The following is a 67,308-nucleotide window of genomic DNA, read 5'->3' as shown; positions in this document are numbered from 1 at the left end:
GCAGCTTTTGACCAGGTCAGGCTATATCAGCTGGCAGTGTGTCCCAGAAGGAAATGAGTGCTTCTGTGTGTGCCTGTGGAGCACTCCCTGAGCTGCCTCTCAGCAGGCTGCTGGAATCCTGCACTGTTTTATCCGGTCTGCTTCTGGCTGATATGCAGTGCTTGGGCCCGGTGTTTGCAGTCAGATGAGCAGGAATCCTCTTCTCTGCACAGCCCTTGCTCAGACCCTCGTGGACAGTGCAATGCAGCTGGGTCAGTGAGCGTGGATGGGCAGTGTGTGACACAACCTCAGTACCACTGCACAGTATGTGCGCTCAGAGGGCAGCAGAAAACATCCTGCATGGAACAGCACTATGCCAAGCCCACTCCTGGACTGACACCAGCAACCCTCAGGAGCTTCCAGGGCAAAGCAGTGCTGCAGCGGGATACAGCTGTCTGTCTGCCTGTCTATCTGTCTGTCTGTGGGGCAGGAAGGGATTTCTCAGCTGCCATAACTGTGTGAAATCCCAGGGAAGAACAACAGCTCTAGCTGCAGGATTTCCTGTCCTGCGTCCAGCTCCTCGCTGACCTCTTTTAAGCCCTGATTTGCATGCATCAGTCGTGGCTGATGTGATTTAGCGTGACGTCCCACGCTGTCCAGGCTAACAGTGTATCTGGTTCCCAGGCCTGGGAGCGTTTGTGTGGCATTTATCATTTGCCTGGCGGTTTCCTGTGCAGCAGGTGGACAGAAGCTGTGCAAGTCATTTAGTCTGAGGCAAATGGGGAGACTCAGTCTGAAGTAAACAGGATGCACTTCAGTGGGGATGGAGGCAAGCAGAGGGAGAGGGAGAGGAGGTTGGAATAACTGGCTGAAGAGGTGAACAGAGAAAGGTCTCACTTACCTGAGCAGAGAGCACAGGCAGCAGAGGAATGAGCAGGAAACATGATCTGATCCTGTTGCACTGCTTTGCAGTGCAAAGGCCTCTGCTCCAGTTTTGGGTACTGGGGTTGAGGGACATGAGGAGCAGGAGAGCATCAAGGACAGTACAGCCAGTACTGTCAGTGAGGCTGGAAGCAGGGAGATGAGAGAGGTGAGCACTGCCAGAGAGATCCTGAGCTGGCAGGTAAGGAAGACAGTGCTCTGAGGTAACAGGACAGCAGGAAAATATTTAGGGACAAGGTTTCAATGGGTGTAAGAGAGACATGCTGACAGACATCTCCAGGAATGGGTTGGCAGAACCATCCTGGGGGGTTTCAAAAGAAATGGCTGTGCAGGTGTTGGGAGCAGAGTGGGACAATCCACTGCGTGGGGCCTCTTGTGCTGGGCACCCCAAGGACAGGACAAGCATCTGTTAGAAGCAATTTAATAGTAGCTGCTCCCACCATGGACAAGAGTGCACTAGTGAACTTACCCCTCCTAGCTCTGCCCCAGGTGACTCTGTGATTTAAATGAAAAATACACAAGGAGAATACATTGTTGAGATGACAAAATTTTTCACAATTCAAAATTGTTTATGGTTGAAATATCTAGTGCAATTTCTGAAGCATCCCTGAGTTCAGTCATGGAGAGCAGGAAAGAGAAAGAGAGGCATGTGGCTTGACAATAAATTGCAGACTGAGTTTTTTCACAAGCAGAAGAGTATCAGTCATAATACATCTTTCATGCCATTGGCATTTGATGTTATTACATATGAGGCTTCTTTGAGCAAGGACATTTATTTTTACTTGTAATAATAATAAAATCCAGTATTTATCCAAAATGAAGTATATTGACATGCTCCCATGTAAGTAGCAACCAAGATATATTTCCTATAAATACTACAAATTTTCTAAATGCTACAATTTCCTACAAATACTTTCATGAACTATATTAAAATAATTAAAGAAGGTGCTGTGTTAAAAGAAAAACAGCAACTGGACTTTCTTAAGGCAATTAAAAGCTGATCAAGGTGGGTGTGTATGTGTTAACAATGGTGGCCAGAGAAAAAGGCATGGAAAAAAACTCCAGCTTTTTAAAATATACTATTCATACAACTGCAAATGTTCTCTCATGAGGTGCTGTGCTCTATGATATAACAGCAGCACCCAAGAGTTGCAGAAGCTGCATATTCCCATTCATGTTTGATTGCTTTTATTAAACTCTAATCCCTAACAGCTTACTGAGCTGGCATGCCAAAATGCTAAAGTAAAGCTGAAGTAATAAAAAAAAAAAAAGAGAAAGAGATGCTGAGTGATAAGGAAATGTTGCGGGGTGGCTGACTGTGCTGCCTGGCAGGAATCAAGGGCTGCAGCTTAAGAATGCTGGGGTCACTGCACTCTGCAGGGCGTATCCTTGATTTTATCCCTCTGGATAGGTTTGATGTACGTGCCTGTGGGGGCTGTGTGTGCCCAAGCCGAGTGAAGAGGTTTGCCAAGCCAAGTGAAGAGGTGGTGCAGATGTGGCCCCTCCTGGCAGGTGCAAGGGAAGCCTGCTCAGCTTTTGGATTGCCTAGGTTACGCTGGGGTTTGGTGTCTGGGTGTCACTGGAATTGCAGCAATATTTGAAGTCAAGCTAGAACATTAGGTATTGCCTGTCTAGTGGGTCTTATGGACAATCTTAATTAAAATCCCCTTCTCATTTCCTTCCTCCCCACTGCTTGGGTCTGAGAGATCCCACAGCTAAAACACTGGGCACTAATGCCCCCACCAGCCTTTGCATCCCATGCCATTTTAACACCTGACATGTAGACAGGCTTTGGGTGTTGGGGCTTCCCAAAAAGTTAAAAGCTACTTGAAATAATTTATCCCATCCTGATGACCCAAATGGCACTGCAGAAAATCTGAATACAGCAGGGCTGGATCCAGGGTTTGAGTGGGTGATGCACTGCCTGTCCCCACAGTGAGGTGAAGGAAAGGGCATCCCATTCCCTCTGTCCTTATCCCAGCGATGGTTTGCACCACCAGGACTCCCTGGGCTTGAGGAAAAAGCTTTTAGGGGTTTTATTCCACTCTGACTCCTTCAGGAGGTCTCAGTGTGCCAGGACAGGGTAATTGCCTTGCACAATTACCCTGAGCCCACAATGGTTTTTCTCAGTGCTTAGTACAAGTCACTTAAGTGATACAACTGAAAATCTTTTCCATGTACCTTGCGAAGAGTTTATTTTTTTTCTCACCAGGCTGTTCTATTCTAACTGGATGTTGGCACATCCAGTGACTAAGGCTGATGACACCCAAAAGAAAGCTCACACACCCATCTCACACACCCAGAGCTCACAGTTATGTAGCTAAATTGTCCTCAAGGCTGACAAAACACAGTGTGACCTTTTGAGACCCTGCTGCTGATGTTTCCTAGTCACAGCATCTGTGCAGGGCAGAGTTAATGGCATGGGCTCATTTCAGACCCATAATGTATTAATATGACTTTAAAACTTACCCTTCTCTTTAAAGCTATTTATTTGGTGATTCATGAACTGTGGGTCATGACAACATCCCTCTTTTGAACTTGTGTCAGACAATGGAAAAGACAGAAGACCAAGAGTTTTAAATGGTTTTGGTGGGTTTCTGCAGCTGTTTCAGGGATAAATTTGGAAGGAGGTAACAAATCATTGTAATGCCCAGTTCAGAGCAGCTGTAGGGACTGCCATTGGACAAATCTGCACTCAGCTTGGCCTTGTTCACTGAAGTTTTCATGCTAAATGTGGTCTTTTTATGGCTAAATATAGGTGCCTAAATTAGTGGTCTGTAAGAGACATTGCTCGAGGCTCTGGAGTTAGCAAGAAGAGGGAACATTCTTCAGGGAACAGCTCCTGCTGTGCACACAACTTCTGCTTGGTCAGAGGACACTGCAGTGGGGGTGAGCAAGGAGTGGAGTCCCAGCCAGCCCCTGGCAGAGCAGACCCAGAGCAGTGAAGATGCACAGGCTGTGCTCCCCAATGGCCATGGATTTGACCAGGCTGTTAGCTCCCTGCTGCTGCTGCAGAGCCTGTCCATTCCATCAGGCATTCCCTCCCCTCTCCCATGGATGTTTGTGAACTGCCCAGCTCTGTGGTGTGCTGTGGGCAGCTACCCACTATTTAGGGACAAGTGACCCCTGCACACATGCCCTGCCTAATTCCTTCTGGTGTATTTCCAGTGACAATCCCATCCGCTTCCAGGTCTGATCCAATTTTGTTTGCACTTCCTGCTTGCTGGATGTCCTGACCTTTGCTCCCATGCCTTTCCTGGCAGATGCGTGCTGCCAAGCCACAGGCTGGTCCCAGCACTGTGACCCAAATTAAATGGTCACTTCCAACAAGCAAAGGCAGGCAGCTGGGGCCCTGAGACCCATGTGCCCTGCTGTGCTTTGGCCAGGGAAGATTCCAGGGAAAGTCTCTGAGTCAGGATGTGAGTTTGAGCAAGGTGGAGGTGCTTGCCCTGAACTGCACAGGTTGCACCTGAAGCTGGAGGTAAGAGCATCCTTGAGGCCAGTGATGCTGTGTGGCTGCTGTCACCTGAATGACCCAGCCATCCCCTGGGCTTTTCTGCTGGTTTCATTCCCTGCAAAAAAAAAAAAAAAAAAAAAAAAAAGTTTACTGTGTCATTTATTTCCAAACAGTAGCGGAATAAGCCTAAATCCTTATCTCCAGTCTGTCAGCTAATCCTTCCATGGGCCAGGAGCAATGCTGTCAGATCAGGCTGTGAGTGTACCTCAAGGCTTTCTGTGGTTGAAGAGCATCTTGCTGTTGCGTGTAAATGGACTTCTTGAGAGCCCAGAAGTGGTCCTGGCACAGGCATCATCCCCAGCTCAGCATACCTCTGTCTTCATTTGACAGCACTGGGTTGCAATAGGACCATGATGAGGTAGATCTGGGAGGCTTCCGGGCTGCAGCTCTTATCATATTTCTATTGATCCTATTAATGTTTGGTTAGTGGCCCAGGGAGATGAGGAAAATTTTTCTGTGTTCGTGAAGGAGTTTGGCTTGCCTTGGTCTTCCTGACAGAAATGCTCCAGGGAAGCTTCATCTTTGCCTTTATTTGTTGAGTTCACCAGGACAGTCACTTGTGTGTTTTGGTAACAGAAGAGCCCTTACCCTGAAACTGTCACCTTAAACTGAGCAGAAGGAACAAGAAAAGATCTTCTCTCAAAGAAATACACCTCTGAACAGCTGGCAGGCTGTATGCCCCTTTCCACTGAGGATAATAAGAATTAGCAGTTTTAGGTGTCTTCTTGAGACTTCTAACCCCCTTCAAAACCACTCTGTAAAAGCTTAAACCCTTGTGCACAGGAGGCCAGTTCTTAGGTCACTAGGCTGCTTTATGATACCTGTGACATATATGCTGTATATGATAGACATATGTGCTATATATGTCTAGCTCCTGTTCCAGCATGACTGTATCCAGAAGTCTCATCGTGTAAGGAATGACATCAGTGTCATGACAGCAGCAGGGCAGAGACAGGCCTGTGCCCCTTGGCCAAGGCTCAGCAGGGTAAAGGGTCACCTCTGCTCCCAAGGAAGTTGTGGGGACTTTCCTGACTATGCTCATGTCAGTGTGGTTGACTTCCTTGCTGCTTTAAAACATAAACATGTTTGGACTTGTTTAATCAAAACTTTGGGAGCAGATGTTTCGTGATTATTCCACCAATGAGAAAAAGACATGGAAGCTGAGAAGTGCCAGCATCACAGCTTTTATGGGAGAGTTTTATTAACTCAGTGGCATACTGTTCAACTAGGGAATGAAGGCATTAGCCCAGACACCAGTTTAAATGAGTCCCTTAACCTGAATGCAGAGTTCAGCATGTGTCAGTGTGGGGATGGGTAGGGCTGAGGCTCCCAAGGGTCAAGGGATCTTCAAGCAGCCAGGCCTCATCCTCATCTTTGATCTAGTTCTCACTCCACCCTTCCCCTTGAGGCTTCACCTCAGTCATCTGTCACCTCCTGCTTCACTTCCAGTGCTGGCACTCACCCTGGGGCTGAGAGGACCATCAAGGGTCCTGCACACTGCCTGTAAGCCTAAGCTCTGTGCCTCAGTTTCCTTGCTTGACAAGCCAGGAAGATCCCAGACACAGGTAAAGGGACCATAAGGGCCGTGAGAAACCTGGCAACAAAAACAGCAGCACAGACACAAACAGGGGTTCTTCCCCATCTCTCCTCCCTGAGGTCACGTTCCGTAAGCAGGGCAGAGTCCATCCCCACACAGCACCTTTCCTGGCGCTGCCCTGAGCTTTCCTGCCATGTCCCTCATCACCATTTCAACAGGAATATTTTGCTCTCCAATTGGAAGCAGTTAACAGTAAAGTCAATGCAAATGCTGCTCTGAGCAGCTCCAATACCCATTCCATGCTGCTCAGGGACAGACCTCCCATGTAATCTCAGCTCTGCATCTAACAGCTTCATGGGGAAGATGGATCTGCCCTGACTCACTCCCAGCTCCTGATGAGCCCTATGGATGTGGTGTAAGCAGGGATGTAGGTGGACAGGCTCAGCTACACACATGGTGGCGGAGCCCCACGAGTGCCCTCTCCCCACCTGGCTGGAGGCAGAGCCTTTTGGAAGTGACACTTCCCCACCTTGTGTGCGCCCTGGGACACCTCAATAGCTCTGCCCCAAGAAGGATTGCTCCTCAGAGGTCTGATGCAGCCAAAGTCCCTGGATTTGCAGGAAGCTGCCACGTGCATCCAAGCAGATCCCACAGTGCTGTACTGGTGCCATCGGCGGCCTAGCTGGCTCACAAGCACAAGTGCCCTGGGAGAAGCAGATGACAGAATAAAGGGAAACTTTCCATTCCAGTGCCCCCAAAAGGACATTATAATTTCCATTCCCTGTGTCATCTTGCTTGCTCAGTTATGTGGCGTTAAATTAGGGCTCTGGTTCAGTTACGGCTCATTACAGGCTTGCATGGGGCTTTGTTACAGCGTGCTCAGAAGCACCAAAGGAACTGAGCCAGTGTGAAAGTCAAAGTTTTAGGTACAGTTTGGTGACCAGGAGCTGAGCCTTGCTTGAGGCTGCTGAATTCAGCAAGGCTTGGACACAGTTGCCGTAAGCCTACAGGACGTCAGGCAGGGTCTCTTCCTGACCCTGCCAGTAGAGAGGTCAAAGGGCTTGGGATGGAGATGGATTGGTGGCAGGTGGCTTCAGCATCTTCTCATCCCATTTGAGCAGAGCAGGTGCCTCTTTTGCCTATCCCGAGGACCTTTGTGCGATGCTGTATGTGACACAGAGTGCCAAAGGGAGGAGTTTGAATACTGTCACACTTTTCTGCAGAAATAGCTAAGTCCTGAAATACCTTGAGCAGCCGTGTTTATGCCAAGGCTCTCACTCAGAGAGATGATCTGCTGTGGTGCGGGCCATTATTACAAGCATCACTCGCAGTGCCCAGACCAGAGCCCCAAAGGGTGCTGCTCACCTGCTGGCATTAACACAAACCAGCACTGTCCCACCGTGCAGACCATGTACTCCGTAAATAAAAGAACCTGGGCTCATCCCAGTGCTCAGAACAGCAGTGGGGTCTCTTCTTGGGGGCAGAGGGGTTTCCAAAAATCCCTGTCCCCATCTTCCCGCCAGGACTGCTTTCATCTCGGCAGTGTCCTCTGGCAGCTTAGGAAACCTCTGTTCCATCGAGGTCGTGCTGGGCTGGGAGGGGGGAGGACACAAGAAGGGATTCCCCGGGGACTTTCCCCGTTGTCATCACCCAGCAGTGCCCACGTTTGCTAGAGAAACGCAGTGCGATCCACGCGGGATAGCAGCTTTCCCGGTGTTGAGCGCTGGCATTTCTTAGCGCTGAAGGGAAGGTGTGTGTTTGTAATTGCGGCGCCCGCGGCCATTAGCGGGTCAGGTTCGGCGGGAGCAGAATTGATCTGCTCTAAGTGGGGAGAGAGGAAAGCTGGCAGCCTCCTTCCTCCAAAGCTGAGTGCTGCTCCTCTGGCCTTGTGAGAGCACGGAGAGCAGAGACCGTGCTTTGGGGATGCCAAGAAGAGCCAGTACAGCGGCTTCCTGCAGGCTGCCTCCAAGCGCGGTCAGGGATGTTCCCCTCCCTTTGCTCTGCTGCAGTGCTGGAGGCCGGCTGCCACCTCTCCTGAGCCCACCTGCCAGGCTGTGCCAACCCTCCTGCTCACCTGTGTTAGGCAGCTGCTTCCTGGGGTGCCCAGGGCCATGCTGCACACAGAGGAGCTCCCCAGCCCCAAAGCAGGGGTATCCCACCAAATCCAGAGGCAAGGCGAGATCCAGCAGGCTGGCAAAGGGGAAGGTTGTGCATGATGGAAGTGGTGACTGTAGGGGTGCTGTTTTGGAGAAATCCCATGACGTAGATGCTCATCTGCAGGAGGGCTTGGTGGGCTCAGTGCAGCTTGGAAAATTCCTCTGCTGCAGCTGTGTCTTATGTGATGTGAACCTGGAGGGCCCAAGCCCAGCTAATCACTTACCCAAAGTGCCAGAACCTGGTTGAGAGCAATTCTGCAGCCCACAGCACAGTAGAAATATGTTCTGCCCAAAGCACTGAGTGGAACTTGTGCCTTCAGCAGGGACATCATCCTCTGCCAGGCCTGGAAAGCTCCTGCTGCACTCAAACAAGTGAGGGCTGAACTGGGCAGGCTCTTTCCCATGCTATGTGATTTTTCTCAAGATGCTGGTAGTTTGCTTTAGCACACAGGCAGGAAGCCCCTGGGATGCCTGGACAGGTGCTAGGGGAATGTGGGAAGTGCTTGTCCTCCTTGCCTGTGCTGAGGTGTGCATCAGGATTGGCACAGAATTGTGTCCACTCACAGGAGAGCCTCAGTGAGGAGTTAAAAGCACACCTGGGAGTCCAGACTCACTTCTCCCCACCAGATAAGGGGCTCTCAATGCCCAGCTGCTCTCCTGGGAAAAGCCGTTTGGGTGCAAAAGGGATGATCCCTGCTCCTTTGGCTGCCTCTGCCCAGGAGCCCCTGCATGGGATGGGCATGGTGGGGCTGTTTTGGGAGGTCTGGACATCTGCACTCCTGTCACTGCCCTAGCAGTCTTGAATACCTGGCACGTCTTGGGGGCATGGCTTAGAGGGTGGTCCAGTCCCGTGGGGCTAAGAAAGTCCAGGAAGAGAGAGGCAGACAAGGCTTTGAGTCACTGTGGATCAATAGATCCACTATCATTCACATCCAAATACTTCATTAGTGTCCTTTCCCAGCTCACAGGAGCTTTCACACATCCTATGGCACCTTGGGCTTGAAATATGAGGATAAGCAGGTGCATCCCCTTGTGGATCAGCCTCCAGTGAGGGGTGAGAGCTCAGACATAGCCCTCCAGCAGCCCTCCCTGTGTTGGACCCCTCCTCATCCCTGCTTTCCTCCCTGCTCACAGTTTAATCCTGCTTGGTCTCTTTGCAGGAGAAGAAAGGCCAGGAGACAAAGAAAGGTCCCGAGGAGGAAATAGCGAAACTGGAGAAGCTGCTTAGCCTGGTGAGACAGCCAGGGAGCAAAGAAGAGCAGTGAGAGGGGGGAATGATGACTCTGTGGCAGCCTCTGACCAAACAAGCTCGGCTTTGATCGGTGGCTGCTTGGCATGCAAGCCACGGGCCCCTGCTGCCCACTTTTTGCACAGCAGGAACACTTTTCCTCTATGCCCAGACAAATAAACCGAGGTGCTGGGAGAGCTGTGGTATGCAGTCATGTCTGGGCTGGGCAAATCTCACCATGCTTGGCCCTACAGAGCCACCGTGCCCTTGGCTTTCCCAAGCCTTAACTGGGCTCACACCAGATGAGAGCCCTGTGGAGGGCAGGAGGGGGCCTAGAAGACTTCAGGGCTGCAGCTTCATGGCAGCCAGTCCCACTGTGTGAGTGGTGGCCACAGAGACTGAGCTCTGAGCTGTAGACCCACCCCCCTCCAGACATTTGTGCAAGTCAAATGGAATGGCACACCTGGATTTTAGGGTGGCAGCCTAAGCCAGAGAGTGCCTGGAAACTGGGCCTGGTGCCCCAGGACTGTGGGAGAGACATTCCATGCCTCCAGAGAGCACATGGCAGCAGCTGCCAGTCACCAGCTGTGGGAGACTCACAGCTCCCCTCTCCCCAGGGGCCTCAGCGCGGGGCTGGGGTGCCTCTGCCCAGCTGGTGCCTGTGGAACTGCTGGGCAGCAGGGTTTGCAGAGCCTGCCACTACTCTGCGTGCAGCAGAGGATCAGCTGCTGCGTGGCTGTGGTGGCAGCAGGAGCAGCAGTGGCCTCACAGCATGCTGATGAGCGGTGGCTGTCACCACCAGATCTCTGTGCACAGCTCCCAAGCCTGGGGACCAAAGCCACCAGACAGGTGTGGTGGCAGGTGTCCTCCATATGCTCAGCTGGCCTGTCTCCCACAAGCATCCTTGGAAAGTGTGGACACAGCTTGGAAACTCTCCGTGCCTCTGGCACAAAGGCTGGGGAATGCTCTCTGCTGACTCCCACGTGCCCCAGGCAGGAAATACCCAGTCAGGTTTCACCCAGCATTAAAAAGCCACAGACGGATGTGGACATGAGCCCTTCCTTATCACCATCCCTGAGCAAACCACCCACAGTCCCCAGGACACATCAGTCCCCCAGCCCTGGGACAGCCACTCCTCAGCCCTCCAGGATGGCAGGATGTTCCACCTCCCCTGAGTTTTCCAGGCACTGGGTAGAGCTCAGAGACACAACGTGGGTCCTACAATCCATTTATTAGTCTAGTAAAAACAAGGCTGCAAAGGGATGTGTTTGCTACACCTGACACGGGGAGGAGCTGCAGGCTCTGCCAGGCCTGGCCAAGCCTCTGCAGGACCCCGGACTGCCATCCCTCCCACCCCACCCTTCTGTCCCCTTATTGCAGTGGCTATGCCAGCGGTGACTGTGGCTATTGCTCGGCTCTAGGAAAGGCAAGGCAGAGCCCTCCAAAACCCACAGCACCCACTTGGCAGGGCGGGGGATGCAGCTGTCAGGCTTGCAGACAAGCCAGATGACAGCATCCCTCTCCACAGAGCCACTGTGATCCCCAGGGAACAGGCAGGGTCAAAGAACCTTCAAAGCTATTTGTCCAGGCACCCTCATCTCCCCAGGAAAAAGCCACACCAGGCTGCTCTCAGCGGGATCGGGGATGCCTGCAAGGGCATGTCTGCTGCTCACAGGCAGGGTGAGTACCACGGCTGACCTCGGCTGGGAGCAGGCAGGGGGAGGGCAGGGACACGCACCCAGCGAGGAGGAGGAGGGTCGTTTGCCTAGCAGCGTTGGTGCTAATGCTGGAGGGGACTGACAGACAGGCCGGGGATGATCAGCAGACCCTGCAGGCCCTCTTGTGCCTCATTAAACCCGCTGCCTGGGCAGACATCTGCCAAATGCCCACCTGAGGCTGAGGGCTACATGGCACCCAGGGCCACCCCCACGCATCTGGACTGGTAACACCCTGCTCTGCCAGCAGGGCTGGGGCTGCTCATGTTTCCCTGGGTGCACCCTGCCATGGAGCAGCCAGCCCACACTTGTGCCAGCCCTGCTGCCTCCCCTCTCCAGGCCCCCAGCTGGCTTTGCTCAGGTCTGTGATGTTGTTACCACTGTCCCAGGCCACAAGCACCAAAGAGCCTGCAAGCTCTTCCCAAATGAGGGGTGCACTTGAAGGCAGAGCTCCTGCTGTGCTCACTGGCTGCTGGGACAGGCATGACTGTCCCTGCAGCATATCCCCATCAGTTGTCTCTCTATCCCCATCATCACTGTGGGCACTCGTGGGAACTTCACAGACCAAAACCACAAAGGCAAAGGACTGTGCCCCCTCTCACAGCCCCTGCAAGCAGCTGGGTGTCCCCTCAGCTTTCATCATGCCTGGTCCAGCACTCGAGTCCCAGCACGGCATCCAGTCTGGCACAGCTCCTTCGGCACAGCGGGATACCCCAGTCCCCAGGCAGATCAGGGCTGCAGCAGGTACTTCTCTTCATTCCTTGATTCATCCACATCAGAAGCCGGGGTCTTCTTGGGACATGAGGGGGTCCTGCAGGCTTTGCAGAGGATGAGGAAGAGGATGAAGATGAGCAACGCAATGACACAGTTAAAAGAAATTGCCACGATAGCTCCGGTGGAGAGAGCAGCTGCCATGGCCACTGTCCCGCAGGAATTGGGAGGGCCCACAGCCCGCTCTCACTCTCGGGATGCCAGGGCAGTGATGGAGGGTGCAGCCTCCACCTGCTGGCATTGGCCGGGGACAAGGGGGACGGCCGTGGTGCTGGCGGTGGGATGGGGATGGGGCCAGGCCGGCAGCAGGACAGCGTCACCCCGTCACTTTGGCCGCTCACAGCTGTGTCCCGGGTCACACCACATCACAGGGAAGCTTTCTCTCGGCTTCCCCTCCTCCGGCAGGGCAGTGAGGACACAGGGATCACTGTTCTCCCTCCAGCACCTGGAAGAGAGAAAGTCACAGTCACCGTGGGCATGAAGGGACAGGCTCTGCGAGCCCCTCGGGGTGGGCTGTGGGGGTGCCAGGGGACATCTGTGCCAGGGCCCACGGGGCTCCGCTGGAGTTCGAGACCTGCAGCGGCTTCCAGGTCAGATGCTGTCTGAGGGACATTTCCAGCACCCCATTCCAGCCCTGGCTCTGCCCCTCATTCCCTGCACGGGCCACCAAGCTGGAGCTGTCCCCAGTGGGAGACCCGTCGCCTCATCCCGGCCCAAGCGCTTCTTCCCGTGCACTCCGGGTGACTCCGGATAGCTCTGGCCCCGCTCCGATGCCCTCTCCATTCTCCAGCTCCTTTTCCCTTTTCCTGCCGGCGGGACGCCACTGCGAGGTCCCGCATCCAGAACGGGGCCGGGGCCGTGTTGCAGCAGTTGGGAGGACAGGACAGTTGTGCTTTTTACCGGGGTCGGGCAGAGCCCCGGCTGCGCCTCTGACCCTCGGGGCCTCTGACCCCTGCCCGCCGCGGAGCGTGACAACCACGGAGCCCCCGGAACCGGACAGCAACAGGTCCCACCAACTCCGCCCTCCCGCCGCGGAGCCCCGGCGTTACCCACCTGCCTCTGCTTCTCCCCCGGGGTCGGACCCCGGTGCCGGCGGGAGGGCGGGCGGCGCTGACGGGGCCGGGGCCCCGCTGGGAGCGGCTTGGCGGCGCGGGGTCCCGGCGCGGAGCGGCCCCGGCGCGGCCCCGGGAGCGCTCGGAGCCGGCGCGGTCCCGCCGCGGCCGCTCGTGGGTGCCGCAGCCCCTCGCGCCGCCCGCGCCCTCCCGCCGGCACCCGGGGGGCGGGTCCTGCTGGCGCCCCGCCCCCGCTCCGCCATTGGTCAGGCCCTCCGCCCGCTGCCTATCATTGGCCGAACGCCTCCCTAGGGACACGCCCCCTCGCCCGGCTCCCACGTGAGCGGCGGGGGGAGAGCGCCGGGTAGCGCGCGCTCTGCCGGCCCGGCCCGGGACCCGGCCCCGGTGCTGCCAGCGGTACTGCCCCGGTACTGCCGGCGGTACTACCCCCGCACTGCCCTGCTCTGCCCCCGTACTGCCAGCGGTACTGCCCCGGTACTGCCAGCGGTACTACCCCCGCACTGCCCTGCTCTGCCCCCGTACTGCCAGCGGTACTGCCCCGGTGCTGTCAGCACAATTGCCTCTGGTACTGCCAACGCTATTGCCCCGGCAGCACCCCCGCTGGTGCCCCGGTCCTGCGAGCACAACTACCCCTGGTCGTGCCCCCGGTATTGTCCCCGGTGGTGCCACCGGTGCTGCTCCGACACTGCCCTTGGCGCTGCCCGGACTGGCCCCGGTGCTGCCCTCCCGCCGCAGCTGGTGCGGCCCTGCCTGCGTCCTGCCTGTCGCGCCCGGGGGCCACCGGCTGGCTCTCCGTGCTGCTGCCTGCCCTGCCCCTGCACACACACGTGAACACACACAACACACACACAAACACACGTGCACCTGGTCCCACACACATCGGGGCTTGAGGGTGCTGAGGTTGGGTTTGCCAGGGCTGGGCTGGGGTCCTTCCCGGGTCACAAGGGCTACAGGCAGGCAGGGATGGGCTCAGACCCCATGATAGCCCAGGCAGAGGAGGGAACAGGACATTTAGGGAAAATCAGTACCTGGCAATATTAGCAAGATCACCGGCACAGCTGGCGTCCCCCTGTCCTGTCAACGGGGAAACTGAGGTTCAGGGCAGCCTGAACCTATGCACAGCTGCCAGCTTCCACATGGGCATTGGAGCCAGAGAAGCCCTCAAGTGGGGCTTCACCCCAAAAAGTGGGTACTCCTACTGATGTGGCACCCAAAGGAGGTGGCTGGGAGACAAGAGGAGGGGCTGGAGGAGCTCTTGGGGTGCTTCCCAGAGACCCACAGGGATCAGCACCTGAAAATGCTCTGAAAAACCACATCCAAGCGCCACATATGCTTGGTGACACAGATGCACAGCAGTGACACCAGGGTCTGTGGCAGCCAGGCATCATCACATGGTGCGGCTCCGTAGGAGAAGAGGCAATGGAATGAAGGATGGGTGAAGGGCAGAGCTGTAAGGCAGCAGGGACATCTCTGGGCTGACCGGAACCCACGGGTTTGATGGTTGGGTAAAGCTGAGTCCTGAAGGGAGAGCCACCAAGTCAGCTGAAGATAACTTCCACTGAAAAAAAATAACAATCACTTTGCAGCTTTGATGAGGTGGCTTTAAACGTGCCACGGCCATGAGGGAGGGTTACACACGCTGCCTGAGGATCTGGCTCTAGGCTTTCTACTAAGAGGGTGTTTTGAGTAAACATAGACACATTGCCAGTTGAAATGTCAGAAGCCATCTGATCAGACACTCGAGCATCTTCCTTGGCATTTATGGCTAATCTGCTAATTAGTCGAGAAAAGCGGTCTCCTCCTTAGATGTAAGGGAGCAGCAGCTGGGAACAGCACAAAGATAAAACAGATTAACTCTGCCCCATCCCAGGACTCGCATCTGCCAGCACAGCAGACAAGTCCAAGCATTTCCCTGACTCTCTCCAGGGAGTGGGGCAGGAAGCAGTGAGACCTCCAGAAGCGGGGAGGAGGCGTGCAAGCCTGGCACAGTCCTGGCTCCACTGGCACTTGTTTGGATGCGAGGCAGGTGTCTGTGCACCAGGCAGGCTGCTGGAGTCTTGTCTGGTTGCACAGGTAACACACTGCACTGCTCCTGCTTCCCCTCACTTCGGTAAATGCTCTCCTTGCGACGCTTGTGCTGTTACCCTCTGACAGTGCAGAGTGCTGGGTCCAGCTGGAGCTCACAGCACAAGCAGCGACACGGGAAGAGCAAGAGGGCGCAGGACAGTGCTCCAGACATGTGTGAGCTCTCTGAGGCGAGAGCTCAGCCTGTCACATGAACAGCCCTTCTCTCTGGCCCAGAATTACTTACCAGACCTGCTCCAGGAGGGAAACTACTGCACAAGAAAAGATGATTCATCCTTTGCCTCACTCAGCAGAGTTCAGGACCAGTCTTTTTGAGGCTGCAGTTCCAGCCAGTTTATTAAAGGAAAAAAATTAGCAAAAAACTTCACAGAAAAGAAACAGAACCTTGATCTATTTTGGATGTGGAAGGTTAATGTTTGGATATTAACTTCCCCTTGGAACAGGGTCCATTTACTGTCACGAGGAACAAACAGAGCAGCAGGAGGCTGGAAGAGCAGAGCTTCACCCAGCAGCCGCAACCCCACCACCAATGCTTACAGAGTGACCTCCAGTGGGATGAGGAAGACATGACAAATTTCCAAGTTACATGAAGTTACATCTTTATTTTAAAGCCATCTTTGTGCATTATCAAGGAGCAGAAAGGGGAAAGAACAGGATCCTTTGGAGCTTCCCATTACCACCACCCCAGGACAGCTGCAGAGCCACAGGATTTCAGGCTGGTTACAATGCGAGTCGAATGCTGCCTGTTTGGAGAGAGAACCATGACCACCAGCTCTGCTGAGCCAAGGAGCTACATCCTGGCGGTCCTCTATTCAAGCCCCCTGATAGGCTCAGCAGGACTCTTCAGGCACAGAAATGGTTGGCCCAGCACTGTGCCCTGCTGTCTGTACGCTCATGAGCGTAGGTGATGCTGGCAGCTTCCCCAGGGATTCCACATCAGGCCCTGTCTCCCCTTTGTACTGGTCAGGGCAATCTGCACCTGGCACACAGACAGGTGTCTGTCCCACTGCCCAGGCTGCTGCCCACTCAGGGACCTGAAACCTCACTGGGCTAGCAGCACTTCGCTGGGGCTCACTGACAGCACACCAACAGTTCCTGCTCAAGAAGAGGCAATTCCCATCTTCCGTGATCCCCTAAGGAGTACAGCCCGGCAGACTCTGGCAAAGGAACTTGTCAAAACCCATTTTCAGACAGCTATGACCACACCCAGTTGTAACAGTCCGCTCCTCCTGCCCTCCCCTCACACCGCTGTGAGCCCCTGTGTTCAGCAGCAGCTGTGCAGCCACAGCCCCGGGCTGGTTTCTGCAGCTCCCCTGAACGGAGCTGCCGCCTCAGGGCCCGCCCAGGACTCCCCCGGTGGAGCGAGGGTGCTTCCCCGTGCTGGCAGCTCCCCGGCCTCCACCCTGCTTCCTCTTCATCTGGCCCTGCGATTCTGCTTTCAGTGTCTCAGTCCAGAAGGCATCGAAAGATCCTGGTGCCTGGTACCCCGGCTCCTGAGGATCCAGGGCATCTTTGCTCAGCAGGACACATATGGCAGGAATGTTTCTCTTCACTGTCAAGGCATCAAGGCCTGCCTCAGGCACAATGGGCTCCCAGATTTCTTCAATCTGTTTGAAGAGCACTTTGGTGATCTGGTGCAGCTCCTTCAGCCTTCGCTTCATGATTTCCACACAGGTGATGGTCTTGCTGACAGCCTTGCCTGAGCCAGTGAAAAGAATCTGCCTCACTGAGTCCTGCTCCATCTTGCTCATGGCATAGCCCATCAGATTCCTAATTTTGCTCCCATCCTTCACCTTCATTTCAATAATATCAGCAGGCAGGTCAGTGAAAGGAAGAGGACAAGGTTTCTCCACAATTTTGGTCTTCTTATAGTTCTCCATTTTGCAATGCTGAAAAGGAAAAGAGACTCATGAACACCTAGCCCACTGTAATTGCTGCACGAAGAAACTCTCACCACAAGCAGCTACAATCTTTCCTCTGAAGGGCACTCTGAACTGCCAAGGTCAGGAATCCTGGAAAGGCATAACCAAAAGATTAGCCCAGTCCTCATAAGGACATACCTACAGTACAAATGTTACCACAGGACAGCCTAAGCCTTGGCAGGCAGGCTGTGAAAAAAAACAGCTTTACTGTTGTGGACCTAAGCAGGGTAACTTGAAAAACACTCCTGTATCTCAAGACAAGACAGAACAAACAAGTGATATGGGGTGACTAAGAAGAGAATTCGGGGATGCTGGCCACAGCTGCACCAGAACATACACGTGATGAATTCAAACACAGTTTATGTGCAGCACCTCGTGCACAAATACAGCCTCATGGGGACCTGGCCAGCCCAGCTGAGGGTAAAACACTGCATGTCACAAGGGAGATGGCAAGCCAGGGATTGCAGGAATAAAAAAAAAGCTTTCCTCGAGTAAAAGACAGAAAGGCCAAGTTTCACAGCTGTCTTCTCTGCCAAGGAAGGTGCCATCCTGACCTAAGTCTGCTTGACCCTGTGCAGGGCACTCCACGTCCCCACCGCACAGCTCAAGGTGCAGAAGGTCGCAGTACTTTGTTTCCCGCAGGCTCCTGAGTCCCGCTGCGCCCAGACCCGGCACCCCGCACCCCATCCTCCTCAGGGACACGGCAGCGCGGAGACCCCGCTCGGAACCTTGGGAGCACACGAGGCCCTCACCCCCACCGGCCATCGGTGCCGGGGGGCCCGGGGGGAGCTGGGCCGCCGCGGTGGGACGCGGGAATGGCGGGGTGGGAGTGAGGGATGCCCCGATGGGGCGTGAGGAACCCCCGCTCACCTGCGGCCGCCTCAACCCGCCCTTCGACACAAGATGGCAGCCGACGCCGGGCGCGCGCACGCGCGGGGCGGATACGAAGCGGGACTCGATACCGGGACCACGCCCATCAGCCACGTGACCGAATGTCCGTATGGGAGGGGCGAGCGACGGCTCCGCCCACCGCCGGTCCCGGGGCAGTCCCCGCTCTCGCCGGCACATCCCGCTCTCCTGGTACCGGGCACGGACGCGGACCCGGTGTCCTTGTGCGCGCCCACGAAAGGCCGAGCGTCAGCTCCCACGCTTACCTGAGCTTCCCAGGTAGCTGCAGGGAACGGGGATTCTCCGCAGGCCTGCAGTCGCACTGATTTAAAAACCAATGAGGTTACTGATGAGGGAGAGTTCAGGTATCAGTGAGCTCTTCTGGAATTCCTGTGGGGTCTCTGACCCGTTCCTGCAGGATTCCCAGGTCACACTCAGCTGGGCAGCGTCTCACCAACCTGAAGGGTCTGAGACCCTTGCAAAAGCATGGCCTTGGAAACTCCCATGTTATAGCCAGACCAAGCAAGGCATGGCTTGTGCCTCTCTCTGGAAAGGGAAAGAGCCAGCACGGGCCTTGGCTTGCAGAAGCCTCAGGAAAGCAGAGGCAAGATAAAGGCAAAAGCTGCTACCTTCTCTCAGCACAGAGATGGGAGAACAGCAAGGCAGAAAAGACCCACGAGACCAGATCCCCTGGGCCAGGCAACTCACATGAACAGGAGTGTGGGGCACAGTCTACAAAAGAGTGTGGGACTGGAAGGAATTTACCTGCCCTTGGCCCAAGGCTGAAAGGAAGCACTGGCCATCTCCTGGAGGCTGCCAAGAGACCACTGCCTAAGGAAAAATCCCCAGTCTGTGCCAGGAGCAGTCCTCACATCCAGGGAGAGACAGACAACCCAGTCAGCATTTCAGGACTTTACTATGGCCCACAGTAAGCACAGAAATTGGGTTTTTAAATACATTAAAACCGAGATGCATTTCAGAGAAGTGCAAGATTTGCAAACAGTGGCAGATTAAGGAGCAGTGTGGCTTTGACTGGGGGCTGGCAAGGTTCTGTACAGAGCTGGGTGCCCCAGGGTCCTTCCTTGTCACTTCAGCATGCTCGTGCCAAGTGGGAAGGATCTGGGACCAGCAGGATGCAAGCTGTGCCACAGGAGCCCTGGGCACGTCGCGCTCCCAGCTCTGCCTTCACTCTGCCACAGGTTTAGCTTGCTTGGCCACTTCCAGACGTGTCAGGATTTCATTCCACTGCACAAACTGCTTGGAGAGAAGCAGGGTCTGGACACGACACTAAGGAAAGTAATGTGGAAACTGCGAGGAAGAAAGCTGGGTCTGAGCATTCTGACAGCACCATTACAATCCTTTGGAGAGGACCAGGGCACCAGGCTGTTGAAAGCCATGGATTCGATCCACCCAGTGGCTGAGCCACTGCACAGCACCATACACCCACTGGAGTCCAGGAGGCACTTGTGAACACCACATACCACTGCCATGCAAGGGCTTTCTACACAGCTTCCCTACCCACTGTGGCTTTGGGATGTGCCTCAGCACTGGGATCCTATGCAGCCAGGACAGGGACACAGGTGTCACCACATCAGAAGGGCTGCTAAACCCCAAGATGGAGATGCAACAGGATCAGCCAGGGGAAGGGGTCAGTTCAGGTGTTCCAAGCCCAAAGTTCAAAGGATACCATTTTGTTGTAATCCTCAAGGAGTGTCTTGACACTGTCAGTGAGATCGTGACGCTTCTCCTGCAAAGAGGGGAGCCATGGTGCATGAGCAATAAATAAGGTGAAGGACATTTCTCCCTTCCCAGTCTATGACAGTAGGGCAGGAAACTCATCCAAGGCCAGCACTGAGATCAGTGCTCCGGCCCTGGCTGTGGGTGCTCACTGCAGCTGGACAGGTTTCCACAATCAAGAGAAAGGTGACAAACACTGGTCCCATGAAGCAGCAATGCCCCCAGGCTTGCACTGCTGCCTGCCTCTCCTCAGTATCCAAGGCTTTGCTTGCCCCAGAACAGAAAATCACAGCAAAATGCTGAAAGACACCATTAGGAACTGCCCAGGCTACTCACTGCCAGCTACAAGAGTGCTTATACAGGGAGGGAAAGGGTGAAGGGACAGGGCGACAGTGTCAACAATGTTCCAGAGAGTAGGACACTGGAGGAGAGCAATGCCTCACCTCAGTGTCTCTGTAAAAGGGGGAATTCAAGATGGTTATACCCACTGTCACTTACTACGTGTCACTGAAAACTGTTTTAAGCAGGGTTATGGTGGGCAAATTTCCAGCTTGGACTCAATTTACAGAAATCCTTTTCCCCCTTAGAGTACTTAAACTTCTTTAAGACTGTAGTATGAAAATTCAGATTGCAAAAAACTGCCATAAATGAGCAATTCAAGCAACTACAAATACAGGGGTGTCAGTGCAGCCACTGGCAAAAGGTTCCCAGGCCCTTCTAGTCAATAGTGATAGGAATATTCCCAGTACCTGCTGCTGTATATGGATCTGTGAGAGCCTTTGCAGTTTGGCTGCATGGTCAGGAACCGCTGGAAGCACAAAGGAGATATCAGTTTGGGTTGTTTCACAGCACATGGGAACAGCTCCAAATGTAAAGCCCAATCCTCCTCCATGAGCACAGCATGGCAGAACTCTACCCACTGAGTGCAAGTGTCCCACACTATGGATAAAACTCACACAGGATTAAGAAAAACTACTTAACTACACTGCACATGGCACGAGCTCACGGATTGCCAAAGTGAGGGCAACTCAAGAACTACATCAGAGTAAACCACCTGCTAGGAACAGAGATGTTCTGGATGTAAAAGAGCTCACAGGAAGGAATGACCTGCCAGGCTCCACCCTCTCTGCCACAGTGCTCTCCCCAGCCTGCTTCACAAGCTACTCTATCACCCCCTTGACCCTGCAAGGGAGGCTAGAGCAGAACAAGTTTGTACTCAGTTAACTCTCACACCACTAAGCTGTCCTCCTGTCTCCAGTCTCAGGCTCAAGAGAAAAGAAAGCAAGCAGGACAGGCCACAGCTCAGCAGGTGGTATTTGCAGCTCCAGCTTGCAGAAGAACATGCATACCTTGGATACTGGTGCTGTCCAAGATGGGCTGGAGGCTTTTCACTTGCTCCAGAAGGGCTGCACGGGCAGGAATAGCCTGTTCCTCTGGTTGGGAGGGGACAAGAAGCAACATCAGTAAACACAAAATACTGCTCTGGAATTTCACAAATAGTGGCAATTTTCCCAACTGATCTCTCTTTACAGAAAGGAGCTTGTTCAAGATTTTATTCACACTTTTGTGCTGCTCATCTCTGGGTATTGATTCACACCAATTTTATGCTGGGGAATCTCCACCAAGTTCTAGTCAGAGAACAAGGAGTAACAGGTACAAATTGAAAGAGGGGAAATTTAGGCTGGATATTAGGAAGAAATTCTTTACTGTGAGGGCGGTGAGACACTGGCACAGGTTGCCCAGGAGGTTGTGGATGCTCCATCCCTGGCAGTGTTCAAGGCCAGGCTGGATGGGGGTCTGAGCAACCTGGGATAGTTGGGGAGGTGTCCCTGTCTATGGCAGGGTGGGTTGGGACTGCATGGTCCTTAAGTTCCCTTCCAGCCCCTTAACATTCCATGACTCTATGGAATTCCATTCACAGATTGTACCATTGCAGGCTGATCTAATTCCTCGGGTCAAGAGAGGACAAGGCTAGGGAATGTCAAAATACAGCCAAATGTCTTCTGGTTTTGTCCCAGCCTGGAGAATACTGGAAGTGGGGTGAGGAAACCATTCTAACTCCAGCTTTTCTTACCAGCCTTTGATTAATTTGGGGCTAAAGTGAATGATCAAAACAGGAGAGATCAGACCTGATAAAAGTACAGCGTGGCTGTGCATGAGGGAGCACTGAGGGTGACAGACATCCAGTACAAACCTCTCTCTGACACTTCCATGGCGCCACGTCTTTAGAACTGAAGAAAAGAAATCCATCCTGACCCCTCTTAGGTAAAGGACACTTTTTTTGCTACAAAAGACTCCTGTTTCCCCTACTTTCATGCCATACCTGCCAAGATGAACTGCAGCTTCATAGTGTCTGGAACAGCCATCCTGTCAATGTACTGGGGGTCAAGGTATTTTATTACATCTTCAACTGGAGGGATAAACAGGTTTGGAGACAAAACGTAGGGGCAATGTTATGGCATTCACAAGAGCAGCTTCCCCTCCCTCTATGTATCAGATTGCTTTGCAAACACTGCTTACATAGCCACCTATTTTTCTCCCAAATTAATTAATTTCTATGTGACTTTGGAGCTCTGTATGAAGAATGACAAATGACGTAAGCCAGGAAACACTGCTTCAGTGACAACTGGAAATCTTGTTTTTTGTCTGGATAACAATTATAAAAGGTGAGTGAAATCTGCTTTCTCCCACCCTCAGGACAAAAGCAGCCAACAGCCCCCTATCCTGGTCCTTAAAATCATCCACAAATACAAGGTTTATTCTTTTATACTGAGCAGCCACTGCAGAGTTGAACCACAACGACCCTCCCTCCCCCTCCTGTGACAACACAGAGCAAAACCTGGCCAACAGGCAGCTCTGCAGGACAAAGTACCCCCCAGTTTGGAGGCAGCTCCCCAGTTCTGCCCACTGAGTTTGAACTTTATTGCTCCCACCACACACACAGGGCAGAGCTACTTCAGCATGCCCAAGAAGTCCGAGTGTGCAGGAATTCATTTAAGAAGCTCAAGCTCCAAGAGCCTTCAGGGGCTGTACCTCAGGCAGGGCAGATCATGGCACTGAGACGGGCAGATGGAAATTGAGCAAATAACACCCTCCAGCCACCCGTTTCCCACCCCCGACTGCTGAGCTGGAGGATCGCGAGCACAAAAACCTCTCCCAGTTACTTATTTCTGTGCCAAACAAACTGAAATAAGGGCCCAAAGCAAACAGGTGTGGGGAAGGTACTTTTGTTTAGAGCAGCGAGACGGTTTGGAGCCCCCCCCTCCCGCCCTCTGCGATCCCCCCCGTTCCGCAAGAGCCGCTCACTTTTCTTAAACAGGATTTTTATCCGCTCCCTCTTGCCGGCGATGTTGTTCAGCGCCACCTGCACCTTCACCAGCTCGTCCGCCACCTGCAGAGGCACAGAGGGAGGGGGACGGGGCTGTCAGGCCCCGCCGGGCAGCGGCACCCCAGGCGCCGCCGGGCCAAACGGCCCCCGGCCGCCCTCCGCAGCTCCCCCCCCGGCACCTTTCGCGGCGCGCAGCCCCCGCCACCGAGGCCGACACGTTGCTCCAGCTCCTCCAGCCGCCACTGCAGCCGCCGCAGCTCCGCAGCGCCCGCCGCCATCTTCGTGCCGGGCGGAAGCGGCCGCGCCTCACTTCCGGCGCGCCCGGCGGTTGCCATGGCGGCGCGTTGCTAAGGACCGCGGCTGCCATGGAGACGGGAGGGGAGGCCGCGTCTGGCGGAGCGGGGCCCTTCTCAAAGGACGCGGCGCGGTCGATGGCGATTTGCACTGCAGAGGGAGGCGTGCAGCCCTCCCGCCGCCTGGGAGGGCAGTCAATGGCCGCTTCATTCCGGCGTGGTCCTCCAGGAAAGAGACGCTCGTATGTATTAAAAGGAATTGATGTAGCGATCCGTGTGGATGCAGGCCCTTTGAAATCCGGGAGGCTGCCGCCGGCTTTCCCCCAGGCCTCTGTCTGCCCGCGTTCACCTTTCTCTTATCGACTGCCACAGATGACACTCGAGAAGAAGAGAAGCACTAATGAATGGTGCCGCCAACCCCAGCCCGCCACTGCCTTCAGCTGGCACTCACAATTACACGGATTTCTGACAGGGATGAAATTAATTCAAAGTTGCAGCGTCTGCCACAGAAAAAGTCCAGAGGGTTTCCCAACTGCAGAGAAAGAAGTATCTAGGGAAGATTGTGGCCAGCAGGTCGAGGGAGGTGATCCTGCCCCTCTACTCAGCCCTGGTGAGGGCACATCTGGAGTGCTCTGTCCCCTTCTGGGCTCCTCAGCACAAGGAAAACGAGGTATTGGAGAGGGTCCAGCAGGGGCCACAGGGGTAATTTGGGGTCTGGAGCATCTCTCTTATGAGGAGAGACTGTGGGAGCTGGGCTTGTTTAGTCTGGAGAAAAGACTGAGGAGATCTCATAAATGCATATAAATATATCAAAGGCTGGTGTTAGAAGGGATGGTGCCAGACTCTTTCCAGTGGTGCTCTGTGACAGGACAATGGCCGTAAACTAAAACAGAAGGAAGGACTTCATTATCCTGAGGGTGACAGAGCCCTGGAATGGCTGCCTAGGGAGGTTGTAGAGTCTCCCTCTCTGGAGACATTCCAACCCCACCTGGATGTGTTCCTGTGTCACCTGCTCCAGGTAACCCTGCATTGGCAGGGGGGTGATCTCCAGGGCTCCCTTCTGCCCCGATGATTCTGTGATTCTGTGAATTTTCAAAGCATGTTCTGATGTCATTCTCTGTATCCCAGGGCTTAGCCCCATCATGTATAAATAACTTCAGCAGTGGCAGGATGAACATGGGCCTGGGTTTTGCACTCTCATAGCCCAAGCATCAGGGGACACCACATCAGGGTTCCAGGCCACTCTTTAGATAAAAACCATCAGCTAACAGCAGGTATTTTGCTAACATCACTGATAATATGGGCTGTGTGGCTTTGGGGAGCCCTCCCGTCGCCCTTTGCTGAAAGCTAAACACACTGTGCCCTCGAAAATCGTTGTCCTTACAGGTACATTCCTGCTGAGCATTGGACAGGATGCAGGAGGGGACTGTGGGGTGGCCCAGTGCCCCAGCAGCCCTTATGCCCCCCCAGATCACCTGCAGGAGCTGTGCAGAGCACTCAGGCAGCAGGAGAAGGCTGAGGCTTCGTGTGCGCTGCCTTTTCTTCTCAGGGATCGATAACTGGGATCTTCAGAGGGTGAAGAGCTGAGCTTTGTTCCACAAAGGCAACAAATAGAAACGGCTTCATTAGCAGGTGTGCCCGGGGGCTGCAGAAGGGATCGGGGGCTGCAGGGGGCCAGGGGCTGTGCACACAGCCATGGCCTGTGCTCAGAGGGAATCAGCCCTACTGTGGCCTGGGCCCAGCATGATGGGCAATGCCCCAAACACACAAATGCCTGTACTAGAGGGTCCCAGACCACCCAGTACCCTGAGCTGAGAAACTCAGACAGTCCTGGGTCTCAGGCAATAGGGGGGTCTTTGCCACTGTCCCAATCCATCCTTTAGAGTTCCATCCAGTTTGCAAGCCTTGGAATGGAGCTGCAGCTACAGCACTGATTGCCCACAGCCCAGCACATGGAGCCTGTTTCCTGCTCCTTGGGAATGAGAGCAGGCCTTTGACCACGTCCCCATCCCTGGAGCCTGCAGGGGCACACTGATTGAACCACTTGCCCTGGCCCAGTGCTGCAGCTGGATTCAATGTTCCATCTGCTGGGCTGGATTGCCCCCTCATCCTCCACCTTCTCTCTCCTGCTCAATTACAGTCCCTGCAGGACATGGGGAAGCAGGCATCAATCACGGCCGGTTACTCAGGTGACAGCAGCTGTGTCCCCGAGCTCCCCAGGGAGCACGGAAACACACGTCACCCTCTGAGCCTGGTAATGAGTGGGGACGCGGGCCCGCATGTGCCCTGCCGGCTCCCTGGGGCTGCGGTGCTCGATGAGCTGTGGCCAGCACTTCACAGCAGTGCAAAGGGACACGAGACCCCAATTAAGGCTGCATCAATCCCACTCCAGCTCTGCCTGGTACGCTCACAAACAACTCCCCCACACACGCACACACACACCCCTTGTTCATGAACCTTCCTCCATCCCCGGTGGCCAGAACACAGGGGTGGACCCGCCAGACCATCGGTCCTCTGCAGGGGTTCTGTGAAACCCCTGAGACACCTCTGTTTCCAGCGTGACACCCCCACCCTCCGTGTCACCCCTGTGTCCCGAGGCTGGGTCCAGACCGGGCAGCGTTGCTGCAGCACCCTGGACAGCGACACTGCTTCCCGGGTGGGCTCAGGGGTCCGGGCTGGGGGCGTCCCCTTGCCCTGGGAATGTCGGCGGGACTCTGGGTTGTGGCTGTTCCCGGAGGACTGGGGGCTGTCCTCGAAGGGCTGAGTTGGGGCTGTACCTGAGGAACTGCGGCTGTCCCCAGGAAGATTTGTGTCCCCAGGGGTCCGAGTCTGGCCTCAGGGCAGGGGTACTCAAGCAGGAGTTTCTGTCCCCTTCGGTGCCAGGGACCTGTCTTTGTGGCTGCCTCTGGCTGGAGTATCTGTCCCCACATGAGTTTCCTGTCCCTTTTCAAATGTACAGGCGGCTGCAACACATGTGGAAGCCCATGTGTGACCATGAGTGTGACAGTCTGAGTGTACATGCACTGAGTTTGTACAAGGGAGCACAACCCACCACCCACATATATGTACGCCTCCCAGCACGGTCACCTGTGTCCTCTGTGAGCACTGCTCAGATGCCAGGCTGTGCATCACTGCTGGCATCTCACCAGGTCTGACCTGACAGTCCCATGGACATGGTCTCAGCAGCTCCAGTGTCATGTTTCCCGCACAGGGCAGCCTAACAGGATCCCCACCCATGGGTGAGCTGCCACTGGGGGCTCATGGGGGCAAGCCCCACAACCTGGCTGGCACAGCTGGAGTTGGTGCCCTGTCTGATCCAGCCCATGTCTGCGAGCTCTGCTGGGCATAGGGCACCTCTTTGCAACTCAAAGCTCCCAGAAGCTGAGCTGGAGGCAAGCATGAGGTGGGCTGTGAAACCTTAGGCACCACAGGTGTTACCCCAGGCTATCACAGGCTGTCGGGGTGTCCTGCACCTCCAAACTGGGTCCTGGAGCTTGGGGGGTGGCACCATGCCCTGCACACAACCCTCAGCACCGATTTGGTTCAGGAGTTTGTTTCCTTTAATAGATAGACGGAGTCACAGCTGCGGTGGGAGCACGGGGAGCAGGCTGTCGCCGCCGAGCCCCCCGTGCTGAGGTAGAGGTGAGCGCCGCTCCACGCTCACCTGCTTTGGCACCCTGGGGTACACGCGGGAGGAGGAGGCGCCCGCCCAGCCCCAACGAGGTAGTTCGGAGTGCCCTTTTCTCCCCCTGTCACCCATCTGGGGACCCTGGCACCCAGGCAGTCTCTTTGGTGGTGGGGGCTCTGCTGGGCAACCCTGCTCTCCCCCCACCAACACGCCTGACCCCGACATAAACCCCCAATCCCAGCCACACCCCAATAAGCTTCACCCCCACAATTCCCACCAATATCCCCATTATTTGCCCCCCCAGGGTGATCCCCCTGAGCTGAGGACCTGGGGGGCTGAGATGCCACCACCCTGGGGGTGTCTCAGGGCAGGGACCGCAAGCCCAGGCAGCACAGGAGGACTGGGTAGGGGCGTCTGCAGTGGGTAGGGGGTGCAGTATATATATCGGGGCTGCAGTGTATAGGGGCTACAATTTATAGGGGCTGCAGCATATCTTGCCTGCAGTGTTTGCACTCAGGGTGTGTATGGAGAGGCAGTGTGGGCACCAAGGGTGTGTGCAGGGGATACAGTGTTTGCTTTGAGGCGTGTACAGGGGCAGCAGTGCGTGCATCGAGGTGGGTTAGGGGCTGCAGGATGTAGGGGATGCAGCATGCAGGTCCCGGGGGTCCCCCAGGCATCAGGGCAGCAGGAGATGTATGGGAGGGTCACCTGGGGGTGGTGCCTTGGGAAGGAATGCGTGTGTGTGTGCGTGTGTGTGTGTGGTTTTTTGTGTGTGTGTTTTTGTGTGTGTGTGTGTGTGTGTGTGTGTGTGTGCGCGTGTCAGAGGGCATGCGTGGGGATAAGGGACAAAAGGGCCTGCATAGGTGTTCACAGCCTTGCAGGGACACAGCTCAGTATTGCAGCAAGAGGCACCTTTGGGTCCCACCCCGGCGGCCCAGCTGGGTCCCAGGGTCCCACAGCTCAGCCCCCCAGACTCTGGGCACTGCCAGCTGCTTTCAGGATGGGGGCACATCTGCCTTACAGTGAGGTGCTAGTGGGAGTGTGGCTTTGAGAGGAGGCTGGGAGCAGGGGGTTTGGGGCAGGCATGGGGTTTGGACGGGTCTGGGTGCTCCCTCCAGCAGGTGCCAAGGTGGCTGAGGGCCGGCGGGCGAACAGGACACCTGGAGGACAAGAACAAGCAGGTTAGGGCAAGCCCAGGGTGGGAGGATCAACTCACCTGGCTCCTAGCACCCAGGCTGGGGAGTGTGGGACCAAGACTCATGGGGGCTTCAGCCCCCTGTCATCACTTGAGGTGTCTCCCCCAACCTAGTCATCCTTGCCTGTGTGGGGCAGCCTGTGGGGTGACCCAGGGCCCATTTGGCTGGCAGCCCCACATGAGGCTTAGCCCTGACCTTTCCCACTCATTAAATATTTAAGTTCTGAAGGCAAAGCCATTGATTTTAATTGTGGGGTGTCTCAGCAGGACAGGCAGGGATCTGGAGGGCATGGGATGGGGATCTGGGGGGCATGGGCTGCTTAGATAGGTTGGTGCACACTGGCACCCCAAAGGATTCTCTGCTCCACGAAAGCACCCCAACATCTTTCCCTTCACCATGTTCTGCAATCAGCCAAGCCCCACACCCAGCCAGAGACCCTCTGGGCACACAAGCACGGGGCTGACCACAAATCCAAGCCCTGCCTTTGGGACTCTGGGGTGTGGAATGACCTTAGGTACAGGGTCACTTCTCAGCCAGAGCCTGTCCAGCTGTCCATCTATTCACCCCCCATTTTAGCCCTTCGTTGCTAGCACCTGCTTTGGGCCAATTTCCATCCTCGTCAACCCCCTCCTCCTCCTGCCCCCTCTCCCCAAGCCCTGCCACTTCATTACGATGGATTTTATAGTAAAGACATCAGATTGAAGGAAGGACTTGCTGGCCAGGCAGTGGCTATAAGTTATTGGATTTCCCGGCCGCAATTACACGGGCCAAGCGGCCCTTCTATTTACCTGTGTAGACAACTCCATTTATTTCTATTGACATGTTGATACTGCTAATGCTGTTGGTGGACAGGTTCAATGCGGTCTCCTGTCTGTCATCTGGGGAAAGGAAATACCAATATGAGTGTTAAGCGAAACAGAAACAAGAACCTGTCCGAGACAGATAAGCTGGGACGCAGTCCCTCTGGGCGTCCACACTCCTCTCCAGTGGCTGCTGCTGCTGCCATGTCAGTGCCAGAGAAAGGGATGACCAAGGCTGAGGTGTTGCATCTCTTTACCTCGGTTGGAGATCTTGATGTTCATGGGGAACTGGGAGGCCATGGCCAGGAGGTTGTGCTGAAGAGCGTGTTGCACCAGCCGCTGCTGCTCTTCTGCTGTCAGGGCCACCTTCTTCTCTGGGGGCTCCCCTGTCTCCAGCTTCTCCCGCAGCTGCTCCAGCACCACTGCCTGTGAGGCAGCTGCTGCTTGGGCTGCTGTGAGATGGTGGCTGGCCAGTCCCACTGGGATAGCGATGCGCCCTGGCACTGATGCTGCCAGCATTCCATCCTCTGCAATGACCAGGAGAGCTCATTGGTCCCTCATCACCACCCCACCTCACCGTCCCCACTCCACCCCGACACCAATGGGGCAGGGCAGGCCACCACTCCCAACATCTGGGCTTGCTCCTTCTCCAAAGCCAGGGAAAGTACACTCAGTTCACTCCCTGAAAGGGACTGAAAGAATAACATTGTTCTTATTTTCCCTCAGCAAAAAGGTCAAGAGCAGACAGGGAAAAATCCCTGCAGCTGCAGCAGCGTCCATTTCTGGGAAGATGGGATACTCACCCACCTTTCTTAACACTGTGCACTTGGCTGAGCTGGCCACAGCTATGAGTGGAGATGCTAAGAGCTGGCAGAGGCATTTTGGGGGTGCCCAGCAAGGTTGGGGTGCTGGCTGGTGAGTAGTTGAAGAGTGCTGTGCCAAAAGTCTGCCTCCGCCCCTCCCGACGATTGCTGTCGATAGCAGCTTGGAGCTCTCCAGGAGAGCTGAGCGCCCGCTTCTCACATTCGTAGGGATACAGGTACTTCATGTATCTGCACAGGGAGAAAGCCAGGGGGAGATCCACAGTCATGCACCTCCCAGCCAGCCCTGTGCTAAGCAAAGAGCCCTTGGGAAGGAGCAGAGCCCTCCAACCACTTTTGTGGTACTCCATGTTAGATCCCATCCAGGGCTCTGGGACATCTGAGCCAGTGGGTGTCCCAGGGCAGGTGTTCCCCACCTGCCATGTTGCCAGGCACTCACTGTGTGCGGAGGGTGAAGGCAGCGCTGGTGATGGAGGTAGGTAGGTTGAGGCCCTTGGTGATCTCCCGCCAGATCTTCTTGTTGATGACTTCGACCAGGCCACCCTTGTCTGTCACCAGCTGGTACAGTGTGTACAGGTCCAGCACTTGCTTGGCCATGATGGGGATGCGGTTCACTGGTGTTCCTTCCGGAGGCACACAGGAGACACAAGAGGGTGTGAGGGGCTGCCCACAGGGGCCCTTTGTACCTGGGATCACAGCCCCTACCCTTCCCCCACTGCCACTGCAGGTACCCACAATGGGAAGTGCATCTCTCCATGCCCAGGTGAGCACCCATGGGCACCTGGGTGCAGGTAGGACCCCAAAGTGCCTGGGAGAGTGGCACTGTGCCAAAAAGCAGGGAGACTCCAGCATGCTGGCAGAGGGTCACCTCTGATGGAGCTATCAGAGGGGTGGGTATGCTCTCTGGGATATGGAGCCTCAGTGGGATGGGCAAAGTACATCCTCTAGACACCCTTAGAGTGTCTTAGATAAGGTTGTCTCCCTACAATTCTTAGAGCTATCTGTACAGCACCAATCTACAAAATCTCTCAGAGCATCCTAGAATGATATGGTCTGTAATGCTCTTTCAGAGCTCCATAAAGAGAGACTCCATCTATACTTTAAAAGGGGACCCATCCTATAACCTTTTTGAAGAGGGATGACCCCCCACAACCCTTCTGTGAGGACACAACCTATCATCTCTCTATGGAGAGGTTTTCTCCTACAGCTCCAGACTCTTTCAAAGAGTTCCTGAAAAACCTCTAAACCCTACAGGCCCCAGAAGTTTCCTCTGCTTAAAGGATTTTAGTGCCCTGCTTCAAGAAACCTGACCCCAAATCCTCTTCAACTGCTCTCAGCAGAGACTCTGACCGCTGGTGACCCACCATCACCCTCCCCTACGAAGCTATGGGGCAATGGAATGTGGGTTCACCAGGGTTCTGTGAGCCCAGGATAGATCAGCATGGTCTCCACAGCCACCAAGTTTGGTGAAAAACCCCTCCCCACTTTCTCAGCACCCCCAAATAACCTCACAGCCTTGCTGTGCTCCATGCCTCCTTGGGACGATGATCTGGGCATTAGCTGGAAGCTGGGCAGAGGAGGGACAAGCATCACATCCCATTCCACTCTGTCCCGTCCAGTGCCATTCCACCCCATATTTATTTCTCCTGTGAGGTGGCGGGGCACAGGCAGTATTGGAAAGCCATCCATTTGGCCAAGGGAGGCTGTCACGACTGCGCTTCGCCCCTCAAACGAAGCCGTCATTCACCACCATCCTCCAGCATCCCTAATTTATGGCCCTGATATTGGCTTGGCTTCTTCACATAAGCCTGAAAAATGAGCTCTTTTTATTCTTTTACTGAGTTCATTTAACTTTTTTTTTGTGTGTGTCTGTGTTGTTCACCAGGTCGGGAAGGGGGAGAGGAGTTTATCCTCCTGGGAGAAAGGCAGAGATATTGACTTGACATCTGCTGTCAGCAGCTCACCAGCTCTTCTCAGGGCCGCTGGCACAAGAGCCATCATCTCAGGGGGGCCAGTTTGAGGGCTCTTCCTCACCCCCAAACAGTGAGTTTTCAGGGTCTCAGCCCCCAGCCAATGGCCCATGGATCTCTCTTCTCTTCTCCCATCTTCAGCCTTGATGGCTTATGAAATTGCCTCACCATTAATCTCAGGGCTGTGTGGGGTGTGTGGCCGATGCCTGTCCCACTGACAAAGGCACCTGTCTGCATCCCCACAGAGTGATGGCCCCAGCCCCAGCCAGGGCGAAGGGCACAAAAGCCCAGGGAAGTGATGCAGCCATTGTGGGGCTGCAGTTAGCACCTTGATTAATAGCTCTGTGTTATCAGCAGGGCACTCAGCTTGGTGGCGAAATGGGGGGCAGGGGGGGCCTGCAGATGTCAGTAAGCTAATGCAGAAATAGCCCCCTTCTGTCCCTTTACTGCCTTTGAGGTGCCACAGAAGTTGTGGCGTGGCCATGAGCTGCCCCACTACCTGTACCCCGTATCTGATGGTGGGGGTGGTATGGCCTCCATGAGTCTCCAGGGCCAGCTGTGCCCTTGTGCCATGGGGTGACCTCAGAAGGTCTGCCCCCAAACCCATTTTTCAGCCCTACAAATTTTCTACTCTGCTGACAAATGTCAGTGCTGATACTGTCCTGACAGACTGCTGGTGGGATGCAGTCTCTTTCAGCAGGGCTCACTCTGTGAACATCAATCTTTCCTGGAGACCTTGGGGACACAACCTGGGTGTCATAGTCCCCTGCCCATGCACCTCTGGGTGCCCCAGCTGCACCTGCAATGGTTCTCAGGTGCTGCTTCTTACCCAGCTCTTGATGACCCCTGGGATGCTGTCCTTGCCCCTCAGCCCTTCTGTCCCCTTTCTCCTGGGTACCCCAGTCCAAAATCCCTGTCTCCTCCAGAAGGTTTACGCACACCAATCCCTGCCCCCCTGCATATGTGCATCCATACCCTGCCTGCCCTCCCCTGAGGGATGGCACCCACTCAGAGGGGAAGCAGGACAGAAGGGATGGAGGGCACAGGAGTGGGACATCCAGACACAGAGGGATATGGAGCAGCACTGTCAGGTAAGCATTAGGCTCCCTTCCTCCCTCCCTCCTCCCCACACCAGCAGGCACTTACTTAATTAGCCCCGGCCCCAATAGCGAGGGAGTTAATTAGCTCTGGAGAGAGAGATAATGAAGCTGCAGAACAGCCCATGAATCTTGTAGCTGATGGATGCTGGAGGGCTGAGGCAGTGCTGATGCTCCCACTCACTCCCCACAGCTCTGCATCAGGGCCAGGGGGCACCCGGGGGCACCCATGGGGCAGTACCCAGCCCATCCACAGCCTACAGTAGGCCCCAGCGTGAGCCCTGTGGCCGTGCCAGCTGCTCACCACACACCTGTGACCATAACAAGTTTGTGGTGTCCCAGCCCAACCCAAAAGTCAATCTCTGCAGCCCCACAGCCAGGTGGGGACCCTCACCACCCTTCCAGTGGGCAGGTGTGCAGAGGACTGCCCCTCTCTGCCCTCCCTCACCCCACGCATAGCCAGCCCCAAAGCTCCTGCACCCCCCTCAGCCTTTCCCCGTTAATTAGCTCGGCATTAACCTCTGCCTGGGGTTTACTGGCTATCGAGCGGCTTGTTCATTAATCCACACACCAGCAAAAGGCTCTAATTAATACGGTCAGCCACATGCCCGCACTCGGCAACTTTTAATTGTCGCAGGCCCGGCCGGGGAGGGCGAAGGTTAAAGCATTTATCGAGTCCCCGGGAGCCAGCTCGGCTCCCCATGCCGATAGCAAAGATTTCCGATGAGGATGGGTTGGCTGGTGAGCCCTTAACCCCTGGGTGCCTGGTGCTGCCCGGACTGCCGGCCCCACTCCTGCAAATCATAGGCATCACTGAGAGGTGCTGATGGTGGGCATCCTCACCAGGCGCTGCTAATAGGGAGCCCTAAAGGGCACTGCCAAGGGCATTCCCCCCGGGCATCCCTAAAATGTCCTGGAAAAGGCTAATGGGCATCATTAATGGGTGTTGCTAATGCTTGTCACCACGGAGTATGTTAATGGACATTCCCACCAGGTGTTTCCAGCAGGCATCCCTGCTGAGCATAGATAATAGGCATGGGATATCCGGGACAGCTGCCCCAGCTTGGGCTTGGGGGGGGAGTGGGGGGAGGCCCAGGGGGAGTACCACAACACCTGCCTGAGGGATTTGCAGAGACCTGGAGCAGCTCAGAGCCTGAGAACAACACACCATGAGCCCCCCACCAACAGCCGAGGCAGGGGTGGCAATGGCACCCACCCCAGCCACCCACCTTTACCTCTCTTCTGCATGAAGCCAAAGAGGTCATCCAGGAATTCCTTGCGTTTCGGGTCCTCATCCAGTTCATAGAGCTGGAGGCAGGAGAGAGAGAGGGGTCAGCGCTTCCAGCACATGCAGGTGAGAATGGGGAGGGGAGCAGTGCCTCGGGCCGAACACTGCCTGTGCCAGAATCTGGGACCACCCCTGGCCCCACCTGCCTGCTCTGCCAGCAACAAGAGGCTCTCTGAGTACCCCTAACAGAAGCCCCTGACACACCTTCTGCCTGGGTGTGGGCTCTCCCTGTGCCCCTGGCACAGGCTCCCCACAGACCAATGACTATTTTGCAGCAGAGATGCTGGGTCTATGCCTCAGTTTGTCCTGTCTCTTGCCCTCTTAGATGCAAGAATCATAGCCCAGAGGCATCAGCAAACCCCAAGCCCCAGAGAGGAGCCTAGGATCAGGATGCTCAGCTCTGCTCTGGCACTGCAGTGCGTGGGTGTTCCCCACATCCCAGCATGGGATCAGCATCCTCATCAGCCCTTATTCCTCACAGGGACACAGGCCCACCTGAACAGTGGGGGACAATCCCATCCTGAGGAAGGAAAAGTTGCCTCAACCATACCACTGGGTACCATCAAGGGAGCTGCAAGCGCCAGGGCTGCCATGTGCCCAGGATTGCACAGACACAAACATGTGTGACTGTGAGGATACTTATGTGTGCTGGATGGTCTGGACACATGGACACAGCCTGAGCTGAGGGACAGCACTGGGGAGGCGAGTGCAGCCCCTACACCAGGGACACCAAGTGCTGGCTCCCAGTGAAAGTCCAGGCTTGCCTGATTCCAGCACAGCGCCTGAGTGACCATGACAAATTGGAGCCTGCCAGATCGATAGCCCAGCAGTAAAAGTCAGAGCACATGAAGGAAAAATTAGCACCAATCGAAGACACTATAGACACCAATTCCTCCCAGCAAGCCCGGCAAGAATTTAAAGCCATTGAAAAGAAACAAAACTCAGCAGTCCAGAATGGATTTCCAAAACGTATACAAAGAAATGCAAGCTGGAAAACAAAGTCAGGCACAAAATAGAGTCGTTTAAAAAACAATTGTGCTGGGAAAGGCCGTTAAAAAACAATAGAAAGGGAGCACACCCCCGCTCCACACAGAACATCATTCACCAGACAGATAAAGGGAGCAGTGCTTAAGGGTCGTCAGGCTGCAGGCACACGGGGATGTGGGGATGGGGGTGGATGCCATGGGGACACATGAATTCAGAGATACAGGAATGCAGGGATATGGGGTTGCAGGGACTCAGGGGACACAGAGATGGGGTGATACAGGCATGCAGAGGGCACACACATACATGGGAATGTAGGGATGTGGGGTGTAGAGATTTTGGGGACATGGAGATGTGGAATGTAGGGATGGGGGAATGTGGGGACCTATGGAGATGTGAGGATGCTTCTACAGACCCCACAGTTCCGACCACTAACACAGTCCCCCTTGTCTAACTCAGGTGCCAGCTGCCTGTCCCTTGTCAGAGACAGATCGGTGCTAACTGCCTGTCCCTAATTTTGTCTAGGGTTACAACTGCCAGACTCTCACCCTGCCCACAGGTGCTGACTGACTGGCTCCATGGAGCTCCTTCTGCACTGCTTCCCTGCTCTCTGGATCCCACTTACCTAGCCTCTCCTTGCAGTTGGGTGCTCTTGGAGTGCCCTGACCCCTGGGTGCCAGTATTGGAGTGCCCTGACCCCTGGGTGCCACCGCAGTGTACCCTGCCTCGCTCTGTGCCCTCTCCCCATCGCCTGCTCTTTTCCAGGAGGTCCCTGAATCATTGATTACAGTAACTAGGTCAGGCTCTGAGCAGAGCTCCAGGAGGCTGCTTTGATTTCTGCCCCAGGAAGGCTGTGTCAGCGAGGCTTTGCCTGCATTTTTCTGCCTGTCCCTGCCTCTGGAAGGCCTTGACACCAAGCACTTTGACATCCCCTGATATCTGACTTGTCAAGGCAGGGGCAAACCCCAGATTGGCAACTACCACTCATGCCACTGCAAGGTGAAGCCATGGCCTTCCTGAGGATTGCCTAGTGGATGGGCTTCAGCACCCACACACCTCTGCCCTGGGTGCCACACGTGTTTTTCCTCCCATGGATGCAGGCAGGATCCCCCCTTGAGAGGGCTGCTACTGACTCCAGCCCCCAAAACAGGTGTGACCTCCAAGGGCCAGGTTCTATTTTTCCACTGTTTATTAACCTCTAACCTTTTATCTGTGGGGCACTGAAATGCAAAAACACATTACATCAAATGGGGAGCAAAGGTCAGCTTTTAAGTGGAGATGAGAGCAGAGCTGATTAACTGGGGACAAGCCAGCACGGCCCCTGGGTACGCCTGGGATGCATGGGGTGTTCCATGAGATTTGGGGATGCCCAGGCTGGAGAAGAGATCTCCTGGGTCACACATAGTCGCTGTCCAGAGACACATGCCTCACCGGGGTGTGAGTAACCCCACATGTGCTGCCACAATCCCACGTGGGAGTGCACAAGCCCACATGAGCACAGACAACCCTACACAGGCGTGCACAACTACACCCAGGCTTGCATAACCCCACAAGTGTGCACAGCCTTGTGTAGGTCCACACAACCCCACAGGAGTGTGCACAGCCCCTCGTGGACATTGCACAGCTCCACGTAAGCACAGGCACAACCCTGTATAGGGGACACAGATCCCCCTAGAGCCACACAGAAGGTGGAATGGGCATGTACAATCCTGTACAACCTTGCATTGGTGTGCACAACCCTGCAGGGACACATAGAACATCACAGGAGCATGCAAATCCTGTGATGCACATGCACACACAACCCACAGGGGCACAAATCCCTACACAGGCACACACAGGCACATCTGGAAGTGCACAGCCTCCCACAGGCATGCACAGCAGACTGGTGTGTGCCCAGACTTCCATGGGCACACACCAGACTTCAGGAGCATCCACAACCCCATACACACATCATGGGCACACACTCCAAATGGGCATGCACAGCTCCAGATGGAACATGCACATTGCTGTATGTACACCCACAACCCAAAACCGGAACACACAACACCAGACAGGCACTCACAACACCCTAGTCACATGCACAATTCTGGACAGGCACTCACAACCCCCTATACACATGCACAATTCTGGACAGGCACTCACAAGCCCGGAGGGGCATGTACAACCCCAGAATGGAACACAGAACTCTAGACAGGCATGCACAGCCCTGACAGCACACACAAATCCCAGCTGGGCATGCAAAGCCCCAAAGGGGCAAACAGAGCCCCATACATGCATGCACAACCCCAAACAGACATACACAACCCCATATATGCACTCACAAACCCTGTACGCGCATCCACAACCCCATATGGGCACACGGAGCCCTGAACAGGAACACAGAACTCCAGAAGGGGATATACAGTCCCACACATGCATGCATGGCCCCAGAGAGGCACCCCACATGGATGGGCACCCCTGATGCCGCAGGGCACATGCTGCCCCAGAGCATCCCCCTGCCTTGGAGCCTTGGAGCAGTGGTCTGAGCCTTGCCCAGGGGCAGTTGTGCAACACAACCAGCGGCTCCTGCTTGTGGTGACCTATGAGCAAGGACCCTTTTAATCGTGTTTGTATTGATATAATTAGTAACTCATTTAACGCCATCGATGTAACTATATTCCTCTATAAACGGAAGTATTAAACTGTCAAGCCCCTGGATCAATATCCCGCCGGTGTGCAGCGCAGCCCTGCCCTGCCAGCCTTGGGGACCCGTCCATGCTTGGCCACCCCACTGGCCTTGGAACCCCAGCAGCACCCCACCTCCACCTGGCCCTGCTGGCCTGGGTGCTTGTGCAGGACTAGCTCAGTGTGTCCTTATCCCACACCCCACACTGGGTGCAGCTCTGGGACCTGCTCCCTCCTGTCATCCCATTGCCATGGCGACGTGTATATCTTAAGGGATGGGGATAACAGGGCTTGTCAGGCAGGTTAAGGGGCAGTGGCTCGAACATGGTTTATTAACAGGACATGAATAAGCCTTGTGCTTCCTCCTCCTCCTCCTCCCCACGATTAAGTCACATTGTTAACCCCACCCATTCACCCAGGACATGACTTTCCTGGAGCCAGGAGGGCTTCTTGAGATGAAGCTTGGGTCCCTGAGACCCCTTAGCCTAGCTGACACACTAAACAGAGGAAGAATGTGATGAGGTGCTAAGGTGCTAAGCCACTCGCTAGGCACTTCAGCTTGCCCTGGTGAGTCCCCACACAGTCCCCCCCGGGCCCTGCTGCCAAGAGAAATCATCTCAGTGGGACCCCCACAGTCCCCACTCAGCTGCCACCTCCTGCTGGCAGCAAGGGCTCAGATCAGCAGCCAGGATTTAATCCACTTAATATGAGCTGTATCGATCCTAGACCCTGCTCAGCTCCCCCCCACCATGCAAACCCCCCAACCTTGAGCTGCTTAATATCCACCACATTGATTAGCCACACTGCTAATTTTTCCATCTGGCCACTGTTCACGCAGCACACCCAGGTAATGCTCACCTCCCTGCACCCCCCAGCCACACACCACGGGTGGCTGACTGCTGATGCACTGTTTTGGAGTCACTGCACCTCTCTGGAGCTCAACTGCTGCCTCTGAGATCTCTTCCGAAGAAGATGGTTGATGCAGAACCAAGCACCCAGACACTGGTGCGTCCTCCCCTGTGCCCTGCTGGCATGCCTCAGTTTACCCTGCAGATAATCACAGGATCTCACCATTCCCAGTTGAGGCACAGTCCTGAGCACACTGGGGTTCAGGGATCCCAACAGTATCCGCAGTTAGCGTCTTCCCTGACACGGGGCACACAGAACAAACTTAGGGTTTGCAGGTCCCTCCCCCCATCCCCATTGCCAGAGCTGGGGGGCAGTTCACTCCCCGCCAGGCACAAACCACCCCCTGACCTTGCAAGCCACCACTTGCCTCTTCCACCAGCTGTTAATAAGTTAATGGTTACGGGAGGGCTTTGCCGGGACGGCCGGCTGCATTCGTAGGCAGTGCTGGCTCATGGGGCACGCTGCTCCCTTGACCCCACAGCCCTGAGGGATGCGGGGTGCCCACTCATCCCAACACCACCAACCTCAGCCGTCACCCCACTAGCGTGGCCGGACACCTGTATCTGGGGACCTCTCCCAGCGCTGTGGCTCCCCCTCAAAGCCTGTCATCATGCTTAATATTTAACGGCGCTTTATAGAGCAGGCAGGTTTAATCAGCGCTGATAATGCGGCAGATCCGGCAGGTCATTAAAACCCCCCTTTCCACCACAGCCCTCCCGGGAGGGCTGCCTGCTGCAAACATTAACCTGGCCCCGTGCAAGGTTGGCTGGCAAGCGCTGGCCTTGGGACAGCAGCCCCCCACCTACAGCCTGGCCCCGGCGTGACGTGGGGCGCTCATAGGGTGTCCAGCCTTCTGCTTAACACACTCCCCTCCACAGGAAGGGAAACTGAGGCAGGGCGTGCTGGCATGGCTCCCCATGGAGCCAGAGGAAGCACGGTGCCCACAGCTGTGTGGAGCCACCATGGGCACCGTTCATGGCCCCATGTCCCGTCCGGGATCTGTGGCACGGGAGAGGCGGTCCCGGCTCCCGGCGAACGCGCGTCCCCCACGATCAGCCCCTTGTTACTCGTTCATGGCTGAGCAGGCAGGGAGTCAATGAGCGGATTTGTTCGGGTTAACCTCCCTGACCCATCGGCGCTTGCTACGCCACTGCCTCCCCTTCATCCTTGCTTTCCTCTTTATGTCTGCCTCTCCCTCCTTTCTTGTCCCCCCCCCCTCACCCCTACCCCGCCCCAGATCCCTCCATGAGTGACTGAAGTCGTGAGACACCCTTCTCCTTCAATCCCTTACTAGATGACTGGAGCCATGGCACCCTGTCCATGACCAGCACCAACCCAGATGTCCCCAAGGGACACGCACATGCACCCCCATGGTGCATGTATGGGTGAGCACACAGGGCATGCTCTAGCACCAGGTCTGTGCACACACACAGCTGCTGTGTGAGTATGGTGTGCACCCCCGGGGGGCTGTGTGCATGCCTGGGATGTGCATGGGCTGTTCAATCCCCCTCCCCACCATGCACCTCTGGCCCCATCCCCTTCCTGCAACTTCTTTGACAGGACAATGTAGAAGGAAAGGTTGCTGGCCGCCCCAAACCACACCCTGTGAAATCAACCCCAGCCCCCACCTCAGCTACTGGAAGAGCTGTGTGCCTGAGCAAAAAGAGCATCTGGGACTGGTTCTCACTCATGCCCTCCCATAGACATGGGATGTAAGCTCTGGAGCATGATGGAGCTCTGTAAGCATGATGGAGAACACAGCCTCACTAACAGAGGCAACTCCAGTGGGTGCCCTGTGCCTCAGGGGACAGGCTTCCAGAGCCCCCACATAGAGTCTGCTCAGCCTCTGCACATTCATGCACATGCAGCTTGCTCTGCAGATGCACACACGTGTGCATGCTCTCCTTGTGCACCCTCACCCTGGACAAACAGCCCCAGCAAGCACACTTCACACAACCTCTGTGTGTGCTCCCCCTCTGCACAGACCCTGTCCCTGCTTATGCATCCCTACACACTCTTCACATACACACACAATCCTTGTGCACATCCATCCATCCATCCATCCATCCATCCATCCATCCATCCATCCATCCATCCATCCATCCATCCATCCATCCATCCATCCATCCATACCAGACTACACCACCTGAGATCTGACCTCCCCGCTGCAGACCTGCCCAGCCAGCTGGCAGCACAGGAGATCTACCTCCATTATTAACCCAATTAGTGGATTATTGAAGGCCCGAGTTGATGAGGGGGTGCATCCTCCCCAAAGACTCAACTGGCATCAGATTTCAGGGAGGTAGCTGGGGAGGGAGCTGGAAGCAGCCTCAGTGTGAGCTCCTGATGGTGCTCCTCTCCCCCTCACACTGAGGGTATTCTTACACCATCAACTAGTTTTTACACCTCCTCTCTGGAGCCCCATTCCCAAACCCTTTGGACCCCTGTCTGGAAGATAGTGTTGTGGCAGCTTCTGAGACTCTGAGCATCCCACAGGTTCCAGTAGGGCCAGGAGGTGCCCTGGGGGCAGGAATGGGAGCAGATGATTGGCACCACCAGAACTGCTCAGCACTGTGGTCTGGGCAAGAGGCAGCCTTGGAGGGGGCTTAGCTCAAGGGTTCATGTAATTCCAAGACTGTGACACTGGTATGGGCATGCAGATGCCTAAACACACTGGGACACCCCATGTCTGCCTGTACATGCTCACGGGTGTTTTCAGACTTGTGTGGGCACATGCACACACACAATGCCATACACACACACACAGCCATATGGATCCATGCACACCTGAGTGCTCATATGGACCCATAAACACATTCCAGCACTTCCATGGGTTCACACAATGCATGCTCCTGTATATCCATACAGACACACAGGGCCTCCCAAGGATAACTATACACAGGGGCACTCAGGTGGGCCCACATACACACATGTACTCCCACACTTACATGTACAGTTATACAGATGCACACTCTCAGCTTGGTCTGTGGGCACATACACTGCCAGAACACCTCTGTTTGCCCTTCCAGCCACACCCCAGCAGTCCTGTCCTGTGCCCTCCACTGCTGCTGAGTTGCCAGAGCTGTTGGAGCCACAGGGATTGGCACATTGACCCTTGCTGCTGATGCTGCCTCCCCTCTGCATGTGGTCCCAGATTAGGGGCAAGGCTCTGCTCACAGGTTTGCTGGAGAAAGGCCTCCAGGCAGACATGGATGGGGCAATGTGTCCACTTCTCCCTCCCTGACTCTGCAGTGTAACCAAAGACCCTCTAATTTAGCTCTGGGACCCCTTGGTCCCACCCTTAGGTTGAAGATGCACTGACGGTACGGGGGCTGTGGCATGGAGACTACTATCCTCTCCTCAGAGTCTCCCTCTTCAGCCTAAACATTGGGAATGTTCAGGGAATGGAGTCCTCCTCCATTCCCTGAACATTCCTGACTCTATTTCCTCCACCCCCAGGGACAACACCACAGGAGAAAGCAATAGGGACAGAGGTACAAGGGTGCACACCACTCATTTAGGGATGACCCTCTGTGGCGCAAGGATGTCTTTGTCTACAGGGGCACACAGACCTCCATGCTCTGAGATGTGAGTGCCCACATTCACAGCTGGCAAGCCCTCCCTAAATGCATGTAAAGGACAGGTAGGTGGGTGCAAGAGGCAACTCCTGGCATCAGGGACAGGCAGGGCAGAAGGAACAGCCACTCCAGGGTTAGGCTGAGGATAATGGCAAAGAGCTGCTGGCAAAACCAGCCACCCCCAAATTAACCGCTGAGGCTATCAGACACCCTGGAGTTCCTAAAGGGCTGGCTGGGGCTCACCTCCTGAAGCTGCTCCTGAGAAGGGAGAAAGGAGCATCAGAGGATCCTGATTCCCCCAGTCATAGATTGGTGTGAACATGCCAGAGGGGCCCTGGCCGGGAGGGCATCCTGCCCACAAACACTCTGCTAACAGAGAGCTGGATGCAAAGCCCAGATGTTTGAGTCCTTCCCACCCCGGGGAATGGAGAAGAAAGCCCCGGGTTCTGGTGCTGTTCTTCTATCACTGGAGGAAACCAGCACACCCATCCCTGTCTACATGCATGGTTTCCCTAGGGGGAAAGCTGAATTCATGGAGCTGAGCTCGGCACCAGCAATGCCAGGGTCTCGTCTGTGCCCTCCAAGTCAAACATAATGCAGCACTACAGAATTAAAACCTGGAGGCATCCCAGCCCTTAGGGAAGCTGAGGTTCATGGCTAATGCATAATCACACCCCACTTGGTACCCCCCACCTCAGGGCTGGGTCTGCCTGACAGCCCTGGGTGTGGAGACCTCCCAGACCTTTGCCCAGGTCTCTACCCATGTGTCCTTATCAATGTACATAAACCGGCGCCGGGGGCTGATGCAAGAGGCAGGGGTGAGGGGGGTCTCTCAGCCTTGTTACAGCAGCCCTCCCAGACAGAGCAAAGGTCTCACTAGCACCTCTCCAAACCAGCACCTCAGGAAGCATATAAAACTACAGCATACATGTGGGATATTTCCCCAAAAAGCTCCTCTGTGCAAAGCAGCATTTGCCTGTTAACCCTGTGGGTTTCACCACAACCACCTCATCCTCTGCTCCCATTTTTAGCACCACTGCACTGGGTGGAAACCCTTCCCCGGCTGGCCCTGCACCAACCTCCCACCCCACCCCCATCAAGGCATCCTCCCCACTGCAGAGCGATGGGGAAGTCTTTCTCTGCCCACTTTCTGCCAAACAGCCTGGATTTGGTGGTCCCTGTTCACTTAGCTGTGCCCCCAGTCCAGGAGGATGAGAGCAGGGACAAGCCCTGAACCCCACCCTGGGTGATGGCACGATGGCTTGGGCAGTTTCAAGCAGGGAGTTCTGGTGAGAAATACAGCTCTGGCCACTACAAGGGTTTCTCTCTACCTCCACGACCCTCACAACCACACTGCCACTGCCCCAGAACTTTCCAGCCGACACATGCTGCCCCCTCACCTCCCCCACAGCATCACAGCCCAACCCCTGGGAAACCTCCAAAAGCTGAAGCACAGCCTCCCTCCCCACTGAGTCCCTGCAGAGAGCGGAGAACCTGTTCCCCAGGCTGGGTGAGCCACAGCCCTGCAGCCTGGGGAGGACCCAGCAGGAACATGTCCCTCCCAGGCAGGGGAACGTCCCCTCCTGCATGATCTCTGGGGAGGGACAGGAGTGACAGCCACCTGCAGACTCCAAAGCAAGCTGGCACTGCAGCCTGTTCCAAACTGCAGAAGGACGTCTCCTTGTTCCCTGGGTTGGCTGGGACACACCACAAGGTGGGAAACACAGAAATAGGTTTCCGGATGAGGAGTCCCTCACTTTTCCAATCAGTGTTGAAAAAACGCAAAGAAAGTAAACAAGGAACGAGCCAGCTCTCACCCAAGGAAGCTGTGGCAGGATTTATCCTGTACCCCAACCGCTCCCGTCATCCCTCTCCCACTATTCACAACATTCCTGCCCTGCACAAGGAGCGCGGGCAGCCCCAGACAAGGGCAGGGCGGGAGGCTGAAGGACGAGAAATGCCGGGGATGCTTTCCTAGACTCCCTGGGAGGGAGGAGCTGCTTCCCACCTCCCGGCTGACCCCGGGAACCGGACAGTCAGCCTTTTTCTGTGCAGCGGGGTGTAATGTAACACTTCCCGGACGAGCTGTTTGGCCTGTGCAGTTCACCCACCCCGGCCCTCCCGGGCTGCTTCAAGGCAGCGTCAGGCGCTGGCAGCATCCCTGGGCACAGCCGGGGGGCATGTGCTGCCCGTGCCCTGTCTGCACCTCTACCTGCTGCCTTGTAGGAAGGGGATGAGCCCCAGTCCTCCAAAATAACAAGGTGTTGAGCAATGTGAAACAGAAAAGGCACCAGCACGCCCCCACAGCAGCCAAAAGTTGGGTCCCTGCTGCTGTTCCCTTGCTCTCCTGCCAGAACTGGATGAGACCAAAGTGCCCTCGTCCTCTTGTCCCTGAGCAGTACTGTCCTAAAAAGCCATACAACAGCTCTATGGGGACATCTCTGTCTGTTCTATCCCCTCACCACATCTTCCTTGTCACCCACTGTGCCTCTCTCTCCCCCACAAGGAAGCTGAGTGCACAGGGAGCACAAACCTGCCCTGGCGCTGAGCACTCCATGCCCACACCCTTATGCAGAGGCATCCGCTGTGCGCAAAACAGAGCTTGCACAACACAGCTCAGATGATATCCACATGCATTAAACACTTTTCTTCCATTCTTTACACGAGCTCCTGAAGCCCTTTCCCCGTGTCCTCAGCTTCAGAAGGGTCTCCCTACACCCACCAGGAATGAGGGGACAGGGTGTATGTGCTACTTCCCCCAAAAGAATCAAAGAAGAAATTACAAAGAAATCAGTGAGTTGCATTGACCAACTGTAGTACACCCTGGCCCTTGCAGAGACACAAGAATTCGGCTCCATGGCTTGCCAGCTCCTTGGGGTGACCACACACCAGAGCCTTTGCCCTTTTTCATCTCTGTAAAACCCCCATGGACAAAGGTCAGCCTGTTTTACCCATTATGGAAGGCACCAGGATGGAGCACAGATCAGGGTGGGCACAGGGAGATGCCTGGACACTGGACACCCTGTCATGACGCAGGGCTTGTGGACAGGCACAGGGGACACCGAGGAGGTGGGGGGGTCATGAAGCAGGGTTGAAATGGGGTTTGGTACCAGGGAGATGGGGAGCACATAGGATGATGACGATACCTATAGGGTGGGACAGGGCTTAGGGACAGGGGAAGTGAGGAGCATTCGTGGGGTACCTATTTAGGGGAGGATGAGGTTTGGTGGCACTGGGTGAGTACTGGTGGGGTTTCATTCAGGGTGGGATTGCAATAATGTCTGGGGTTAATGGGGATATGCGGGATGTCTACTCATGGTGGGTCTGGGCTGGAGTGTGGTGTTGCAAATTTAAGGTTGGGATACAGACAGGGTTTGGGAGCAGTGGGGGGCATAAGGGCTGTCCATTCAGGGAAAGCTGAACCCGAGTTTGGGGGGACACCGGGGATGCCTGCCGGGAGCGGCCGGCGCCGGGGCAGCGATGCCTCCTTACCTGCTTGAACTGCTCCTCGTAGGTCCATTCGTGGTGTGGTGGCGGCGGTGGGTCGCGGGGCTCCCCTTCTTCCTCCTCTTCCTCTTCCTCCTCCTGGTCGTCCTCCTCCTCCCCCGCAGCAGCGAGTGGCGGGCGCGGGCCGGAGGCCGGGCGGCGGCGGGGAGCGGCGGGCGGCGGCCCGGGGCCGGGGCCGGGCTCCACCGGGAGCCGTCGGGGAGCGCCGTCGGGGCCGCGGGCCAGGCGGGCCGCCTGCTGCCGCTGCAGGCTCTCCATCACGGCCGCCAAGCGCAGCCCCCCCGCCGCCCCCGGCCCCCGCGGCGGGGCGGCCGGCTGCGGGCACAGGGCACGGCCTCAGCGCTACCTCCGGAGCCGGAGGAGGAGGAGGGAAGGGAGGAAGCATCCCCCACCCCACCCGCTGTCCCCGCCGCTCCTGGGGGCCTTACCCAAAAGTTGCCTGCGGAGCCGTCGCCGCGCCGGGCGCGGCTCCCGCCGCCGGAGGGGCTTCCTCCCCCGCCGGGACCCCCGCACCCTGCCCGCGGGGGACCCGGCCCTCCGGTACCACATCCCCGCTCCTCCAGGGGACGCCTCCCCGCTTCTGCCGGACATGGGTCCGACCCGAGGAGCCTCCTTCCTCCATCCCGCTGGGGACCCATGTCGTGGTGGGACTCCCGCCCCAGTTCCACTGGGAACGGCGTCCTACCGAAGACCCCTTTCCTCCCCGGTCCAACGGAGACATCCGCCCCGACGGGGAACCCTCTCCTACCGAGCCCCCCCCACCGCCCCGTCCCCGTCGAGGACCACGTCCCGATCCCGCCGGAAGGTCTCACCGGGCGCTCTCTCCTCTCGGGACGCCCGTCCCGCTCCCACCGGGAACCCCGATCCCGCTCCCTGTCCAACGATTGCGTCTCTACCCCGCTCCCGCCATGCACCCCCGCGTCGCCGGAGCCCCTCCGGCCGCTCCGTCCCTCACCAGGGCGGGTTTGGCCGCCAGGCTGGGGTTTTCCACCATGCCGCCGGCTCCGAGCGCCGCCCGGGGCTCGCCCCACCGTCCCGGGGGGCACGGCCGGCTGCTCCGCCCGGTCCCGGCCCCGGCCCGCCGCTCACATGGCGCCGCGCCCGCCGATATTTCTTTTATTCCGCAGCAGATGAGGGTGGGTGGGATTTTTCCCTCTTTTCTTTCTTTCTCTCTTTCTTCTTTTTTTTTTTTTTTTTTTTTTTTTTTTTTTTTTTTTTTTTTTGTCTGCAACAAGTGGCAGTCAGACAGCAACACCCCTCCCCGCTCCCATTTGCTAGCGCGCGTCTAGGGAGTCACCCGGGGAGGGCTGGGCTTACGGCAGCCCCGGGGATCGACCCGGACCGGCCTGCCGAGAGCCGGCCCGGTGCCGCGGGAGGGACTGGGACCCGAGCCGGGGGCGCAGCGGACTGGGAGACCCTCCAGTCTGTGTCCAAGTGTGGGTACTGGGCGAGGGGAGTGCATGGGGGTGTGTGCAGGCTGTGTACACATAGATGTGTGAGAAGGGAGTGTGAAGGAGGGAGGGTGTGTGAGGGGTCTGCGCACACGTGTGTAAGAGGGTGCTGCACTCATCGCACAGCTTTTAGAGGGTCTGTCTGTGTGTGTAGATACCTGTGTGTGCTGGGAGAAGTTGAGAGTGTGTGTGTTCATTGCCTGTGTGCGTACAGTGGCATGGATGAGCCTACCCTGCACATGTGTGTGCAGGGTGTCTGAGCACCCCTGTGCCTGTGCACAGTGGGCGAAGTGAGTGCCCACACACCAACGGGAGTGTGCCCGGGGTTTAAGGGGTGTGTACACCTTGGTGGTGTGTGTGAAGGACGAGTGTCCATCACCTGGAGCAGCAGTAGCCATGCACGCATGTATGAGAAGCAGTGTGCACTGTCAGAGGGGCAGAGCGCCTGCAGTGTGCACACATGTGTGTGCTTGCTCTTGGGGACAATAATAAATGTCCTATATGTGTCTGTGGGTGTGTGTGTTTTGTGTGTTCACTGGTTGGTGTGTGCAATCTCTGTTGGGAAGGGGCAGGAGTGTGCACACGAGCTTTTTTGGGGCAGGTGGGTGTGTGTGCTCATGCTAGCAATCCGTGTGCAGGCACAAAGGGGTGTTTGGGGCAAGCTCCCAGTGCTGAACCCTGAGCTCCATCCTCAAGGGCTGGGGTATCACAGCAGTGTGACCCATGACCCTCAGCCTGGGACTTCGAAGGGATCTTTGTGGCAGGTGCTGTGGGTGCCTGGCCCCTGGCTGAAGGGGTCAGATTGTAATGTGGCCTGGATGCCCAAAGAGGCTTCCTGACATGGATAGAACTATGTGTCTGTCACTGGAGTGGCTCAGTGCTCCTGGCTTGCCCTGTGTCCCTGCTTGCTGTGGGGTAAACTGTGGCACCAGTTTATCAAGTGTGTCTGCAAATGTCAGACAAGGATGTAAGATGAGGTGAGAGCAAGGTACCTCTCTGCCTGCTGGCAGCATCCCGACTGTTTCCTTACTCTCCTTCCACTTGCCTGTCTGCCAGATTTTCCTGACTCCTTTTTCTATGGAGAAAACTTTGCCAGGAGGCAAAGGAGGCACCCACTCTTCCTTGGGCTTTTTTTAGCCAGGGCAGCTTAGGATTTACATGGATGCCTGGGGAGCAGCATTGCCCCACAACACTGGGACACAAGGGACAGTGGCTTTGAGTCCATCCCACAGCCAGAGCAGTTTGTCACTGAGACTTCCTCCCGCTGCACTGGGTTTTGGTGGCATGGGATGACAGGAGGCTGGGTGGCAAGGGCTCCACGGCCACCTGTGTGCTGCAGGGGCCAGGGCAGCCAGCATGAACCAAGTCCTCCCTTTTTATTGAATCATCTTGAGGAAAAACAGCCACTGGCCATGCTGATGGCAGGAGCTGACTTTGCTCTCAGGCTCCATGGCCCAGCTCTGTCCCCTTCACCACTTCCCTCTGTGGGGAAAAGCTGCTGCTTCTGTGCTCTCGTTTCCCTGTGAACACCTCCTGAGAAGCTATCCCGTGTCCTGCCGTGGCTCTGGTCATTCTCAGGGCTCCTTAAGCTCCTGGCACCTCAGCTGTATGTGACACAGTGCACCATGCTCACTAGGGAGGCTGTCCTGGAAAAATCAGACCGTTCCCTGGGAGCGCAGGGCAGCTCCCGACCCTGCAGGGCCCCCAGGCGCTGTTTATCTTTGCACAGGAGATAAATTAGCTGTCGGCCATCCTATTTCAGGGCTGGACAGCTGTAGCTTGCACTGGCCCATCCCATCACTCTGCGGCAGAGGCAGGGACCTCCTGGTGCTTGCCAGCCCCTCTGAGTGCTAGTCAGTGTGGTACTCTTGTTGAATTGCCACTGGGAATATGAGACCTACCCCTATTTCAGAAGGATCCACAGGGCCAGATGACCCTCAGGACTCATTGCACAGGACCCCATGCCACATGGTTCTAGCTTCTCCTCCCAGTACTGCTGCCTTACACCCCACTGTGCTGCACCCTCTGCTCTGGGCTGTGCCTTATCCCCCTATGCCTTTCCCCCTGAAAGCTGGGCTGGGTGGGGTGAGACAGATGTGGTGACTTCTCCATGGCCTAACACGAACCCAGGTGTTTGGGGACGGTCCCCTTCTGCAAGGCAGAAGGGTTGGGGTGCTCAAGTCAGTTTAGCACCCAGGACAGCTAGTGGCAACACCAAGGTCTCCAGAGGGTGCAGTGTGCCCCATTGCCTTGGGCATGGCCACCAAGGGATCTGCCCTACTCAGCTCCTCTCTAGAACCTCCACAGTGATAACAGCAGCTCTGGGGTTCTGCGCGTGTGTCATGATGTCAGGCTCTCTTTGGGGCAACCAAGCAGTCCCCTTTATCCCACTGCTCAGGATTTTGCACCAATGGGGTCTGGTGATGCTCCCAGCTGGAGAGAAATTCCCCAAATGGCTATTGACAGCTGCAGCTGAGGTGGCACAGATGGATAGTGGGGGTATAGACCGGCACAGCAGACAGTGGAGCAGAGTGAGAGATACTTGGAGCAGAGAGATACCGCAGGAGGAATCGAGAGATAGATCCTGAGGGCTGATCAATACCCACTGCATGTGGAGGGACAGCAAGATAAAGCAAGTTGCAGGGGGAAGGTGTTAGGAGGGCAGCGATCTGCATTTGTCCTGGTGACAGCTCTGGGGAAATGCCCCTCATGGTTGCTTCAGCTGAGAAGGGGTAGAGTCAGACCTGGGGTGCAGGTGCCCATGGCTGACTCTCCTTGCCCATCTCCAGCTACTCCATAAGGGTTTGGTGCCCTTTGGGGTGTTCTTGGGTCCCATCTGGCCTCTGGACACCAAAGGGTACGTATTTCCTATGTGTCCTGGTCACATCTTCTGTCTCTCCAATGAGTACCTGTTGCCTGTGGGCATTTTGAGGGATGCTGTGCCCTTTGGGCAGCCAAGGGGGAAAGGGGCAAGCCCTGGTCCTGGCAGAGGAGCTGTGCTGCAGCTGGGTGATTGCAGATGAGCTTCTAACCTGTTCCTCAGTTTCTCCATGAGAAGCAAATGCTGCAGGGAGCTGGGTCAGGCCAGCATGGATTTGGGCACGGATGAGGAGGCATGAGAAGAAGAGGCAGAGGCACCAACAGCCTGCAGAACTTGCTGTGTCCAGAACTCTTCTCTGCTGCTTATTGGAGACACTTACCTGATTAAGAGGTTGCAATCACGAAAGGGATGCTTTCCTTTAATGAATGCCTGGCACTCAGTGCTCCGTGCTGCAATGTGGACAACCCCTCCTGCTGCAGCAGAGCAGCCAGGGTGCCTGGGTCTAAGCCCAGCTCCACCCTGCTGGCATTTGCCTGATCTACCCATGCTATGTGGTTTCTCTGCTTGTCATGGTTTCTTTCTTCATGCCAGCTGCCGTGGGAATGCTGAGGAAGGAACCCCCAGAGCAGCCTTTTGCATGGACAGGGCTGCTGGCCCTGCAGCGAGGCTCGGGGGGATCCCCCGCCCGGTGTGGAGTTATTGACACGGGCGCTACAGAAAACACTGCTGAGATTGTTCACACTAATGTTATTTAGCAGCAATATTTCCGTAATAAAAGAAATCAATGGGCAAGAGAAAAGACCTGTCCAGAGCTTTGATTTTCTTATTTTAATGGCATACTTATTTACTCCCACCAGCGTGCCCATCGGATTTTCATTACGCGGCCTTCGCTGTAAGTGGAGCGGTATTGATACGAGCTGCTGAGTTAGCGCCTTGCCGCGCGGGCCAGCTCAGGTGGGACTGCTCGTGTTCCCCAACAGGGCCCTGCCAAACCCTGGGGAACAGCCTGGCGTGGGCCAGGGGGGCCTGCCAGCCACAGGAACATACATATGTGCACACACAGAGCCTGCCCATGTGCACGCACACACACACACACACACACACACACAAAAACACAGCCCGCTGTCCATGAGCACACACGGGGGCACACCTGCTGTCATGTGCACTGCAGGCTGTGCACATGCACAGGTGTGGCACACATGTGTCACCTGCATGGGCACACACACACAGAGGAAGAAAACTCTTCTGGCTACACCCACGCACACACATGTCCTACCCACATGTGCCCCAGCACTCACACCCCTGCAGTTGCTGTATGGACAGATGCCCGTTTATAAATATGTGATAAATGCCTGTTTATAAATCTGATGCCATTTTTAAATGTGTGCCAGCCCCACCTGTTGTGCCCACATCCACTTGAAAACTGTTCTACCTATATGCACACATGATCTGTGAACGCATACCTGTGATGTCTGATAGCATGTGTGTGCACCTCTGTATGTCTGTGTGTGCAAACCTCTCAAAACCACCCACTCTGTGTGGGTCCAACCATTCTTGGGGGGCCAAAGACTCAACACTGCCACTATCCCTCAAATGGATGGAGCCCCCTGAGCTCCAGGATTGCCCATGGAAGCTGGGACCTGGCACCAGCCCAGGCCTTTGTTCACCAGTGACTGCGGTGGCTAGAGGAGTAACAGCACCATCTTCTGCCAATCCCCAGCAGCTGAGGCAGGGCTGATCCTGCCCAGTGACTTACTCCCAGCTCTCAGGCCCTTGAGTGGGATACCAGCTTCCCAGGGGACACCCAGCTGTCAGCAGTAATGCTGAGGCTGGAGCTGGCTTTCACTGTGACAGGGCTCAGCATGCTCCAGAGACTTATCCAGAAACCCAAGTATGTGGGATGAACAACTTTATTACTGGTATCTCTTTTCAGGTAGCAAATTAAGAACTAGCCCATGTGCAGGGCTGCTGGTCAGCAGAATAAGGACAGTCTGGGGAGCAGGAGAATCAACATGCTACAGGCCTGGGTGGCCAGGAACACACTCGTGTGTTTGGCAGCAGAATGGAGGTGAAAGCCCTCCACCAAGCAGTGAGCTCACACGGGTCTGACCACAGGGGTGCAAGCAGGGTGCACATCTGGGTTTGGCTGGAGGATTACAGCACTCTCTTGGCAGCCGGGATCCCATGCCGGGAGCCGAGCAGAGTGACTGTCCCCAGGGGGTCTCACAGCCAGGGGAAGCATTTTGAGGGGCGAGATCCCATCCTGAGCTAGTACAGACATTTGGGCACTCGAGAACACTAGGTGCCTGCATAGCCAAGAGGCCACGCAGAACGGGGTCTCCATTAAGGCGACAGACGGTGGGTTTCCCCCTTGGGGGGCACTGCCTGGAGAGCACTGTGGGGAAGTGACCCTCTTCCAGCCCCAGCCATCCCCGAGGGCAGGTGACACACAGGGGAGCAGGGGGCCCTCCGGCACAGAAGCCGGGCATCCTCCCACTGCCAGGGGGTCTCAGCGCAGATCCTGCCCTGTGCCAGGGTGACACTGTGTGCTGCCAACCCACATCAGCAGGGATGGAGCCACGGGGGACGCTGCCAGCTGGACACAGCACTTTGCGCTGCCTGCAGTCCCGGCAGGCTGCCAGCGATATGGGGGACTCACCAGCCGACCTCTGCAAAGGGTGCTCTGGTCTGGTCTACCCTGTGCACCCTGCCCTGAGGGCAGCATCACTCCCCTGATGCATCAGGAGCAAAAGAAATCTTTTGGGGCCCAGGGACAGCCAGCTCCAGCTTCTCTCCCGCTGCATGCTGAGGGCACGCAGCGGTGTTTGTACACTGCAAGGCCACTCCAGCCCCGAGGGATGGAAAAGCAGGATGTGACTCTGATAGAAAGGAGGGACAGGCAGGTAGTAAAGAGAACTGACGTTCTGTGTTGCTGTGACTGCCAAGGTCCCTCTGTCCTGGCACCCTGTTGGCCTGCGGGGAAAGGACAGAACAATTTGGGGAAGGCACAGGGGATCTCCTGCTGCCTCTGCTAGAACCTGGGCTCGGGGAGGAAGAGAGAACAGCTGGGAGTAGAGGAGCCACCTGGGCTCAGCAGGGTGCCCTGGTGAGACGGGCTCAGCACCCAAAGGTGCTGAAGAAGGCATTTGCTTCCAGGAGCAGGCCCTTTGCGTAGACACGCAGGGTGTAGAAGAGGGTGACGAAGTCCTGAGTGCTGAAGAGGGTGTCAGCCAGGGCAAAGGCGAGTGTGGAGGGGATGAAGCCCCGGCCGTACTCCACCATCCAGGTGCCTGCACTCCACTGCACTGATGTGGCCTCTCCCGCCTGGTGCATGATGGTGTCGCCTGCCAAAACACACAACCAGCACGGCTTCCAGGGGCTGCCTCACATCACATTCAAATAGGAGACATAGGATTAGGGCCTGCAGGGTTGAGCCTTCCAACTCCACACCAGCCATGCTCCCTTTTCTCTTCCTGCCACCCACTGAGATGCTGGGAGGTGCTACTGCAGACCCAAACTCTATCCTGAGCTCTTAGCTTCTGTCAGCTCAAAGGAAGGGCCTCAATGACAGCAAGCAGCTGTGCCCCAAAGACATGGATGTGGCCCACAGGTCACCATACTGCTGCACTTACCTGGATAGTAGATCTCACTTCTGGTGGTCCCCTCCTTCCATTGCCGGAATGTCCCCGAGATGATGGTGTCAGAAATATCTGCCCAGTAGCGACCTGTGGGAGGACAGACAATACAGGCTCAGTGTCTCCCTGTCAGGGACAGCACAGGAGCCCAGGTCTGAATCATGGAGCAGGAGGGTCAGGATGGCAGCCCCACTGCCTCAATACACCAAGAAGTGCCAACAGCTCTGGTATCCTCACTGTCTGTGAAGAGCCATACACCACCAGCGAGGGCTGCTCGGTGTCTTTAATACCCATTATTTCCAACTTCTTTGGCATTTGCTGCCTCCTGAAGCACTGGGAGATGAGATGTCTGCCATCGCCTGCCAGCTGAATGCGGAGAGTCCTGGCCACACAGCATGTCACACACAGGGACCTGCAGATTCTGCAGGACACCATGGGGGCTGGTCCCCCTGCAGGGAGTGTTTGGCCAGCAACATTCACCCCATACAAGTAGTGAAGCGGTTGGCTCCCTGTGCTGGGCACACCATGGCCAGCTGCACCTGAAAGAGTGGAGCAGAAATAGCTCGGAGAACTCCCCTGCCAGCAGCCCGGTCACTGTGCTTACCTGAGTGTCCCCCGGTGTCGATAGCTGTCCCGAAGAGCAGCACATACTCGGTGAGAGAGGCATGGAGCAGGCACATGGAGCCCATCCACCCGCCCGCATTCACAAACACCCACTGCAGGTCCTCATCTGGCAGGATGTGACCTGGGTGCTTCTTTCGCAGCTCCACAATGATCTTGGAGAAAGCCAGCTCATGGTCCAGCCCTGAAGCACCCAGGGTCACTGTAAGTCTCTGGCACAGAAAAAGCTCAGCTGACCAAGCCCCTGAATCCCCTGCATAGCCATAGGGTTTCAGCACACCCTTGGTGAAGTCTGCCTAGGGAAGATATCTCCTCTCTCCAGCCCTCAGCTCCCACTGACCCAGCTCCACCGCCTCCCAGGATGGTGATGGAGGATAAGCAGCACGGAGTGCTCCAGTCCTACAGCCCATCCCAGGTGCTGGGCAATATGGGAGATCTAAATAACGTGACAGTGCCCCTGTCCTGGTGACATGCAGCCCCGGCCTAACTCTCTGTGCCCTATGGGGACAGCTCTCTTCTGAAGCCCCGGGCCTGACCTACCTGGGGCTTCAGCCCCAACCAGGTTGGATGATGCCGCTGCCCTGGTCCCCTTTGCTCCAGTCCCATCTTCCACGCCGCTTTGCCCGCGTTCCCTGTTGCTGTTCCCCGGTACCGATCCCCTCCCTCTCCCAGTCTTGCTGCCCAGGTCCAGCTCCCTGCTTCTCCCTGACCCCAGCCCCATTCCCCATTCCCGCCATGATCCCGGCCCCCCTGTACCGAATTGTCCACGGTCCTTCGTCCCCGCTACGCCTCCCCCCTCCAACCCAGGCCGCCGCTCACCGCCACGTCCCCGGCTCCTCTCTCCATCCCCAACCCTTTGCCTATCCCTATCCCCACCGCCGTCCCTCCTCGGCCCCGCTCCCCGCCGCCCCTCCGCGTCCCCACGGGCGACGCGTACCCGCGTGGTGCCGGGCGAGCTGTGCGATCTCGGCGGGGCTGAACTCGTACCGCTTGGCCGCCAGCCACCCGCGCAGCCCCTGCAACACCAGCGCCAGCGCACCTAGCGCCAGCCCGGCCCGCAGCGCCCGCCGCCCCCACGCCGCTCCCATGCCGCGCTCCGTCGCCCCCGGCACCGGGAGCGGGACCCGGGCCTTGACGCAAGCCCCCGCGCAGCCACAGCCAAAACGCACACGCCCGGGCGGCGCCTGGCCTGCCCGACGGCGGGGCGGAGTGGACGGGCTGACGGGCGGTAGGACCGGAGGCCTGGAAGACGCTGGGAGGGGCCGTTGTCCCACCCCCGCCCTTGCGGGTTCCGGGAGTGGGGAGGCATGGAGCCGTCGCTGGCCGGGGCTGCGGAGGGGGGTGACCGCTTCCGCGCCAGCGGTACGGATGGGGTTGCCTTCCTCCGTCCTTCCCTTCAGACCCCCGGAGGAGCCCAGACGCCGGGAAGCGAGAGCTGCGGGGACCTTCCCTGCCCAGAGTCCCGGGGCTCCCGGGCTGGGACAGGGAGAAAGGGGTGAAGCTGAGGGAGGGATGAAGCTGAGGGAGGGCATAAAGTGGCGTGTATAAGGCCGACCGTCCTGCTTGCCCCGTGAGGGGGCCTGGCGGGTGGGGTGCGTGTACTCCGACGGCGCGGAGTCTGCACCTGACGGCCGGCTGCTCTCCCTCCCCACAGAGCACCAGCACGTTCGGTACAACCCGCTGCGGGACGACTGGGTGCTGGTATCGGCCCACCGAGTAAAGCGCCCTTGGCAGGGTCAGCTTGAGAAGCCGCCCCCCGAGGATGTGCCCCGATGGGACCCCAAGAACCCCCTCTGCCCTGGGGCCACCCGGGCCAACGGCGAGGTACCAACCAGGGACACAGGGACCGGGGCTGGCCCTGCCACCCGCTCCTGCCTTCATACCATCTCTCACCTCGGCAGGTGAACCCCAAGTATGAGGGTACTTTCGTCTTCCCAAATGACTTCCCTGCATTGCAGCCTGATGCTCCAGAGCCTGGTAACTTTGGGGAGCAGAGCAGGCTGGGGGGCACCCCATGACTTGGGTCCTAGGGCTGCTGCAGGGCGGCCTGGAGAGGCTTGGGTTCTGCCTCAGCACCTTCTCCCCTGCCCGCTCTCTGTCCTTCCCCAGATGACAGTGACCACTCCTTGTTTCGAGCTGCCCCAGCCTGGGGTTTGTGGTAAGTACCTACATGGCTCCAGCAGGTTTGGGACACAATTTGTCAAGAAGCTGTGGAATGGTTCTGGGCAGGGCCTGCTCCCCTCATGCAGTGCCTATTCTGTACACACCTGCTCAGTTTTGGGGTCACTCTGGGGGTTTTAGCCCTGTCCCTTGTCCCACACCCCTCTGCATCCAGCAAAGCTGTGAGGGTCTCTGGAGACACCCACAGTCGCAGCTAAGCGTGTTTCCTCTACAGCAAGGTGATGTGTTTCCACCCCTGGTCGGACCTGACACTGCCCCTCATGTCCCTGCCAGAGATCCGGGCTGTCATCGATGCGTGGGCAGAGCTGGCGACGGAGCTGGGTGCTTCCTACCCCTGGGTGCAGGTGTGGGGCTGGTGGGGGCTGCTCTTTTGTGGGTGGTGGGAGGCCAGTACTGGGTACTCTGGCAGTACTTGGGATTGGGAGCATCCTAGTTGTGTGTGGGTCTCTTGCTTTGTGTCCTTTATGCCCTTTGAGCCCTGCTGAGCCTTTCCACATCCTTGAGTGTGAGGCTCTGTCCTCCTGCAGGTTGCTTCCCTGTTGTGCTGGGGGCACCCTGACAGCCTGTAGTGGGGGGCCTGTGGCTGGGACCTGCTGGCTGCACCTCTTCCTCTTCTTGTAGATCTTCGAGAACAAAGGAGCCATGATGGGCTGCTCCAACCCACACCCCCACTGCCAGGTGAGGCTGTCCCACCCCTGACCTGGCTAAACTACAAGTCCCTGTGGTGACCCTACAACAAACCCTGAGGGCAGATGTGAACGGCAGTCACCCTGCCCTGGTCCCGAAGCTTTTTACAGTGAGGATACCCCTGTGTCTGTCCTGTCACCCTCCCTCTGGGGACTGTCCCTTGTGGCTGTCACATGCCAGACTCTCCACCTGGTGGCAGCAGGGACCTCTACATGAGCAGCATGATTAGGGATACCCTTGCAGATGAGGGCTATGAGCACCTCAGTCCTGTGCCCCAATGTCCCTCCCAGGTGTGGGCCAGCAGCTTCCTCCCAAACGAGGCACGCCTGGAGGACCAGAGCCAGCGCCAGCACCTGAGCCAGCACGGCGTGCCCATGCTGCTGGAGTACGCTGAGCAGGAGGCTCGCCGAAAGGTGAAGACAGGGATGTTGTCCGTATCCCCTCCCTGGGAGCTGGTTGTGTGCCGGGGTGGGCTCCCCCGCCCCCAGGAGGTGGGCCCTAGGAGTGCCCTGGGGAGCTGGGACTTTGTGTGTCCCCATCAAGCACTGTGTTTAACACCTGCCTGCAGTGCTGCAGGCTGGGGACAGAGTGGCTGGACAGTGGCCAGGCAGAAAGGGATGTGGGGGTGCTGGTTGGCAGCTGGCTGAACATGAGCCAGCAGTGTGTCCAGGTGGCCAAGAAGGTCAATGGCACCTGGCCTGGCTCGGGAATAGTGTGGCCAGCAGGACCAGGGAAGTCCTTCTTTCCCTGTACTTGGCACTGGTGTGGCTCCACCTTAAATGCTGTGTCCAGTTCTGGGCCTCCAATTTACGAAGGACGTTGAGATGCTCAAATTCATCTGGTCAAAGGCAGGAAGACTGGTGAAAGATTTGGAACACAAGTCCTATGAAGAACAGCTGAGGGAGTTGGGAGTGTTTAACCTGGAAAAAAAGGAGGCTTGGGGGAGACCTTATCACTCTCTGCCACTCCTGAAAGGAGGTTTTAGTCAGTGGGGGGGGTCAGTCTCTTCTGCCAGGCAACCAGTGACAGAACAAGATGACACCATCTAAAGCTGTGCCAGGGAAGTTTACGCTAGACATTAGGAAAAAATTCTTCCCTGAAGGAGTGATTGGGCATTGGAGTGGGTTGTCCAGGGAGGAGTCAAAAAGACTGGGTGTGGCAATCAGGGTTTAGTTGATAAGGTGGTGTTAGATCATAGGTTGGACTTGGTGATCTCAGAAGTCTTTTCCAACCTAGCTGATTCTGTGCCTTGCAGGAACGGCTGGTGGTGGAGAATGCAGACTGGCTGGTAGTGGTGCCATACTGGGCCACATGGCCCTACGAGACCCTGCTGCTGCCCCGCCGCCATGTCTGCCGCCTCCAGGACCTCAGTGACAATGAGAAGGACAGTGAGTGGCCCTGAGCTTTGTTGTACTCCATAACGCATCCTTTGGACTTGACCTTTGTTATGAGGCAGCCATGCTGGTGCTGGAGGACTTGTGTCCTTGGGGTAGGAGCTGCTGAGCTTAGCTGGGAAGGGGGAATGGCACCTCTGCCTTTAATGATAAGAACTAGTTGGTTGGGATAAGAACTAGCACTTCTCATGGCACTTGTGTCCTTTTGGGGTGATGAAGCAATTGGTGCTCCCTGTTTTGGTGGAGCCTGATCCTGCTGCATTGCTTGGGCTCCTTGTGTGAGTGGGGAAGGGTGAGAATTCCAAGTGCATCTCTCCTGTCTGTCACTGATGACCACCCAGGGACAGGTGCTGCAGGTGACCCCACTGCACACCTGGCAAGCTGCTGGCCAGCTTGGGGTATGAATCATTGTCACTTTCCTGCAGGCCTGGCCTCCATCATGCAGAGGCTGCTCATCAAGTACGACAACCTCTTTGAAGTCTCCTTCCCCTACTCCATGGGCTGGCATGGTGAGTGGTGTGGCTCTGCAATCCTCTCATCCACATCCCTGTCTCATCCCTGTCGCTCATGCGGTGCCTCTACCTCTCGGAATCTCTGCTGGTCAGAGTGACCCTGAGATACATTAGAAAGTCTCTTTTCCCAGCCAGGCGGTCAGAGAGGGAGTCAGGACTCTCCATTTCTTGGTCTCAAGGTTGTTTATTGTTTCTTATCTATAAAATTCTTTCTCCTGGCCTGCCGAGGTCCGCTCAGCAGGACAGTCAGAGGCACTCTGCCTGCCCCTGGATGGTGTTATCTTTTTAGACTAAAAACTACGTGTGCAATATTTACAATTACTTTCCAATACCTATCACCTATATTAGACAGTGAGCTTCTACTCTAAACCAATCTAAAAGTGCCAACATCACAGGAGAAGATGGAGACCAAGAAGAAGAAAAAGGAAAAAGGCTAAACACACAGATTCCTCCATCTTGCCCCCTGAACCCCTATTCTAAAAAACCCCAAAAAATCTATTTTCACCCTGTGACAAACTGATTATTATTCCACTTATACTTTTGTGGTTTGCAGGTCCTCATATAAGGTAACTTTTTCCATAGGTCATAATCAAAGTCACAGGTGTCTTGGGCTCTGTGCCAGTGTCTCTGAGCCCCCTGGCAGAGGTTCTGGCAATCCAGGACGGCCAGGGGGATGTCCTGAGTTCTGACATCTACCCCCTGCAGGAGCCCCCACAGGCTCCTACCTCGAGGAGGACTGCAGGCACTGGCAGCTCCATGCCCACTACTACCCCCCGCTGCTGCGCTCCGCCACTGTCCGCAAGTTCATGGTGGGGTACGAGATGCTGGCACAGGCACAGAGGGACCTCACCCCGGAGCAGGTGAGTGCAGCTCAGGGGGACTGGGTCACCCAGGGAGCTGTGTGCCAGGGCTGTCCCTGGGAGCAGGCCCTGGCTGTCCCTTGTGCTGTGCTCTGCAGGCAGCCGAGCGCCTGAGGAGCCTCCCCGAGGTGCACTACAAGAAGAGGGCTGAGTAGGTGTGATGGGAGCAGCAGAGCATGCAGTCCTTGGATGTGAGTGTGAGAAGGGATCTTACTGCTTCCCTCCACTACCTGAAAGGAGGTCATAGCCACGTAGGGGTTGGTTTTTTCTCCCAGATGACTAATGATAGGACAAGAGGGAGCAGCCTGAAGTTGTGCTAGGGGAGGTTTGGATTGGATGTCGGGAAATATTCGCCAAAAGGGTGGTCAGACGTGGGAGCAGGCTGCCCACGGAAGTGGTGGAATCACTGTTGCCTGGAAGTATTAAAAAAAAAAAAAAAGTGCAAATGTGGCACTTAGGGACGTTAGGTTTAATGGTGGGCTTCACAGTGCTGCACTAAGAGTAGAGGTTTCAGATTTTATCATTTGGTGTGCTCAGTGAGGCCACGAGTCAGCTGGGAGTGGTGACAGCCGAGGTTTGGGAATTCCGGTCGGTTGTGAGCCCTTTGAACTCCCAGATTGTCCTGAACCTTGTCACAGTTTGGCTGGTTTTGGGGACTGGTTTTGCCTGTTTGGGGACTGAGGGCGTAATCCTGTGGCATCCTTGTGTAGGTGGTGTTCCTTGTCTCTTTCAGCATCCCAGATACTGTCTTCTGCCCTCATGGAATGCTCCTACCACCACTAAAGGACTTACCCTCCTTACCAGTCCAGTCTCACTGGTGGGACTGGGATTTCTTCTGCCTCATGGACATGGAGGGGCACAACCCCCCTGGACAATAAAACCTGGAAGCAAAGTGCCTCTACCTGTGCTCTCATGGCTCTCAGCTTTATGTGGGGGGGTTTTGGGTCTCTGGTGAAGACCCCCAGCTGCTGGTGGGGGGTAACACGGGGCTCAGGGGTTGTGCTGACTGCCCAATACCTGTTGCTTGTGTCCCTGCCTCTGTGCTTCCTCCCCTTCCTCCCTGGGGGGAGCTCTGAGTCTGTCTCTTAGTGCTGCAGGCTTGTGGAGGAGTGGGAAACAGAGAAAGAATGGATGCAGCCCAAGGCCTAGCCAGCTCTTGGGAGAGGGCTGAGCCCTGGCAGAGTTGCTGCACGGGGGCTGCTGGCTGAGATGCTCAGCCCTGGAGCTGTTCCTCCTCATCCTCTCTGGCTGGGACTGGTTGGTGACAGCCCTCATGCTGTCTGCTGCAGGTATAGGGGCTGCGGGGATGCAGCCAGGGGATGGTTCATCACTCACGTGGGGGCTCCCAGGGAGTCCAGCTCTCTTCCTGGTGCTGCTCCCCCTTCACTGTGCCCACCCATGGGGTGGGATAGTGGCAGCCGGGATCCTGGGCTGAGCTGGGGGATATTCTATTCACCTCTGTCTTTGCTCTCCTCCCTTTCCCTCCAGGAAAGCCCTGGGACTCTGCAGGGGTAGGTAATGGACAGTGATGCACCTCAGCTGATGTGGGGGATGCTAAGCACTATGAACCCTCACCTCTTCACAAATAGTTTTTACTTGTCACTAATGAGCCATTCTCACAGCTCTCTAATGAGACCCCTCTCCTTGTCCAGTCTGTGAGCGTGCTCCTGGGGTCTAGAAATACCTTGCAAGGAAAGAAACGCTCTCCTCCTGCCTCCAAGACAGCAGCTTATGGGGAGGGCCGTGTTCCCTGTGCCCCATCCATGTGTTGTTCCCCCGTGGTGCTAGGGCAGATGGAAGGGCCTCCTGGCCTGTGTGATGCTGGATGCCCTCCTACATGCTGCTCTTGTCTTTCTGCCTGACAGCCTCATCCCAGAGCCCACAAACTGCCCTCACCTGACCTCAGCCCTCCCCAGTTGCTCCGGGGCTCTGGGGAGGAGCTGGTGGCCGACCCTTGAGCTTGGAGCCATCATTGTACACAGCATCCCTCACCGGGGCATCGGGGCTGCCCACCTGGGAATCTGGCCTCGTGCAAAACTGATTTCTCCCCTCTTGGGACAAACAGAGTCCGTTTGATCAGTGCCACCATCCTGATCGCGACCGTTTTCCATTGCAACGAGTGCCTCTGCTCCAACTTCCCAACTTCCCTCTTATTCTCCGGGGTCCTGGGAAAGCGGCAACAAATTGACTTAAGCTTGGCAATGCAGCTCGGGGTAATTAGCCGCTGAACCGGTTGTAACGAAGCTAGTCATCTCCCCACACGGGCAGTTAGCTCTGATTTAATGGCCCGGCGGCTCCAGCCCCGGGCTGCCGCGCCTCGGCCCGCGGCCGTAAATGAAACTCGCAGTTAAGTCAAGCGGTATTAAACTTTACAGTCGCCGTCTCTGAAAACAGGAGTCTCTCCAATAAATCAGGGCAAGTGGGATTGTAAATATCGAGGCAGGATCCATATTGCTTAATTAAACAGCACCTAATGAACAGCCTGTTTGTTGTGTTGTGATTTAGGACGGAGGCTGGGGAGGCAGTGTGTGCTGAGGAGGGCTGGTGCCCGTGCCACGGTGCCCTCTGCTGCAGGTACCAGCTGCTCAGGTTTATCTGCTGCTAAAAAATCTCAGGGATGGACTGAGAATTAAGTGGGTTTTTTTTTTTTTTTTTTTTTTTTTTTTTTTTTTTTGTTAAAACAAAATCCTTTCTCCGAAATCTGAAACAGGGTGAAAGCAGCAGTTAGCGGAGGAAGAGGAGGGGGTACGCCCAGGTGTGAGAGCTTGACCCTGGTTATGCTGAGCTCCCCACTTCCTCACAACAGCTCCAACCTCCTCTTTCCCTCATACTTTTGGCTTGTGCATGGGGGTGTGTGAAGCTGGAAGGGAGCAATATGCTTTTCCCATGGCACAGGGAGGTTTCGGGGTGGTGCAAATGGAGCTGCTGGGGATGCAGAGGCATTGCAATTAACAGGAACTATTGCTGGTGTGCTGTAAAGCCCCAAGCCTTTTTTATTTTGGTAGTCTCAGTCAAGTTGTAATTAAAAAGTGATTTATTGCAGGAGATTAAAAAAGTCCAGCTGGTGAGGGATGAGGGAGTGGAAAGCCTGCGGGGTACCCAGCTGTTGTTCTTGACCTGGGAGCATCAAAGTGGAGCTGAGGCCCATTGGGGTTCCCCATAAGGATGTTACTTGAAGCTGTTTCATTTCTCCAGGGGAGCTGCTGGAAATCCTGGGAGAAGTATCTCTGTGACTGGTCATCCTTCTCCTGAGTCTCCATCTCCCAGCATGAGGGCAGAAACATCTTCTGCAATCACTGCCCTGAGCTGCTTTGGAAGAATGAACAGGGCAGGTGGTGGGGAGAGTGAGAGGAACTCAAGCATGGAATTAATGAGTTAAAATCCACTGGGGTCCCATAGAGATGTTTGTACCCTCTGTGGTGTACTAATGGGTCTGTGAGGGATTAGGAAAGGGACAGAATGCTGCTGTGCCAGGCTGGCACAAGCTGTGCTGTGCAAGGAGCAAGGGATACACCCAGTGTGGGATCCAGATATACAGAAATGCTTGAAGGGGTGTGGCCAGGAATTTATTTTCATTTTTGTCCCATTTTCTGATGCCACTGAAAGAAATTGGCCAATCTGCCAAGAGATGTGGCTTCCCCAAAGCTCCTGGAGCTTTGTCTCTGCTGAAATGAGGCAATGTCCTTGCCTAGGTTGTAGCAGTGGCTGTGCCCGTCATTGTGCCTGCCCTGCATGTTTGGGAGACCCAGAGCTCCCCCAGCTCTGACACTGACTCCTTCTCTGGCCGTGGTTGAGCCCTGGGGTGCCAGTCTGGGAGGCACCTGGTGGACAGACACCATTTGGCACAAGCACTTCATGGTGGAGGGCAGCTGCTGGGGGCAGGTTCATGCCCTCTGGTTAAGTGTCCATGTCCTTGGCACCTGCCAAAGGCTGCAGAGCTGCTGACAAGCTGCAGATCCTGAGTCTTGCCCACCCTTCTTCCTCTTCCCCCTGCCTTCCAGTGCAGGTGAGACAATAAAATATTGAGCAAAGGAAGGTAATCTGTGACCAGTGTGTTTTAATCAGAAAGAAAGGTTATGAGTTTAGGCCTGCTGGCTCCTGCCATGCTGCAGTTTTACTGTCTTTCCTGATACCAGGTTAATGGCTGTCATTTCATTCCAGTTTTACTATTGGATTTGCCCTTATTGTTGAGTTTCTTCTTGTCTGCTGCTGCCTGTCACTGAGTAGGGGTTTTGGCAATGGAATAAGGAAGAAATTAGTAAATTTTTAGGGAGGAAAAGAGGACCGCTGAAAGGAAGAAATGGAGGTAAGGAGAGAGAAAGGAAGGAGAGGAAGGTGGGAAACAGTGAGGGAGAGAAAGCTAAACCCTCCCATTTCTATTTAAAAGACATCACCAGGCACTTACCATGAAAACAGTTAATAATTTTAAGCAGATGCTAAACACTCTGGTGCCCTGAAGCAGGCAGGCTCTATCCAGTGGGAAGACTTTGTGTGCCAGGAGAATGTAAATCAAAACCCAGACCCCTTTTAGCTCTTGTCTTAGCTGGCCATGCAAGAGCAGCTGGGGCAGCAAAGAGCACCCACTTTGTCCTGGGCCACCTGGTGTGTCTTCCCTGGGTTTGGCAGCTTCCTTGGCAGGAGTTCAGACTAGCAGGAAACAATTTTGGAGGTGTTTTGCCCATGTTTCAGACAGCTGGTATGTTTTCCTCTGCTGATGGTCCCTGAATCCTTCCTGCAAGGCATTTTCAGAGCCCTTGGGGATCATGAGTTGTGGGATAGCTGCTGGTCCCAGGTGGACACAGTGGGATGTCTGGATGCTGCCTAGCAAGCTCTGCATGGGCTTCAGGATGGCAGGCCCAAGGCTGGAATTTAGTTGGTTAATTGTCTGATAATACAGGTAATTTAATACTGTCACATTACAACATCCTTGTTAGCACTGGCCTCCCAAATTTCCTGCATGCCTGGTGTTGGGGAGGTACCTTGGGGCTTCAGCTCTTGGCAGTGGGGAGCTGTCATTGCATGTGGTTTGAGCCTTTCCCATCCTGGGACCCCATCCCAGTGTTGAAGAGAAAGAGAAACAGGAGCATCCAGATTCCAGCTGGATTCAACCCAAACAAAGCTGTCTGGGGAAGGAGGGGAGCAGGTGTGGGTGGGAGAGCAGGGGACTGCTCTGGGATAGGGGCAGCCAAAGGGAAGGTAATCTTTGACTGCAGAAGGGAATTTTCCACCAGCAGTGGAAATGCTGGGAGAAGGCTAGAGCCCTTGCAGCCCCCAGGATCTGGCATGGCTGGGATTGGGCACCCTGGCTGTTCCTGGCACACCACTGCTTCTGAAGCCAGCTGTGAAAGCTCACAGACATCTGTGCCTGCCCTGTGGGGAGGGATCCCCCTTCATCCTGATGTTCCAGAGAAGAAATCTCTAAATATTTGCTAATTATCATGAGTGATGCTGAGAAGTCTGCTACAAAGCCCCAAGAGCAGCAAGACATTGCAGTGCCAGGATGGATCCGAGGTGGAAAATCATCCCCTGGGGTGTGCCTGGGCATGAGGTGGCTCTTGCCAGAAGCAGAGCCCTTGGGGAGAGAGGAGGAAGTGGAGAGATACTAATTAGGTGTTAATAAGTGAGTAATTAGTAGATCTCCAGCCTCCTTGGTGCCCCTGGGGCTCCCTTGCCCAGCTCCAAGCCAAACCACCTGCTTCAGTGTACCTAAGGTGGTTTGAGCCCCACAGGATATGGCTGGAGCAGGGATGAACCAGCTGCTACTCCCCACACAGAGTGACAGGCTCAGTCTCACAAAATATCCTCATAAATTGCCCTCATGAAACAAAGCTGGACAAATAAAAGCCGAAAGTCCATTTGCAGCCTGTTAGCTTTTAGTGTTTAATCCCTCACTTATTTTGCCTGCATTTATCTCAATATCAGGGCAGGTCCTCCACTCCCTCATGGCTTTGTGCTTTGGCAGGGAGACAGGACTCCTGGGCTGCCTGTGCTGTCCCTGTGTAAAAGGCACTGCCCCCCTCTTGTGCCTCAGTTTCCCCATGGCTCAAACAGGATCAGTCACACAGAGGCCAGACCCCATCGGCTGACCAGGCAGTGGGAGCCCCTGTGACAGTCCTGCAGATGCCTCTAGGCTTTTATAGGATCCTTGGGCCATCCTCTGTGTGACACCCTTGAGTTCCTCTGGCTTGGATGGCTCCATCCCATCTGGCACACTTAAGAAGAAAAAGGTTTCCTATCCCTGCGACTGGCTGCTGCCCCAAAACAGCGCTGTGCAACAAACCCCTGGGTTAGCGCACCCAGACTGCTGGCTCAATATTTAATTTCAGATAATAAAAATACCTAGTTTTAATTTAATTTTTGAAATCAAATTTTAAAATCACACACCTGAAAGAAACAGAGTGAGAGCGAAGCCAGGATGTGTTCCCAGGATGCCAGCTTGCTTTTAACCCTTCCCATCCTGCTTCAAATTAATCTTAGGATCAGAGATGCTCAAAAAGCATCTGTCTGATTCCAGCTGCTTCCAATGTGCTTCAGTAGCAGCAGGACCCTGCTCCATCACAGCCGTCAGTTCACCTCAGAAGTAGCAGATCCATTGGCACAGGAGAAAAGGAATGACCCCCAGCCTCTGCTGGGGTCTAAAATTCCCTCCGCCCTGGAAAGGACTAGCCGACACATCAGGAACTTGGAATGATTATGATAAAACCTGTGGGACACCAAGGGCATCACTATGATTTGTGCTGTCTAAATGTTAATCAGAATAATAATGCCTATTGAGACAGCTGTTTTAAAAGGCTGTGATGTTGGAGTAAAAATTCCAATAAAACTCTATTAGCCCTTCCTCGTTACACTAATGGTGCCTGCTGCTAAAAGCCCCCTGCTATAGACACCCGTATTAATGGGCTTATTACAGGAAATAAAATCTAAGGCTGAACATTACAGAGAAGCCTGATTAATTCAGCAAGGTAATCTTTTTTTTTCTTCCTCCTCCCCTCTGCCTGTTCTTATTCTCCCCCTCTTTATTTAATGAATGTACTTCTTGAACTGCCAACTTTTGAGCTTTTCATGGAGTTTGGGGATGATTTTAAACTGATCTCGTTCACAAAGAGATGAATCTTTGAGCCAGTGCCTGGTGCAAATGGGGGGGAAGGCTTGTCAGATATCCTCCATCAAACCAGGGGAGAGGAAAAGCAGCCAGGCTAGAAGTGAAGAGGTTAGAGAGGGGGGAACAATGGATGTCCCAGGGATATCCACCTGGAGCAGTGGCTTGTGGGCCAGAACAGCCCATTTCTTGTCACCAGGTAGGTGCATGTGACATTGGCCAAGGTGAAGCTGCTGGGGCTAAGCAACATCTGCCCTTAGATTCTCCTTCCCATCCTTTCTTGTCCTCATTTATCCTCCTTTGCTGTCACCTCTGTCCCTGGAGGAAGGTTTGCCTGGGTCTCCCGTTTGCAGGTGCCATCCCAAAGCCCACTGGCTTTACCCGTCATGGCTGGCACCCTGGGCTCATGCTGAGAGGCAGAAACACTCTGACAG

General features: G+C 55.7%; 7 protein-coding genes across 9 annotated transcripts in view; 2 read left to right on the top strand and 5 right to left on the bottom strand.

Moving 5' to 3' along the window:
- DNAI1 (dynein axonemal intermediate chain 1) overlaps window positions 1-9,526 on the top strand; it is a 126,662-nt gene extending 117,136 nt beyond the window's left edge. The window contains 1 exon segment of the mRNA XM_050987444.1: window positions 9,292-9,526. Within this exon segment, the coding sequence (XP_050843401.1) occupies window positions 9,292-9,396 (105 nt within the window). The 3' untranslated portion in view covers window positions 9,397-9,526.
- Window positions 9,527-10,583: 1,057 nt separating this feature from the next.
- ENHO (energy homeostasis associated) lies at window positions 10,584-12,986 on the bottom strand. Its single transcript, XM_050987103.1, has 2 exons — window positions 12,899-12,986; window positions 10,584-12,290 (listed from the first exon to the last, which is right to left on the bottom strand). The coding sequence occupies exon 2, from the start codon at window positions 11,987-11,989 to the stop codon at window positions 11,804-11,806; it is 186 nt and encodes a 61-aa protein (XP_050843060.1). The 5' UTR covers window positions 11,990-12,290; window positions 12,899-12,986; the 3' UTR covers window positions 10,584-11,803.
- Window positions 12,987-15,585: 2,599 nt separating this feature from the next.
- RPP25L (ribonuclease P/MRP subunit p25 like) lies at window positions 15,586-18,563 on the bottom strand. 2 transcript variants are annotated; one of them, XM_050987101.1, is made up of 2 exons: window positions 18,080-18,563; window positions 15,586-16,892 (listed from the first exon to the last, which is right to left on the bottom strand). In XM_050987101.1, the coding sequence occupies exon 2, from the start codon at window positions 16,881-16,883 to the stop codon at window positions 16,335-16,337; it is 549 nt and encodes a 182-aa protein (XP_050843058.1). In that variant the 5' UTR covers window positions 16,884-16,892; window positions 18,080-18,563; the 3' UTR covers window positions 15,586-16,334. The 2 variants fall into 2 exon arrangements, with proteins under 2 accessions (XP_050843058.1, XP_009093620.3); XM_009095372.4 differs by lacking the exon at window positions 18,080-18,563 and adding an exon at window positions 17,796-17,999.
- A 147-nt stretch (window positions 18,564-18,710) lies between these two features.
- On the bottom strand, window positions 18,711-23,175 carry DCTN3 (dynactin subunit 3). Its single transcript, XM_050987102.1, has 7 exons — window positions 23,058-23,175; window positions 22,857-22,941; window positions 21,874-21,960; window positions 20,900-20,983; window positions 20,300-20,358; window positions 19,501-19,560; window positions 18,711-19,088 (listed from the first exon to the last, which is right to left on the bottom strand). The coding sequence occupies exons 1-7, from the start codon at window positions 23,154-23,156 to the stop codon at window positions 18,999-19,001; spliced, it is 564 nt and encodes a 187-aa protein (XP_050843059.1). The 5' UTR covers window positions 23,157-23,175; the 3' UTR covers window positions 18,711-18,998.
- Window positions 23,176-27,572: 4,397 nt separating this feature from the next.
- On the bottom strand, window positions 27,573-45,907 carry ARID3C (AT-rich interaction domain 3C). Its single transcript, XM_050986912.1, has 7 exons — window positions 45,599-45,907; window positions 33,919-33,991; window positions 30,056-30,239; window positions 29,603-29,847; window positions 29,053-29,322; window positions 28,784-28,873; window positions 27,573-27,959 (listed from the first exon to the last, which is right to left on the bottom strand). The coding sequence occupies exons 1-7, from the start codon at window positions 45,869-45,871 to the stop codon at window positions 27,817-27,819; spliced, it is 1,278 nt and encodes a 425-aa protein (XP_050842869.1). The 5' UTR covers window positions 45,872-45,907; the 3' UTR covers window positions 27,573-27,816.
- Window positions 45,908-51,777: 5,870 nt separating this feature from the next.
- SIGMAR1 (sigma non-opioid intracellular receptor 1) lies at window positions 51,778-55,244 on the bottom strand. Its single transcript, XM_009095392.4, has 4 exons — window positions 55,079-55,244; window positions 54,125-54,325; window positions 53,518-53,610; window positions 51,778-53,229 (listed from the first exon to the last, which is right to left on the bottom strand). The coding sequence occupies exons 1-4, from the start codon at window positions 55,227-55,229 to the stop codon at window positions 53,003-53,005; spliced, it is 672 nt and encodes a 223-aa protein (XP_009093640.4). The 5' UTR covers window positions 55,230-55,244; the 3' UTR covers window positions 51,778-53,002.
- Window positions 55,245-55,430: 186 nt separating this feature from the next.
- GALT (galactose-1-phosphate uridylyltransferase) lies at window positions 55,431-60,676 on the top strand. Of its 2 annotated transcripts, none has more exons than XM_030237575.2 (12): window positions 55,431-55,503; window positions 55,796-55,965; window positions 56,043-56,118; window positions 56,251-56,299; window positions 56,537-56,666; window positions 56,944-57,000; window positions 57,300-57,422; window positions 58,265-58,397; window positions 58,829-58,912; window positions 59,621-59,775; window positions 59,874-59,966; window positions 60,509-60,676. In XM_030237575.2, exons 1-11 carry the CDS (start codon window positions 55,449-55,451, stop codon window positions 59,928-59,930), a joined length of 1,089 nt encoding a protein of 362 aa, XP_030093435.2. In that variant the 5' UTR covers window positions 55,431-55,448; the 3' UTR covers window positions 59,931-59,966; window positions 60,509-60,676. The 2 variants fall into 2 exon arrangements, with proteins under 2 accessions (XP_030093435.2, XP_030093436.2); XM_030237576.2 differs by having other exon boundaries at window positions 55,434-55,503; window positions 60,486-60,676.
- The last annotated feature ends 6,632 nt before the right edge of the window (window positions 60,677-67,308 follow it).

This window comes from Serinus canaria, chromosome Z (genome assembly GCF_022539315.1).
Source record: "Serinus canaria isolate serCan28SL12 chromosome Z, serCan2020, whole genome shotgun sequence".
Taxonomy (NCBI): domain Eukaryota; kingdom Metazoa; phylum Chordata; class Aves; order Passeriformes; family Fringillidae; genus Serinus; species Serinus canaria.
This window is presented reverse-complemented; position numbering and strand designations above follow the sequence as displayed.

Bases quoted from the DNA above. Each gene is read 5' to 3' on its own strand.
- GALT (XM_030237575.2), top strand. From the start codon at position 55,449: ATGGAGCCGTCGCTGGCCGGGGCTGCGGAGGGGGGTGACCGCTTCCGC. The intron at 56,667-56,943 runs GTGTGGGGCTGG...CTCTTCTTGTAG, and splicing joins CTTCCTACCCCTGGGTGCAG to ATCTTCGAGAACAAAGGAGC. The intron at 58,398-58,828 runs GTGAGTGGCCCT...ACTTTCCTGCAG, and splicing joins CAGTGACAATGAGAAGGACA to GCCTGGCCTCCATCATGCAG.
- SIGMAR1 (XM_009095392.4), bottom strand. From the start codon at position 55,229: ATGGGAGCGGCGTGGGGGCGGCGGGCGCTGCGGGCCGGGCTGGCGCTA. The intron at 54,326-55,078 runs GTACGCGTCGCC...TGGGTGCTTCAG, and splicing joins GCTCGCCCGGCACCACGCGG to GGCTGGACCATGAGCTGGCT. The intron at 53,611-54,124 runs GTAAGCACAGTG...GTCCTCCCACAG, and splicing joins CGACACCGGGGGACACTCAG to GTCGCTACTGGGCAGATATT.
- ENHO (XM_050987103.1), bottom strand. From the start codon at position 11,989: ATGGCAGCTGCTCTCTCCACCGGAGCTATCGTGGCAATTTCTTTTAAC.
- RPP25L (XM_009095372.4), bottom strand. From the start codon at position 17,993: ATGTGCCGGCGAGAGCGGGGACTGCCCCGGGACCGGCGGTGGGCGGAG. The intron at 16,893-17,795 runs GTGAGCGGGGGT...TTTCCTTTTCAG, and splicing joins GCGGGTTGAGGCGGCCGCAG to CATTGCAAAATGGAGAACTA.
- DCTN3 (XM_050987102.1), bottom strand. From the start codon at position 23,156: ATGGCGGCGGGCGCTGCGGAGCTGCGGCGGCTGCAGTGGCGGCTGGAG. The intron at 21,961-22,856 runs GTGAGCGGCTCT...TTATCCCTCCAG, and splicing joins AAAAATCCTGTTTAAGAAAA to TTGAAGATGTAATAAAATAC. The intron at 19,089-19,500 runs GTATCCTTTGAA...TGTCGTGTCCAG, and splicing joins TTGAGGATTACAACAAAATG to ACCCTGCTTCTCTCCAAGCA.
- ARID3C (XM_050986912.1), bottom strand. From the start codon at position 45,871: ATGGAGAGCCTGCAGCGGCAGCAGGCGGCCCGCCTGGCCCGCGGCCCC. The intron at 28,874-29,052 runs GTAAAGAGATGC...TCCTTTCCCCAG, and splicing joins CATCAAGATCTCCAACCGAG to ATGACAGACAGGAGACCGCA. The intron at 27,960-28,783 runs GTAAATAGAAGG...CTTGTCCTCCAG, and splicing joins AAATGGAGTTGTCTACACAG to GTGTCCTGTTCGCCCGCCGG.